General features: G+C 31.2%; 1 protein-coding gene across 1 annotated transcript; it reads right to left on the bottom strand.

Annotated features, from left to right (window-relative positions):
• Positions 1–32,121: 32,121 nt before the first annotated feature.
• On the bottom strand, positions 32,122–39,305 carry LOC129004248 (uncharacterized). The gene is made up of 6 exons (XM_054432737.1): positions 39,225–39,305; positions 38,421–38,549; positions 37,684–37,817; positions 35,809–35,885; positions 35,182–35,262; positions 32,122–32,305 (listed from the first exon to the last, which is right to left on the bottom strand). The coding sequence occupies exons 2-6, from the start codon at positions 38,535–38,537 to the stop codon at positions 32,148–32,150; spliced, it is 567 nt and encodes a 188-aa protein (XP_054288712.1). The 5' UTR covers positions 38,538–38,549; positions 39,225–39,305; the 3' UTR covers positions 32,122–32,147.
• Positions 39,306–72,089: the final 32,784 nt, after the last annotated feature.

The following is a 72,089-nucleotide window of genomic DNA, read 5'->3' as shown; positions in this document are numbered from 1 at the left end:
ACCTAATGTTATTGAAATAGTTAGAATTGAAAATCAAACCAGGCAAATAAAAATCCTCTTAGTCTGCAGGTTTGCTGTGGTGGAGATATTTTGCCTATTCAAAAAAATGTAGAGATGGCATCACAACCTGTGATTGCAAGGAAAGTGACTAGGTTGCTGCAGATCTCTGGGGAGAGTTGATAAAACAAAACACTGATTTTTTAAATCAGTTTGCCTATTAACGGCCGCTATTTTTAAATTACATAATTCAATTCAATTCAGTTAGTTTATTTCCACGGTGACACTGTTTTACAAAAAGGTACAGTAGGTAAACTATCAAACTGAAATTATTACCAACAAAAAAAGGCTTGCAATATAGAATAGAGCTAGCATATTAATCCATTACTTTTACAAAGTCAATGCTACATCTGGTTCACGTAAATGGAATGTTTAATTTCAGTATCCAAAGTCAATAGTATATTTGGTTCACGTAAATGGAATACCTATTAGGAGCCTCTAAAGTTAATGGTCCATTAGCCTAATTGGTTATTCATGTTGTATTATATCATGCTTACCGGTATAAATCCTATTGGTCAATTTTTTTTCTATATTTGTAATGTGCTAGCTTAGATGATTTGTTGATAAACAATAAACCCATGAGGCCCATGTTAAACTTCTATAAGCTTATATTCACGAAGTGAAAAGCTCTGTCGTCCAATTTTCACCACTTTAGATTTTTACTTTCCCATAGTTGGTTACTATGACTTTGGTAAATTTCAAGTGGATTGCTTCAGCCGTTCAGCAGGAGTAGGCTATTTTTGTGAAACAAAATCAGAAGTTCGCTCCAACGAATTAGTCTATCTGCTTTCTCTTAGTTTTCCTACAGGAAGACAAGTCTTATAACAGTAGTTCAATAGTTATTTAGTAAATGTGATCAGTTTTATTTACCTTTAAACCTTACGTGATTGAATGCTCAATTTGTTGAAAGGTATAGTTAAGCCGATGGACTTAAGCTACAATTTAATAGTTTTATTTGAACCTTTTAATTTGTTTATCAATTCGAACCATACATGTTAAGTAGTCTAATTTCTATCGAACAATGCATAGTTTAAAGTGAAATAAAGTAAGACTGTAAAAAAGTGTTAAGTAAAGCTTTAATTTAGATTTAGTTTAACAAAATATATATGTCTGTATGTAATAGTGGATGATTGTCGGAAATTGGTTTTGTTAACCATATTTGAGCTATAGAGCGATTTGGTAAATGAGACATAAAACACACAATACATAAAGCAACATAAAACAATACACATAAAAAAATTATTGTATTTATTTTACTTTTAAAGAATTTCTGTTCATCCCGATATCTAGTAGAGTCTTAAAAACAAACACAAGTACAGTACTAACTGAGAAACATTTTTTGGGTTACAATAACACTTGACTGTGAAAAGAAACACACATCTTTATTACAAATTCTATAACCCTTATTTGCTTGCATAAAATTAATTGTTACAAATTAGTCTACCAATGTTTCTACAAACTCATTATTTAGGAAATATGTACCGATATTTGTTCGTGTTAACAAATTCACAAAGAATCTATTAAAATTAAACCCATCTTCAATTTACGACCCATAACCAACCTACCAATTCACAAAAGGGTAAGCGATTTTTAATTTAACAAATACATTGTAGTTATTTTAACAATGTAGGACTGTATATTCACTGAAATAAAAATTCATAAAAAACTGTTTGTTCCTCTAAAATGGTTGAGTTTCCTATTTCACGATTTCTCACACTTTCAATGGAGTTTTGAGTTTTAATTAATTGAATGAGAGGAGAATTTACAGCAAAGCTGCCTGGAGTCTGGTGTTAGCTTGGATTGTCTGTTAGTTAAATTAACCTAATGGATATCAGCAGGCCACGACGTTTAGGTGTTTGTTACAGTGAAAAAAATTACAAAATATAAACCCGTTTTACTTTGATGACTATTACATTCACTATTTTGGTAGAAATTGTACTATTATCAGTACCTTATTGGCTAAAAAGTGCCTCTTAGTTTAAATGTTTGATTAATAATTCCTATAAATAAATATATATATTAATATAGAAAATACCCCCGCCGCAGCAAACCTGCCGACTAAGCGAATTTCCATTTGTCGGAATTGATTTTCAGTTAAATATATTTTAATAACATTATGTTTAACGAGTACCTAGGTTTGCTGCTACAAGGAAACTAATAAAGTGTGTTTTTGAGTAAAATATTGATAGCTTAGTACAAAATAAATAAATTTGCCAAGTTTGATCAAAATATATTCATAAACAAGCAAACTACAACATTTAACAATATTCTCCATAAGAATAACATGGGAATTTTAAATTTACAATTTTTTGAATTTTCTCCGTTACTAATAATCGAACAAAAATACTTTTATATACTAAATTATTTGTTTTTTTAAGCTCTTTAAAAAGGTCTAAAGAAAAATTGGGAAATTTTGTGTTTTAAGGGTCAAAAGTGAGAAAAAACAATTTTTACCCCATAAAACCCCCCGTAAAGCCCTGTTCCCATGGTCCGATCGTGCTGGTTCGCGAACTCATTCAAGTTTATCACGCTTTACACCTTTAAACCAAATTTCATCAAAATCGGACGAAAATTACTCAAGTTATCGCGTTCACGGACGTATATATATATATATATATATATATAAGTCTATATATATATATATATATACATATATAAAAATTTGAACGAATAGTGTTTTTGGCCTCTGGGGACATCAAAATGAAAAAGTAAATCGGTCCCGGGTCTAGGTCTTACCGTGCCACCTACGGTAATAGCTACTTCCCTATAGGGAAATTCGCTAATAAGTAAGAAAAGCAAACATAGTTATGTAGGGCGTATAATCTACTCATATATCAATGTGTCTCTTAGAAATCGACGTTTTTAAAATTATATTCTTCTTATTGTTTTGCATTTCTATTGAAGTGTATTTATTTATTTAACAATGCGTAGACATGACAATTCATTACTATAAACACAATAGTAAAAGCGCTATTTATGAAATGAAAAAGCATTAGCTTCTTCCATAAAAAAATATAGTCACATTATGGGTATATTTGTGATATCTTCTTGTTCATTCAAACAAAATCCATCCACATAACAGATTTATCGTGTTTATGTTAAGATTCTCAAGATTTTAGTGGTTTGAGGAAAGTTCCTTTACTACTTTTTTTGCTTAATGTATACAATGCAATTGATAAACGCATTGGTAAACCTCAGATGTTGAGCTATTGTTGTTGGTAGGATCAAGTGGAGTGGATATATTTCTTCCCCTAAAACCACATACATTTTTGAACGGAGTAGTAATACAGACAAATTGATCTGTTATATCTAAAATATTGCTGTTATAAAAAAAATATATTTAGGATGAACTTGCTTTAATGAGGCTAAAAATATGAATATTTATTTTAAACTTTTCATTTGTACGGAAGTTGACTTAAGTGCTCATATATTGGGGTGATGAATGGTTACAGGTAAAAAATTGCATAGATATAATTTATATATCGATTAACGTACTTTAGAAAATGCAATCGACTTGACATTTTGACATGTTTAACCCACTACTAACTGAATTTTTTTTTTACTTTGAGCCTTTCCTTTCATGCAGTGTTTAGCCTAAGGTTTTGACATTTATTTATTTTTTATTTTTAATGAATAGTAGGTATTTAATATTTTTACATAGCTAAAAACAAACTTTGTATTATTTTATTTTAACGACTGTTCGGTAATGTTTAAAGTCTGATAAAGTCTGTCAAAAATACCATCATATTTAGCAAAAATCTATTTGAGGATACGTTGAGATTGAAGGATTGGAATTTTCCGCATTAAAGATTGATTCCCTGGATTTCAGCGGTAAAATTAATGTTTTACGAAATGGTAAATGTTTGAGGGGCGAGTTATTGGACTGGGATCAAGTTATTGGTTTTGAATGACGAATAAAAAAAACATTAGGATAAAAATGCATTTAATGGAAGTCAAATTTTTCGTTAATTCTATGATGGTAAGATAAAAATGGATTTAACGAAATACAAAATGTAAACATTAGAATTTGTATAATGTTTTGTTTTATATATATACATACATAAAAATTTGAACCAATGATGTTGTTGGCCTCTGGGGACACCAAAATGAAAAAAGTAAGTCGGTCCCGGGCTTGGCTCTTGCCGTGCCACCTACAGTAATAGCTACTTCCCTATAGGGAAATTTGCTATAAAGGAAATTGTGAACAAATACTATTGAACGTAAAATTAATAAAGTTTATTGCAAAATACAACGAGAGGGCAGCTTAAATTTATCTGCTCAAAGTTCAAAGTAGGGCCGTAATAAATAATAGTACCAGAACTTAAGGTGGATAGGCAAATTTGCGACAATCTAAGACCTTTCTGGCACAAGGACAACTTGAACTCTGGATGACGACAAGCTGTCAGTTTTGTGATTGCTTAAGTAACTGTTTGTAAGCGATTTGTTTGTTGTGAATCTTCTGATTGTATTGAATATAAAATATTTTTATATTATCAAAAGTAATGACTAAGTTTTAGCTTTCTGAATCACATTGTTACATATACTTCCATAATCCGTATAGATTAAGGTTATAGGCATATTATTTTGTAATAACCTAGGTTAGTTTCGTTTTTATTTATTCATCATTTTGTTAGAAACCATAACAAAATCGACGTAGCTTTTTACAATAAAATTACTGATATTCTTTAAATTAAAGTAAGTTTTGTGCCTATTACAAAACTTTCCCTATAACTGATTAATCTGATTGTTAGCTGTACGTAAAAATATATTCTCTATATCATGATTTCAGAACTAATTCGGTTATTTTAAATTATTTGCTTATTTGTGAAGCCTGTTTGTCACTGCGTAGGATTGTGGTATTTTAATACTTCTGTGGTGTGGTACAACTGACAGTCACTTCGTTTTTAATTAATGCCAATTAGGAACATGCGGTCAAAACAGATTTCTCTTGACTGTTTTTAAAATAATTGGTTAGATAATCAAAAGTTAATTTATGTGTTTTTGTATTTCATGTAGCGTAAACATGATTTTTTTCTATTTAAGTGGATATTAAACTTGTAAAAAAACATCCTTACCTAATAAAAATGCATACATATTGCTTATCATTGAAAAAAATCTATGTTACTCATGAAAATGTTTACAATGGTGTAAAATTTAAATTTATTTATAACAAACTACATAAAACATGTTTTAAATATTATTTTAAATATTGAATAGAAAATGTTTAAGGTATAGTTTTGAAAGATAGGGTGAATAAATATTGTATAAAGATATGTGAATTCAGAATAATAACTATCTTACCAAGTTATTTTCCTCTTTTTTTATTTTTTTTTACTCATGATATGAACCCACAACAAAAACAGAATAAAAAAAACATCCGAAGGACAGACAAATAATATATTGTACACAATTGTATTGTCCTCAAACGATGACCATTTAAATATAGTTATAGATTCTTGGAATACAAACTAAGGATGTTGCGTACTTGGATGCATGTACTTGATACCATTTACCACCAATAGATATTATACTTCATCCGTGGTGGTTGGTTGTTATTAGCTGTAGACAAGCCAAATTTTCTTGGCTTTGTAGCAAGTTATTTATACAATTTTGTAAATTTTGTGATTTTCAAATAAATAAAGATAAAAAAATTTATTCTTTAACACTCTGTTATTGCTCTGCTATTTCCATTTTTTCCTAAAGCTCCTAGTAAAAGAAATAATTTTCCTATAACTCATTGATATTTTTATTATGAACTATAGTAATTGTAACTCAACAGATTCTAAGCACTGGAAAAAAACAAATAAGACGTTTTAGAATAAATGGAAATAGAATTAAATTGATGTTACTATCTGCAAAAACTACGAACAAACTCAGTTAACCAATACTTACCAATAGCCAGTAGCACATTGTGAACAAACTCACTTCTAATGGACCTTCACCACAATCGCCTTTGGCATATATGTAAAGCTAAATAATTTTATCAAAGCAAAAACCATATATTTTATGGTTTAAATTGTATTCATAGTAGTTTACGTGCACTACAAACCTAAATGTGATGTACAGTTGATACTTATCTATTAATTTTATGCACTTTTAAACTATAGACCTATGAGTTTAATACACTAAATATTCGAGGTAAGGATTTAATTTTCACACCAGCAAGAATAAAGCTAATTAAACTTAAGCCAAGAATTTTTTATTAAGCGTCTCTCTAGAATAATCGTCTAGAAGTACTATTAGGATATTTTGCAGCTCATATTATTGCAATACTATGAGTTACATGTATAAAGTATAAAAACATCCGTAAAAACAAGAGGAATGGTGCAGCGTCTGGGAGAGAAATGCTGAGTTATTCTCTGAATTACAACCATTCATCATGTCTTGATATTAACTTGCTCCATGTCAAAACGCTCGAGAAATGTCTAACTTGTAACTGTTATTAAAACTGCCAACATGATGTGATGACGTCACTTTCATAATAAGCCATTTATATTGTTTGGGTTCATGTGAGTGTTATAATGGATATGTGATTGCTATCCTCAAAATATAAAACAAATTGTAATTACTGAAATTCATTTCGGCTCTGATAATATTAGAACAAATGAAAAGTATTATCAGTTCGAACCATCTTATAAATCCCGCACACGGTATCTCATTTGTAATTTTGAGGAGTTGAGACATTCCTTTTTCCAAGTAGTATATTTAAAAGCGTATCTTTAAATTGAAAATACGACCACAAATTGTGGAACACATTAATACATTATTAAGTCAACGTACCAACAGTAATTATCCCAAGTGGCCAGCCTAAGTAAAACTATAGACACTTTACATGAAAAATCAAGAGTCGACCTGCTGTGATACGAATAATAGAACACAAATACGAATTGTAAATGTTTTAGGTAAAATATATGAAACATAACATTTTGTGCACTCCTACAATTAACAGTTCCCGACCTAAAAAATAGTAGCAATTGCTTGCAGTGAGTACAAATTACAAGCTTTACAGGTGGATCTTTCCGGGGAAAAACATCAGCAAAAGTGTAAATGCATGATTATTATTTAGAAATTATGAAACCATTATGCATCCAATCCAATTAATATTTTAATTGGTGACAGAAAACGCCATGTTAAAAGTTTACAATTTAAATTACGAATTACAAATTAATGCCAAGGTTTTCCTTATGTGGTTTCCTCAAGGACTCACATCTGCATTTCATTTAAATACCTTGCTGATCATTTGCAAAGGTTGTTGTTAACATTTTTGTGTTATTACAGTGATCTAATGAATACTAATAACAACAACAACAAGTCTCATAAAACAAGTCTCGTAACAAGTCTCATAGGAATGGATGCATATTAATATAGTGTTCCATGTAAGTAACACAGAGCCAAATTAAGCGAAAGGCGTTAAATAAAAAAATAATATTACAGGATACAGAATAAGTTATTTTGGGTTGTAATTAAACTTTCTATTTCAAAAAAAAAAATTTAATTTTTTTTTTGCCAATTTAATTTTGTTTTGTATAAGAGATGGGTAGAGCACCTTTATCATTTATGGTGCTCGTTTTATACACACACAAAAAAACGGGTATTTTAGATATTGTCTAGAAACAACAAATGCATAACACAAGCTAAGGCATAAAATATTATTATTAAATAAACTTATAAGGAAGGGAATACGATAGACTTATTTATTTAACGACTACTAATAACCAGGCCATAAACAAGACTTAGACATATCCACACGGCCATAAAACACACCAGAGCTGGGATAACGACCCCTTTACTGGTCATAATATACCGCAACACACCTTCATACACCGATTATTGGACTAAGGTCTCTACGTTCAGAATATTAGTGAGTAAATGTTAAACTTCTTCTGTAACATTGGTGCAGTAACTTCACAATTAAAGGTTAATAATATCTTGCGCAAAATATTGCAGTTAGCCAAGTTTAACAATAGACTACCCAGCTTCTGCAGAGGTCTAGTGAACTTTGGGGATACATTACCAGTGAAAGTGTTATATGAAACACAACCTTGTGTATAAATGGTTGAGCACCTAATGCAAATTTCAATGAGCAATAAAATACGTTATTTAATAAACTAAATAGTAAAAATAATATTACTTTTAAATCATTTACATTTTCAGATTTCAATAAATGTTCAGAAAAACTGGAGATAAATAAAAGATAAAAAAGTAATAATCATTATATTTTACCATACTCAACATTTCTAACTCTTATGTCTAACTAAACATGTCTAACTAAAATTATGTTACATGTCTAACTCAATTTGGGTAAAAATTTGGGTAAAAAAATACAAGGTGATTCTCAAGTAACCGAATCAATTGTACTTAGTATCAAGTTTAATTATAAACCAGTCGTACTGAAAAGGCCTTCGCTGGATCTATATTCTTTTCAGGTAAAAATACCAAAGGGTTAAAAGAGAATCGTACAGAAAGGTTAAAATTATTACTCATCTATATTGATGTCATATGGATTTTATGAACTCCTTTGTGAAGGAAGGATAGAAACTTATTAGGCCTACTTATAACCGTTACATTTATATAACGTCAAACCTATTTATTGTATTTACTTCTCGTTATTGTTTGTGATTTATATTTTAAGTCATTAGGCATTTAGTCTACAGTAAATATCGAAAGGAACCTTTTTCTAGCTTATTAATAATATTTTAGTGTAAAAATTGTAATATTTTTTTTATTTATATCATAAAGTTACTTGAATCGTATATACAAGTGTAGCATTAGGTTTTACATGAAACTAGTAACAACCACAAACAAACAACAAACAACCCCAGTTCACCATCCCTTATCGACAGCCTCCGGCACATTGTAAACAAACTCACTTATAATGGACCTCCACCACAATCGCCTTTGGCATGTATGTATAACTAATTAACAATATGAAAGTTTAAAATGTCTTAAATTCTCATTCATAGTTCAAACAAGTAAAAATAACATATATTATAGGTTCTTATAGGCTATAACTTGTAGCACATACAAATGAAATGCATCGTGTTATATGCAATTACTGGATATTGTATTAAAAGGTTAACGGATACATGAGGAATGGTGCAGCGTCTGGGAGAGAAATGCTTAATTATTCTCTGAATTACAACCATTCATCATGTCTTGATATTAACTTGCTCCATGTCAAAAACGCTTGAGAAATGTCTAACTTGTAACTGTTATTAAAACTGCCAGCATTTGTTGTGATGACGTAATTGTCATATTTATCTATTCTATTATTGTTTTTGTAGAGCTAAATAATTGTACTTATAGTTTAGTAAATTAATGTAGTATTTTAACAAATTTGTTTGATTGCTATACTTTTTTGTGTTGGGAGGAGGTTAACATGTGTTTACGCACACTGAGAGGCTCAATGTCCTCTCAAAAGTTCTAGTAATTTGATAGGTCCTTCATATGCTGTGGAACTTAGAGTAGCTGATAAAAAGAAAATACAAAAATAAAATAACTGTTATTATGACTATCGCTAGGAACATAGTACACTGTCTTTTCTACGCTTGTTAACCACTGCAGAACAGCTTATGAAACAAATAACATAACAATTTTGCATCTCTTATTATATGTGACGGTAAAATCATAATTGGTTATGAATTGTCAAATAATTTTGACGAGAATTGAATTGGTTTAAGATATACCGACCAGATTATTATTTCAACAGTAATATTAGTAAAAAAATTGGGAATAAGCAATATAAAAATTAACAATTGTAGAGAACATATTTAACGAAACACATGCTGTATAAAGAGAAGGTTGTTTCTTTTTCATGTCCCATACCAACAACGACTCTCCTGGGCCGAAAGTCTTTTCAAGTTCACCTTGCTATAAAAATAAAACACTTCTTTACGGTAATATATTTTCCTTCCACTGCAGGGAAATGATCACTTTGGCACTCCTGTAAACAGTACGCGAAATTGCTCATTTCCCGCGTTATTCATTCCAGCTCCATGTGATTGGTTGTGTATTATAGAGATTCCTTGCCTCATATTGACGATCCAGACTACATTCATTCCTATGGAAATAGCTAGCATTTTATATGAAACTGAAAAGTTTATCTGTGTGCTGAGTAAGTACATAATTGTGATAGGATAAGCCTGTTTGTATTAATAGCACATTATTGCCGCCTGCGGAACGTATAGCTATACTGGAGTATTATAGCTATACGTTCCTATGATGGATCAACAGTTCTCTTTTAGCGTCAATGACGTACTTTGCGGTCTTAATGCACAAATATCAACTTTTACAGTCTTAATACAATCGATTTATCTATTTATTGTACCCCAACTATTTAAGCTATTTCGCTGTATTTCACAGAAACTAAACACAATAACAAAATTTTCATTTTAAACTCTCTCGAATAACATGTCACTCAAAGTGGTCTAACTATTTACCAATAAATAATATATTAAACAGTTTAAAGTCGCAGGTAAGTTTTTATTTTGGATGTTGATGTTCAGATCTAAATGCACTGTAAAACAGTAACTAGCTTTTTCCTGTACTATTTGTAGACGAGAAAGTATTTCGTTTACCGAAAAGAATCTGTTTCAGCTGGAGCATGTTAAAGACAGTTAGAGTCTGGTATATTATGAGTCACTCTTATGTGCACATACCACTTTCTAAAAGGTGTAAACTGAATTCCCTTTGGTAGGCTCTAAAGCGTTACCAACAGTTAGCGTATGTACTGTTCTTAAACAAATGCCGATTCTATTATGTTAAAACATTCAACTTTATATATAACATTGTTATGATTGTATGTACCAGTTTCGGCATAGGCCGAAACACCTCTCCCTTGCCCTCTACATGATTTACTGGACGTGTAGGGAAAGGAATCGTATGCAACTCATTCGGAAAGGTGTTTACGTTTACGACAAAAAAGACTCGCACGGAAATTATCATGCTAGTATAGTACTGAAAACACGTACTTCCCGGCATTTTGGTGTAATAGAGTGTACTATACGGATTGCAAAAGACTACACAAACGATATTCAATTGATCAAATATCCATATAATGCCTTTAAACAAGGTCTTGTTGAGGCCTGCTTTAACCACATAGAATTGTGTTTGTACATATTAAAATCTCGTTACGTTTCAGTACCGTAGAGCAAAAAGTAAGCGCAAAGGTATTAGAGAACTTGCTTTAATTAAGTAGTCGCAACACTATCTCGTGGGAATTACTAATACATGTCCAGTAATATGTATTAGCTTCTAAAGGTTTTACCATTGAATTATTATGGAAAATAAAAAAAAAACATTTACAATTATTAACACCTATTGCTGGTGGGTTTAGACATACACCCCACATTAGACATTGAAACCCTATTTTTGACTATTTGCAATTGCTTTAAGAATGTTAAATAATGACTTGTTTAAAAACTGTATTTGATTATAAACATTAAAAAGTTACAGTACAGCCTATTTTGTACATACGCACTTAACCTCCTTTACTTTAACAAACAAGTAATTAAAATGCTAATTAAATTTATAATTTTGCAACAAACTTTGAGTGGGGCTTAATGTGTTTACAAGGTGGACTAAAAGAAAAGCCACCTAGAGAAAGGTGATGAGGGTTTACTAATGTAACAAAGCTAAATTTATTACTCCAAAGAACTTGTTCCAAATATTTGTTTGTGAATAAAAACCTTTAATATCCTTAATATTGTTTTAAATTGATCATAACCATATCCTGGTACATGTGAAACAGCCTAATACACTAAAAAAGGATGCATATTGCGAAGAACTAAATTTTATACTCTTGCTACCGTTTGACTGTAATCCAGAAATATGGTTTACTACTATAACATATTTATTTATTTATTTATTTATTTTTTACGGCAAACACCATTTTTACAATTGTTTTACATTGTGATACATGCGACAAGATACTTATTACATGCTGATAAATGTTGTACAGATACATCAGTGATACATGCAAAGAGTAAAATGAAAAGATGAAACACATGTTCAATGAAAATGACATGCAGTTTTGATAAAAATTGAAGAGTGAAAGTTGAATTAACTAGGTAATCATAATAATTAAGTAACATGCACAGCGAATAACAGACTATAACTATAGGTAACAATAACAAATAAAATATATAACATGCTTGGCGATAAATAATCTATAACTAGTTATCAATAGTTATAGTATTAGGCCTAGTCTTATGGTTCTGGACATATATATTTAAGCATACCTGTTTCATCTAAAATGTAAAGACAGTACTTTAATTTAATGATTACTAAGTAAATTATAAACTACTTATCCTCATCGCTACAGTAGTTCCCACGCTCATTCTTCAGTAGTTCTTATCTTAAAATAACCACTCTATTGCCTGCGTCTTGTAGTAATCTGAATTTAAAAAATGCATTATTAATTGTTATAGTAAATAGTTAATATGAAACGAAAAGAGTATGACAAACTTAACAAACTCAGGTAAGCTTACCATTTTTGTTTGGTTAAGACCACGAGCGAATGTATATTTAATTAAAAAGTTTATGAAAATTGAACGAACAAAACTAAAAAAAAGCATTCAAAATTCAATCTAGCTTACATCCAGTTACTATAATCTGTGTTACACCGTCGCAAATCAGTAGTTTAGAGCCCCATACGAATGAATAATGGCACATTGGGAAATACCGAGGTGTGATTCTTATTTGGAGATTTCCTCTATCGAGAGGTAGTGCGACAATCGAATATAATTCACTACTAAGTAGACATATCCTCACGGCCATAAAACATACCAGAGCCAGGTTAACGATCCCTTAACTGCTTCTAATAGACCGGAGCATACCTTCATACATTGACTATTACTAAGGTGTTAGGTTATGTGTATGATACTCTTTAAATGTAAAATTGTAATTTTTGCTGCATGTATTATAATAAATTGTGAAATGTCCAGATACATTTCGTCTTCATACATGTTTTGCCTATTTATTACAATTACATTTTGTAATAGCATAAACTAACACATACAAAGCTAAGTTGGCAACTGTTGGTATTATTGAACGTATATAACTAGGTTTTTATACCACTAAATTATTATCTATATCCATTGAGAATAATTACTAGGTATTCTACTAAACCTTGATTCTCGTGAAAAATAACCATTGAAACTATGTTTCAATTAACATTAGCAAGCCCAATGTTTAGTAGGCGCAATATAATTTTATAATCAAATGGTTGCTAACTGTTTGGATACAAATTGAGAGTTTATTAAGAGTCTAGGTAATCTGTATTTAAATTTCTATTCCACTCTTGAAAGTCGTAAGTAGTATAGAGGGTCATAAACAAGACCAACTCACGTCCACTTAGTCATGTAACATCCGGGGGTAAAGTAATAGATGCCAATTATCTCATTATAATCATTCCTCAGCATCCCTTACAAGTAGGGTTGAGAATTTACTACTGAATATTCAAGAGGCTGTGAATGGATTCTTCTTTAATTGACATTGACTACATATTTTAGTTTTTTCTATCGGAAAATTTAATAAGTAATACGACGTATATTTTGTTAAGTATGAAAACTTGTATCTAATCTAAAACTCTTTGACAACGTAATTTGTATGCATTTCCCTCCATAAAGAATAATGTAACACTCATATTTAGTAAAACAGCTGTACAAATAATCACCGTCAAATGATAAAATGGTTCAATGGTTATTTGTGAATGAAAATGGCTGACTTAAGTGATTTAAAATGTTATCACCTTACTTACAGAATAAATCACTCCAAAAATAAACTATTTTGACCTAAAAACAATAATGTTTGTTAAATTTAATCTATTGTTTTCTATTCACTGAGATTTGCGATGAACTTTAGCCCAAACATTGACCGGAGAATTAGTGGCAATACACAGGCATGTAAATCACAAGATAAAAATCCCTGCCTCCCAAACTCACCAGTAAATAGAGTCCTGGTATGCTAGCCGCCGGAACTCTTTGTGTGATTTTCGGTCATTTAAAAATAAAGCATAGAGACAGATATTTTAATAAAATAATTAGGAAAGCTGAATGTTTCCTCTTTGAATCTATTGAATATAATCAAATTGAATGATTTATTTTAAATTATAATAATACTTCAGATTTACAACTACTAACAATTACCAAAGTTTTACTTTAAATTCAAGAATTTGAAAGTCATGTTGTAATTTAAAACTTTTGGAACACTTTTTTAAAATAATTAAATAACAGAAATAAGTAATTTAATTATTTATTTTCTTTGCATACAAATTTTAATTTTTTTGTATTCTCTTGAATATATTTATTTTACTTGCAAATTTATTTAAAATCTCCACTCAAAAAATGCTTTTAAGAGGAAAAACATGAACTCTGAAAATATCGATGGTGATAAGCAATCGAAGCTATAGTAAAAATGAATAAACATGTTTGGCAAAGGCCACGCAACAAAAATATATCGTATTTATACATTCACTCTAAGCTATTGCATGTGTCTGGTCATAAATGGAAGACATAAAGTTATTAAACACTGGCGCCAAAAATAGTTAATCGTCAAGAGTTAAAATTTTTTTTAATTATTGTCATCGGTCTATCCTACTTTAAGTGCTCCTAACATCCTAAATGGTGCGGTTCGTCACTAATCCATTAGGTTAGTATTTTGGGTTCTGTCCTGTTTGTCCCACCAATAGGTTATAGATTGTTGATGATTTATTTGCCCATTTGTCTAGAGTCCAGCTTTAGCGATACTTACATGTTTAACAAACCAAAGAGAGCCCTCAGCTAAGAAACCCACTTTTGACTTCCATCGACTTCCATTACACCAAATAATATGAAAAATACCTGAATTTAAATTCAGGAGGCTGATGCTACATTTTCTTGGACATAAAGTTTTTTTGCGGTTCTTACCACCTTACACGCAACGTGATAATATATAATGCCTACTTTAAATAGCATATAGACCGATTGCAAACATGTTTTGTTTCAATAGCCACGTTTTTTTTCATAGTTGGCGAAAAATCTTTTATGGTGAACTTGAATTAATTATATACTTTTCCTAAAACAAGACATAAGAAAATTATAAATATTTTAACCTCATTTATTGCTATCATAAATTAAATAAAATAAGGTATTTTTTACAGATTCCTTGTTAACAAATTTTTTTTACATTTCTTTTACCTAAGTTGCATATTATACTGCATTTTATACTAAGCTCTAAACGAATAGATTTCTTAAGTATAAATAAACGTTTTAATTCACTACTCATTTGGTCTGAGAGGAATTTCCAACTGGATGTAAAAACTCGCCATCGTTGTCCGACCACCAATAAGAGCAGTGCTGGAATGTTGACCATCCGCCATTCTCTGACGGTCCACAATTACTTTTAATGACTTTAAATACCAAGTTAACTGACAGTTATTGAATTGTTTATATCGTTAGAGCAATTCCTTCAATAAGGTAACTCTCACCAAACGTATTTTTGGTAAATATATCCATTTTACATTCACGGAAGTAAAAAGGTACATAGAATAATAAATGTATTATTTAATATCAACAAATTTAATCGTTTTAGCAAAGTTTAGGAAAATCTTTAGGTCTCTTATGTCTATTTAGGCCTATTTTTTTATTTGCATGGTTTTCTGACGACAAAAAACCCTCTGATAAGTAAGTAATAACTGTGACTATGTGAAGTAGCTACCTATCCACCTCATAGTATTGTTAAAATATAATTTGGGATACAAATAAATTTGTAGCCACTACCCCTAAGAGCAAAATTTTCAAAATTGACCATAATTATTGTAGCCCTTCATACCTAAGAGGGTTGCCACAAACAGACTTCAAATATCTTAAATGGTTGAAAAGTTAAGGGGGGGGGAGGTGTAAGTTACTTTTCAGCCACCCTGTATGGACATAGATTCCCAAGAACCTTATTTTACAGTTAAATAGATTCATCTTTAAATGCTGCTGAATATTGATTTAAGTAATATGTTTATACTAGTAAAATATTTAAGAACGGCCAAAAGTAGGTTATAAGGCTATAACGCAGTAAAAACCAAACATTTTCATATTATTTCAAAAGGATTTCAAAAAGGTACCGAGTGAATAAAATCAAGTATAAATGAATCCGGTCGTCCAATATAATCCTGGGCTCCCAATCAAAGTGTAAATTAAAATGCATGAAGCGAGGATTTCCAGCAGTGAATAGCAGCTGTATGACACAGTTCTGTTTTGTACAATTATGCATTTAACTATGAAATGACAAATAAACCTAGAGCTGTAAAGATAATAAACGATAATGTCGTTTCCTAGTTTTGGCGACAAAAAATAAAAAAAATATAATGTATTTATATATTATTTAAAGGCATTGCAATTGGTTGTATATTACTTAAATTAATGCAACATGTGCGGTACGTTAATATCTAGGTAATATATATATTTTTTTTTTCTAGTTGCATTGATTTAGAACCGGGCAATAATACATTCATATAACATTATTGAATATAAAATAGCTATTTGTGTAGCGCAAAGTATGCCATTGCCGTTCGAGAACTGTAGATGGACTCACGAAGCTTTAGCTGAATGTTGCTATACATTTCGAGAATGGCAATGACTGTTTGTGCTCGTAATACACACAAGATTTTTCCTACCACCTTAGTTAACTTATAAAACACCACAGATTAATTTGTTAGATGTGTATAAAATATAATTTAGGTTATGTTATTTGCTTACCGGGTGTTAACTAACGTACCGGATCTGTGGCTGTGGATAGTGTCGACACGACAACTGTGAAATCAGCTGATTAGCCAGTGGGAATGAATCATTTCCACTCTAGAGCGGCAATGAGCCAATTTGCGTACTGTTAACAGATATGAAAATGTGATCATTTCCATGTGTTGGTAGAAAACTATGCATAATACTCGAATATGATTCCTAGAGAAGGCCTTAAACCTTAATAGAACTTATATAAATGATAGGTCAAAGAAACTCATTTAATTAAATGTGCATTTAATCCATGTTGAAAAATGAAATCTGAATGCATTGACCGATACAGCACACATTGAGTTATCTGACGTATATAAAAGGATGTTTTGTTTATACATAGCCTGTAAATATAAATGTTTTTTTTTATTTTTTTTTATTTAAAAAATCTCCTGATTACTTATAAATATTCAGTCGGTTAATAATGCTTAATAGTAACTTGATTAAAATATTGATTTTAAGACCAAGTTTTACTAAAGAATATAATTTGCGTAAACGAGAAGTGGTAAAAGATCTTAAAGGATTAGCCTTGCATCAAAGGGCAAATAATAACTGAAAAAGAAAACTCGCAAATTGGATCTGACGCTTAAATGTTTCAAAAGAAAAAAAACTATTTGTGCCATTAGTTAAATGCTTCATAACAAAAAAAAGTTAACATTAGCATAGTTGAAATATTATCCAGAACTATGATATCGGTAGCTCGAATGTTATGACATATAGTTTTTATTTAAAAGGCATTAAGATGTAATAACCTAAGAAAGTATAAGCTAATTACATTTTGTGTCATGACGTTTGAATATGTCTGCTAAATTTACTCTTGTAATTCCATTGGTGAGATTTTTACCTCATGTTTGGTTGATAATTTAAAGTCTTATGACAGTCAAAAAAAGACATTTAATTAGATATCGTACCAAAACTTAATTAATTAAACTAAAAGTATGCATTCATTACATTTAAAGGTTTACTTTTGGTAAAGTAAAAATCTATGCACTATGTGTTTGTTAGCAAGGATATCTGTGTCTAAATCCTTAATGAAACCCATATTTTTTAGCCTCTGCAAGGATCTTGTAACTAATATTTCTTATTTATTACTTTTAAATGTATTTATTGATTTAGTGACTCCTTATTTCTGATAAGTATAAAATGTTTAACAGTAGGCCTGGAGAAACCAATATTTTTAGTCTTAGCAATGAAACAAAATGTATATTTAATAGTAAGCGATCTTAAAATCATTTTGCTTTTAATAAATAGTTTCAAATACAGATACAGCTTACTTCATGAAAAAAAACACAGCTTTAAAAAGATACCCTTTTATATACCATTCATTATCACAATAACATACGATTTGCTGCATTCCTATCTTATAACAAAAACTGTACAACTGGACTGTATTACAAAAAAAGTAGGCTTACAACACGAGGTAAAAAATTCAACGTAATTGCGTTCGTTGTACGAATGTACAACTTACATTTGTTTTTACACGCCGAAGAAGGGAAGAAAGTCTCAGTACATTGGAAGGCATCATCAGTTATCCCTTCTCTAGTTTCTGCTGAAGTAACTTCATAATCGGAGCTTCAAATAACTAGCGTAAAACGTTGCAGTAAACAAACGAAAAATATGCAACTATTCAACTCACTTTCAGTAACACTAGGGAAAGGGCTTCTGCTATTAAATGAGGCTTGCCTAAATGTAAATAATTTTTTTAAAGTAAGTGTTGATTAAACATTCAAGTATTTCAATTGAATTCAGAAGCTATGTTTATGTTAATAAACCCCATATAACAGTCAATTTACGTCCTTTGCTTTATTATTAGTAATTTCCCACTGTTAGTACTCAACGTGGGATAAAAAGTATATACCAGCAATATAAAAATCATAAGACTTTTGGGAACACAGCGAATATAAATTCACCATTGCTTTAACTCATTATTTGGGTCTAATTACGATAAAAAAACTAACCAACTAAAGTCGAACATTACACTTTGCTTTTACAAAACTATAGGCTGCATAGTTCATTTTAACGCCTTAACAGAATAATCAACTAGTTCATACACATGACAAGGATATGCAAACACTTAAATAAAGGATACAATCTTCCAAATTGATTATAAACTAAAGTTATAGCTTTTAACATATATGAGCATTATGTAAACACTTCATTCTTATATACCACATATTAAACACCATGCTACAGCCAATACTTTATAAATCTGTTTTATTTGTATTTATCTTTTCTTCAAGATAAGGATGGTAATCGATAAAAAGCTTTCACATATCATTGGCTGATGCCCAAGACTAATATCCGACAGAATATTGCAAGACCACCAATCCACGGACATAACTGGATCTACAGTGTCTGTAAGTACCCCTTTACTAAATCTGGGGGATGTTAGTTCAATTCAAAACGAGATGAATTCGTACACAGATACCATTTCCAAATTCAATACTATTATGTAACAAAAGATCGACGTTTTATAGTAAAAAGACCAAAGTCTGAATCATTGACTTTTGCAAAATGTAAAAGAGTTGCTTATTGTGTTTAAACAAGTGCACTACGGATATTACTAGTGTTACCAGTATTACCAATGTTACCAACGTTACCAAACTACAGTGGTAGGTTGTGGCTCAACACTCATCTCCGACAGGATATTACGAACTGTACAATCCACGGACATAACTGTTTCTACAGTGGTTGTGAATGGTCGTCAGTTGTGTCGGATGGGTTTCACAAACTTTACCACTTGACATAAGGCATTTGACACTGCCTGTAGCATTTCTATGTGAAAGTTGAAGATCTAAAAGAGAGTTATGTTTTAAAAACGGTATTTATACGATTTTAATTAGTTTTTGTAAAACTTGTAAATCTATATTTAAGTTTCTTGGATAGCGATCACTTATCAGAGCTTACATTATTGAACAATCTAAAAGGTCAATTTGATTCAGTACTATACGGGGTGTTAAAAACATTGGGGTCATAATTTACGTAATGATTTCTTAAGACAAAACAAGCGAAAACAATATTTTTTAAACATAATTATGTTATTTTAACATAGATCTCGTTTTCTATGTAGTATACCTGTCTGGACGTGTTTAAAAATCAATCTCAGTTCTGTAATGGTTCGTGCAATATGTCTGTAATGTGTTTGTGGTTTGTGTAATGCATTGAGATTCTGAAAACATTTTTATTTTAGTCACTTCACTATACCTATGTAAAATAAGAATAAAAACACTTAAACGGTTTTAAAATGTCTTTTATTAAACATTTTTAAAGACAAATTTAAAATCGTATGCAATTTTAGACAATTTAGAAAATTTGCAATAAATTTTACAAGTTTAGAAAATTCACGAGTTTCCTGAAATTTGGCTTCAAATAATTGAATTGGCAGCCATTGTGAAACGGCTTAACAGTTTTTATTTTATACAAAGGTATTGGTCAATGAGATGAATATTGGTTCAGAATCTTAACGCTGTGGCTTAAAATGATAAATCGTTATAAAATTATTTTTTTGTAAAAATTTTTTTAAGCACACGGATACATAGACGCTAAACGAAAGGAGATGCATTTTCATTTTCATTTTCATGCAGTGGTAGTAAAAAACAATTACTTATACCTTTGTAGTTTTCTTTTTAAATACCAGTTACATAATACGTGTTCTAAGTTGATGAATAATTCTATAATGTAAACTATCGTGGACGCTCATTATAAAAAAATAAAAAAATAAACTAAATAAAAATAAACATAAATCTAGATATACAAGTTTGTGCAAAATTTACTTTAAATACGTTGAGTTATGCTGGAGTTTTATTACTTATCGGAGTTTGGCAAATCTTTAGGTAATTAAATACAACACATACTGATCATTTCTATCTTCCTGTGAAACCTATTACATATACAATGTCCATCTACAATAAATTATCTATTATAAATTAAAGCATCACAAAAATTGCTATACAATTAAAACAATTATTACTATTCTTTATCGACCATAAAAGTGCAACGATTACTTGTTTCGATAAGGTTTAATAAAACACTTTTTTTTTGTAAAATATTATAATTACATTGACAACTAATATACAAGCTTTGTTATAAAATTGCAATAACGACAATACATTTGCAGTTCCACCTGAACAATGAAGTGGTGCATATGATGTGACAAGCTGTGGACTGACATTTAATTGACTTTTCATAATTAAATGTTGGATTTAAAATAAAAAACACTACAAAAACAATAATAATTTATTTTGGCTATATGATTTTAATCTTTAGGAGCATTATATTATTGCATTCATTACCAAAATATTTTAAAATGCATAAATATTTTTCTTAAATTAACATATATTTAAATTTAACAATAATCAGAAGGGACCATTTTATTGACTGTTATTTAAAAAAAATGGGTTGCGTTTAACATTTTATTACGTTCAGACAAAAAAATTTAAACGAGTTTGGTACGAGATAAAACTAAAATCAATATAGGCCTATACTCTTACTGCTTGCCACAAATTAGAGTATTGAAATTGTTGTGTAATACATTACTTATATGACAAATTTATCTATCTCAAAGAATCTTGCTGAAAGTTAGTTGTCATGAGAGCATTCAGTTAGTAGCAAAAATAAGTTGTGAAATACGTTTAAGAATGTTATTCTCCGTAATAAAGTAAAATATATTTGTTACGACTCTTATTAAATATACTTAGAAAACAGGTACTTGACGAAACCATATCTATTATGTAAACTTGTTTTAACTGTTTGGTATTTCACCTAAAGTTCTGTTAAGAAAAAAAAGGTGTGAGCATCGTCGGATTTTAAATGTGTATTTAATATGTGGTAGCTCTTGCACATTATAAAATTCAAAGCTTACTTGGATACTTGGATACTTGAATACTTACTTGGATACTTGGAGAATTCCCACTGGTATCGCATCAGCGACGTGGTCGTCAGGTTTTTATACATTTCTTGATATTAATTTATATAGATAGATTAATTTCCTCTTTAGGGATGTACATGGCCTAGGCATATATTAATTTCATCAACACTGTAGTAGGCCGCTTGACTTTAAAATGTTTTTAGCAGGTTCTTGAATTTGTTGATAGAGGGCTCTTGCGTGATGTACTGAGGCATAAAGTAGCATTAGTATTACATGACTTCAGTTTCACACATGCCTTCCTAAATTGCAAAGTTTGATTTTATTTAAAAGTATCCTTCTGCCATACATTAATCAACGACTTCTTAATAGGTTACAGCTAACGTTTAATATACTTAGCATAGATACATGAGTTATATAAACCTTTCGTGACCCAATATATTTGGATTTTAAATTATATTGTGGAGGTCGATTCTATGTACTTCTATGTAGGGAGGCGGGGAAACGGAAGGGTTGGCACCAAAACCACCAGCTAATGGATTTGGGCCAGCTACCCCTTTAGCTGACCAGTCAAACATGTCTATACTGTATTTCCAATATGATATGTATGCAACCAAAGGGATAATTTTATTTAGTTTTTAATAATTATGGTGAACTATTATAATTCCTAAGTTTGTTCTACCTTACAGCCTGAAAAATACCAAAGTGTGTAATTCTTCACTTGGTTTTCAGTTCAGGCTCGAACCTTTGTTCTATTACTATTCGACATCAATAATTAGTCAAAATAGCTTAATTTATTAATATCCCAATAATTCGTTAATTCCTATGTATTGAACTGAACCTTTCAGATTTGATTATAAACACTATAACTACTCTAACAAGACAATATTCACGACCAAGGTAATAATGACTTTTTAACGCTAAAGAAAAACATACCTAAGTTATTAGCTTTTGAAAGAGCATACTAAGCCAATATTTTAACAAATTAATAGGGTTAGGGGCCACGAGAATACTAAATTTATTGCTGGGCTATCCAAGAATCTAGTAATAAACTGGAACCTTTACCAATGTCGTTTATGACAGTTTATACTTATCTTGGATTGAAAGTGATATAATAGGGTCCGAGGATAAAAGGAAGTGGAAGATAAAGCTTTACTCTTAAACAAATGGGATTGAAACCTGAAAGAGAGAGGGTAAAGGACAATTACGAATGTAAATAAGCGTGGGTTCTGTACTTGAGAGGATAAGAAGTTTATTTGAGAGGATACTACCAATAGTATCCTCTCAAATAAACTTTAGGATACCTAGGAGTGCTAAATACAAAATCCATATGGCTAGTTGATATAAATTCTTGTTATTGGTATTGAGGTTTTGCGATGAAAGTTGTACGAAAAAATGCATTTCCTTTGGGGTGAACACCAAATGAATATGGAGCGTGGTTCTATTATCAAACATAAAAAAAAAAATTGCATATAATTATACACTAAATGCTTCACATTTGTAATTATAAATGTAGGGCAAATACTATCAAATAATATATAAATTTAGATTTTCACATTGTAAATTAACATTTCTTGAGAAGACAAAGTAAGTAAAAAACATCTCCCCTGATTTCATTTGTGTGCAGGACTTGTAAAAAGGACCACTTCTCATAATGAGAGGGACGAGCCAGCAGGGGCTGCTCATTCCTGGATTGATAACAAGGTCCTTATGCCAACTTTTCTTATATGCCAAACACATACGAATGTGAGATACACATGTATTGGCTTATTATCTTTATAGTTTCCAAAGTAAAAACATTTAAGAAAAGATACCATGGATAATATGAAAGATTAGGCTATGCATAACAAACGGAGATGTAATATGTCACATAATACTTCTAATTTATATTTTTTAACTATACTTTTTACTAATTGACAATTATCATGCAAAACTCTGACTTAAGGTTATCGGGAGTGACTTAATCGGAAAATTATAGAAATATTTATTCATAGTATTGTCAAATATGTTTTATTCCAGCATAATTTAGTGTCTCTTAGTGCTGTTGTCTTAAATTTAACTAATCTTCCATACTATGACAAACTTCTTTCTTTGCTTGTATTTTGTTCTAACATTCTAAGTGTGTTTACAGTCAACGACTTTTTAATGAAATTAAATTAAATTAAAATTAAATGAAAATGCTTCTTTATTGAGGCAAACTTAGGACCTCATGGTCCTTTCTTACAGTTAACATTCATATAACAATACACATTTCGTAATTTTAATAAAGGTAAATTAAACATTATAAAATAAAATAATTACCTTATCCGGTTGTTCGTATGATGATTGGTTTCGTTCCTCAGAAATTTGTCAGGTCATTAGTATGCAACCACATCATCAATGTATTACTATATTGTGGTATGTCAATAAATTCTTTAAAATACTGTCAGAGTCATAATAATTAAAACTTGCCGTGTTGAAAAAAAAATATTACAATTGAATAAAAATGATAAACAATTGAAACTGTACAGGCCGGCCAGCAATGTATTATCACTGCCACTGAATAAATACAACTGACTGAATCATGATGTTTCTTTTTCTCCCCAGTGCCACCTGTATATCAGTTTGTTTTTCTTCTTATTTTATAATTCTTTGTTTTGTAACTTGTCAATATATGTGTCTAATATAGTATTTGACTGGAAAGAGGTATGATCATTTACAATTATATATACGCATAGACTAACAAATACAAGGGAGTATGTTTTATCTATGGCATACGTTTGCTATTCAGGCTGGATAGAACAACATTTATGAAGAGTATGAAGAAAATGTATTGTTTTCTATGTATTGTAGGTCTTTCAATTTTTTTTTTGTTTACTACGGTTCCGGATTCTTAAATTTGTTTTTGTCAATAATAGTTGATTTATTAGGTACTGGAATCACACCTAAAGATTTAATTTGAAACCATTCTAGGCATAAAACCAATAATTTGCTTTTACGGTATTCTTATAACTCTTAAAACAGGAACACTAACATACGAGTTTGTTTTTCCATTAATGTTTTTACAATCCTTTTAATTTGTATTGTGTTTTTAACATCCTGTATGCTTATTGTGATATTTTGCAGGTATTTACAGACAGACTGAGATAATTACAGTATTGTGATGGACCGTAAGCGGATTTCCTGGCGATTCAAGGCTACACAGGTGTATTAGATGAATATTATCTCCCAGAAACACAATAATGCCTTTATCACATCAACGTATTACATGAATTATTTTGATAAGAAGCTTAGTTACATTTCAAGGATATTCGTTGGGGAAGTTTCATTAAGTAAATATTTACCATGGTTTAAATATATCCGATCAAATTATTACAGAAGATGTATTATAATGAAAAGGATCATCAAAAGGCGATTGTGTCCTAAAATCCAGTTTGAATGGTGCAAAAATATTCATTCCTTTAAATTTCAATGCCCTGTTTCAAAACATATCATAAGACCTCGTACACATACCTTTGAATTTGGTCCTACTAATATTTCATATTGAATATTTTATGATGTAACGTAATGAAATCGTATTAACTCACAAAATTGGTTGTTTTAGTGGTGTTAAATGTTATACTTTGCATTAGCTCATGCATTTGATCGAGATACAAGAACAAGCTGCAATTGTGTTGCATCATGTTATAAAAAGGTGAATCATGTATAAAGCATTTTTATGTGTTTAATTTATATAGCTTTCGTTGCAATTGCTAGATAGATTTAAAAAACCCAATTTCTAATAATTGGGCAGTCAATATGAAATTGTATACAACCATTAGACTTAAACAACCAATAACAATTAACCTCTTAAAAATGTTTGCATTTGTCATTCAAAAACTTTCTTTATAAAAAAAAGTCTCTCAATAAAAGGTTAGAAAATAAAAATATTATTTCTCGAGCCTAGAAGTTTTATTATTATACAAATGACAAGGTCAGAATATTTTCGCAATATTTAGTTTCATTATAGGTATTCATTGCAAAATAATAATTCACCTAGACTTGGATTCCAGTAAATCATTACTATTTTTCTCAGTTTCCTCTCAATATTTCAGAACTTGCCTTGTTATTCGTCACTTTTACGTCCGTTGTTATCTTTATTGGGAAATAAAACAACAACAAACTTTAACAAGACGTTGGTCCATCAAACATAGCGAATGTAACGAATCAATTTCTCAGAGACAAAACTTAGGTTGTATATAAAGAAAATATGTTCATATACAATTGTAAATAACTATTACTAGGTTATACCCGTGGGCTCAGCCCTACCAATTAATTTAAATTGTAATTTATTCAGTTTAATTTTAATATTATAAAGGTGTACACTGTACAGTATTAAGTGATAATTTAAACACGCTTGGGCATAGTAAAACATAGTAACAATTTTTATAACATATAATTCTTCAGTACCTGAGGACCAAGCTTTGCTCGGGGAACTTTATTAGTATAATCTGAGAGCATTCTTTGGTCACTGTCACCTGTCCCAAAAATATTGGTTTGCAGTCTAATTTCTGTTAAAATAATAATTTTGAAAACAAAGTTGTAACGAATTTGACTGAAATAATGGGAAAAAGCAGTTAAATTACTCTTTAAAAAAAACTTGAAAAAGCCACTCAAACAGATATTGTTATTCCTGCTGACTCAAATTCACCGTGGCAACATAAAATAGCAAGCTTAGACTTTATGGTAGACAGAATGTTACGAGTACCTCTAAATGATGATTTTTACACTTTGGAAAAATACATTAAAAAGAAATAGTTACAAGAAATGGATATAAAAATAGTTTAATAGACATTAACAATTAATAGATATTAATCAAGAAAAAAACATACTGTAAAATTCAGACAAAGAAGAGAAGAAGGAGTATAAATTGTTTTACGTACAGTTTGGTATTGAACAAACCATTCAGAAAAAAATGACAAGCATCTAAATTCAAAATTAACTATGGATCTAGAAACAACGCATTCAATTTAATTAAAAAAAAACTATCTAACAAGAACATACATACAATTGACAAACATAACAAATCTGAAATATATCAAATTAAACGTGTAAATTAATTGTCCCAAATTCTACATTGGTCAGACTGGAAGAACAGTTTCATAAAGATTCAGAGAACATATCCAACCCGTTAAATCAAACAATCAAACGTCCCAACGTTTAATGTACGCAGAACATACCAGATACAAGTAAATAAAAAATAATATTTATGGCAAATTAGAAGAATGTGTCAAAATTCTATATTATGAAAAAACGTTGAACAAATTGTTATAATACAAGAACTGTAAATCTATCTACACTCAAAAGAACACGGCGACCAAATTCTCAATGTAATGCAAAAGAAAAAAAAATCCAGTTCATGAAAAATCTGACAAATCGGGGAAGAATGTTAAAATAATTTATAAGTAAAAATACTTTAAAAATTCCACGTTTTTAAACGCACTAAAAAGTAGAAATTAATTTATAAATAAAAATACTTTTAAAAATGCATGCTAATTTACAATTATCTTCATTATCTATAGCATATGTGCCCAACGTTTTACGATTTAAATCTTACAAGTATTTATTCTCTCCACATATTTATAAATGATTTTCTCCGAAATAGGCCGCATTTTCTCCGTCTATGGGCACAGGGGTTTATGGGCGGTTTTATGGGGCAAAAATAGATTTTTCTCATTTTTGACTCAACAAACACAAAATTTCATCATTTATCTCCAAACCATTTTGTAGAGCTTAAAAAATAAATAAATTTGTATATTGAAGTTTTTTTGTATGCCCAACGTAAAAAACGGTAATAGGGATAGTTAAAAATTTTTAATTTAAAATTTCCATTTATTATTATGAAGAATAAATAAATTGTTGTAGTTTGATTGTTTATGGATATATTTTAACCAAATTTGGAAATTAAAATTTTAATACTAAGCAATCAACAATGCAAAAAAAAACACACCTCAATATCTTCCCTGTAGCACCAAATTGAAGTACCGTACTCACTTAAAATTTATCATATTTATATAGGAAATAAATCTGGCATTTTTTTATATTTTCTTGGAAAATGTGGCCAGGTAAATGAAAATTCCCTTAGTCTGTAGGTTTTCTGCAGCAAGGGTATTTTGCAAAGCATTTGTTTTAGCTTAAAACGGTCAGATGTCGTATTTGCAAAGTTGTATCCTATAATAGTTTTGCCAGCATATCTGGAAAAATGCACACTCAATATGCAAACCAACTGCTTCTGAATATAAGAAGGTTCAAACTGACAACAAGATCCCCGTATGTAGAAACGGCAAACAGCTGGTATATAATATAGTATCGTGGTCTTCATATCTATCATTTCACTATGAACAAGTATTTTTAGTTTTAAATATAGTCTACACTCATAAAATAATTATATAGTTTTTTTAATTCTAAGCCCATCAAGTAAATACTTAATTACGGCTTAATACAATTGCTGGCATTTCATTTACTTTCGTCCACGTAGGAATATAAATTAAACACAACTCTATATTTTGGACAGCTTTACTAACAGTTTTAAGATACTTTCCGAAGTATTTTGACACAGAGCGAGTTAATACCAAATCATGATGAATGGTTCCAATTCTGAGAATAACTCGACCGTTTTCGCCATATGTCGCCCCATTCCTCTTGTGTCGACTTACGTTTGATTATATTACTACTTTGTACTCTAAACACAATGTTTCCTACTTTTATACTATTTTTTTTATTCAGAAATTTATTAAACTCCGTCAATCTATTGACAGAAGGTTATTTAAAACCTTAAATTATTTAGCTTGCATTGACTGTTGACTTTTGAGAATAATTGAAAACTACGAATTAATTTAAATTTATAAAGTGGTTGTATTTTATAGGTTGTTTTTAATACAAATAAGGATACAAATAGTGATACAAATAAGGAGGGCACTGAGTGACAAGGTCACTTTAAGCTGTCCTGGCACAAGAATAGCGTAGTGGTAAGAAGATGGAGGATGCATCAAATATTTAAGGGTAAAGTTTCAGTAACCTTTTAGACGAAAAACTTATTTTGAGATTAGTTAGTGTTTTAAATCTTATATTATAATATGATTAACATTTGAATATTTGTTGCCACCATGAATCGGCACCAAGAAACATGTTTATACTTACGGAATAACTGAATTGATTATTAAAGCATTAGTATAAGTATCTATTATGTTATTCAAGTTATTGCAACTCTTACGAAACACCCCTAGCTATAAATACTTCATACTTCATATCTTAACCACCATAGCACTCTTTCTAAACAAGGATTTAACTTTGTGTTCAAAATAAGTTTAAAAATGGTCTTATGGTCTGTCAAATAATTATTAATGTGCTTATCAAGTGTCAACTACAATTGACAATTTGAACGGATAAAAGATAGAGTTCAAAAGATTTGGATAAATTACATTGACCAAAGACTGATCTCAGATACACTTATGATTTGCTCTAGCAAAGCTCGGTCCCCAGGCACCTATGTCTAACGTAGAGGTGTATAGTCAATGGTCTAACTAACTACTTAGGTAAACTGTCAAAATTGAGTCAAATAAGTATTATTTACGTTAGAGGTATACGCATCATTAATATACTCATTCGGCCATCAATCTCGAAATTCCAAATTATCAAGTTTAGCGGTCCTCCGACATATTCCTTGGACACATCTGTTAATTTATATACACAATTAATACACATAATTAATTCATACAGCTAATGGAAAATAAGGGACTTACAGTTTATAGTGGAATCCGAACCACATTTACCACACTTGGTATTAACAAATTGGTCTAATTATCAGCGTAGTACTGCGGATAGTTGTAGTACTTACTAGGGTGGACGTTAATCCACACCAAGGAGTATTGCATCCACAGTGCATGCCTATAAATGTCCATAATTCATGACCTCATAGTAGTTCAATTACAGGACGTCGTCACCATCTTGTATTATTATTATATACATATAATTATAACATGTATTATAATTATAATTACCCAAAGATATCTTTTAAATATTTTTTGGCATTACTACGTCATCCGGTGTGTGGTAGTAAGTTAGACGTAGCTATACAACGAAGCTGTGTTTTGTTGTGAAGCTAATCCAGTCGACCTTGACGTATGTAACACGTTATCTAAAATGTAGTGTTCAACTGAACATATGCCGAATACGTTATAGTAGTTTACGCAACGACCGCAAAAATATAGTGTTAACGAGACTTGTAGAAATTTAAGGTACGATTCTTGGCGAGTGCCTTAAAAACTTCTACGAGTTAGGCAGCGATGCGTACACTATTTTACCTACGACGCTGTTTTAATTACTAAAAATCACTACTCATAACTTCTGAGAGAGGTTATTGTTATGTAAATATAATAAGAAATAAAAGGGACAAAATCAAGTTTAATTTAAGTGCAGCCTATTTTTGCATACATTCATAAACCACAGACTCATTGCTAGTTATTCCTTTAATCCAAGTTGCCAATCGTGCCAGTGACGTAACACTTTATTTAATAACAATTTTTTTTTATTTAGAAATTAAAATAGATTACAATTTGTGCCATTACCTACTCCTCGTTCCTCTTATCTAGTCTTCCTTTTCAACTTGCATTCCGCAACCGCTCATCTTGCACCAGTTTTTGCCTTGATCTTTCTCTACACCGTTATCGGTTTTAAATTATATATATACGCGCATCCGGGAATCTATTTGTGTCCGTGGATGACGTTATTATCCACTACGGCAGGATGATATTCGCTGGACCCCTGACAACTCTACACTCCACACTCCAGCCCACCGACCACGCTTTGTAAAGTGAAGAAAGGATCGATTGTAAGTGATACTTCCATTTTTGCTTAAGTTTTTTCTAAATACTAAGACTTGTCTAATAATTTTCTTTCAAAATTCAGATAATTCATTTTACTGTTTAATTCAGTCAACATCATAATACAGTCCATTGTTTTAAATTACGCTCGTTAACGCTAACTCAATTTTAAAACAATCCACAACAGTTATGTATTCGTTTATGACCTCTCATTGGTGGATATACACATTTACACTAACGACCAACCGTTGCCAAACGCTACACGTCAGTATATATATGCCGATGATATGGCGGTGGTGGCACAAGCTACGAAGAGGTGGAACAGAAGCTGTGACTATGACTAAAAGCTGGGGTGCTAAACCTAATGTCCTCAGAACCTCAACTTTAGCGCTCAGTGTGACATGGCTCGGATTGTAACTGGGTGTTTGACACCAACCACAGTACACTAACTTTATCCTATCATAGGGATAGCCCCTCCATCAATCCGACGTGATGTCGCTGCCAACGCAGAAAGGACTAAGCAAGAGACAGACCCTCGTCACCCATTACACGGCCACCAACACCAGAGCGACGGCTTCGGTCCAGAAAGAGCTTTTTATCACGGACACGAGTTCTGGATGGATCACTCTCAAGCAATCGGGTGGCAAGGTGGGAGGCCACGTTGGCTAAACATCCCATACCAGCCAGGGAGGAACTGGCTCCTGGTGGAGGCCTTCATTACACGGTGTGGAAGACCCTAAATCGAATTAGGGTCGAGGTACCAAAATGCAAGACAAACATGCAGAAATGGGGTCTCTTACCAGACGAAGAAAACATCTTGTGCGCGTGTGGTGCTGTTCAGGATCCTGACCACGCCTAGACAGTCTTGCACATTAGATGATCTTTTGTATGCGAATGACAAAGCCATATCGGTAGCTAATTTTTGGAAAAGCGAAGTCTGATTTCCAGACATGGAAAGTAAGTACCTCTCATTGCTAATCACAGTGATGCAACGAATCATTGTACCAAACACTATTGCACCACTCATTAGGCCTAACAATTAAATTGGCATGAACAGCTAATTATTTTAAGATCGAAACATGTCAATTTTACTTATTTTCCCTCAACCATTGAACCTCAATGGTCTGTTAGCCTTGTTGTTAATAAAAACATAATGCTGTTAAGTAAGTAAACAATGCTGTTAAGTAAATATTTTCTATCTAAGAACTAGACTGAAACGGCTTGTTTCAAAACGGTCGTGGGTAAAACAGTAAACGTAAAGCTTAGAGGTTAAGTGGTAGAGAGGACTTGCTAGTCCTAACTTCGCCTCTTAAATAAAGACATTTTTCATTTCATTCATTTCATAAACAGCACTGATTGGTTACGTTGTAACTCAGTCTTACAATTATAATATAATTAAAATTTTACATTATCAAATGGTTTATTTGATATCCAAATACGAGTAAGTAGTAGACATTCTATAAAAATTTCATAGGGGCTAAACGCATTAATTTGAAGATACTATCTAGAAGAAAAAAATATTTTTCCATTTACAAAAAAATTCAAGCACAAGTTAAAATAAATACTCACCCTGTGAATTTGAAAGGATACTGAATAGAAAATACTCGTGTCACGCACAAATTTAATGGCTTAAAGAGTTTTGATGGACAAACGTTCTGGCAGTTTTCTGAATTCTGCATTAAAGTTGAACTTTTCAATGGCGGCTGAGAAGAGCTTAGTCGGGGGTTTCACAGTGTGCGGGTCGACACTTTTGCGAGCGATCACATACAGGGTGTCCTCACCGGTCACTTGCAAAAGAAACACACAGGTTATGAGTCACATAAAACAATAAATATCTTAAAATTAATTTTAAACATGTTACCAACAAAGCAGACGTTAAAAAGTGTTGTGTATGCATTTACAATGCTACTTCAGTACTAGGAAGTTCCCCACATATGGTGGGGGGAGCGGCGTGGCGGCGGCGGACCATTCGCGGTTACCAGCCGAGCGCGATTTAGACTAATATCGATTATACATATTACCTACAACTCAGGTACAATAGCTATTTTCCGTCAACCAGGAAAACCTGATTTCCACAACCCATATTTATATTTTCAAAATCCGATCCCAAGTACAATTATTATTGTCATGAAATTAATTAGCTTAATGGCTAAAATATATGAGTAAAAAGAGTTTTTAATTTTTGAATAAGTGGGCTGTATTTGTTCTGTTTACATAAAAGAAATATCACTTACAGTTGGTTCTTCTTGAATCTTAAATATTACAAATGTTATATATACTTAGTAATTTTCTTGAATTTAATTCAATTTTCATAATAACACTTTCTTTTTTGATAAAATAATTTACTAACATGCATCTTCTTTCAGTTCATTCTGGCTTCCTCCTAATCTTCATCACATTCACATGTCACAAATGTTGTTTTTAAATAATTTTATTGTTGATTATTTGTTTTTGAGTTAGTTAAACTGCTTCTAGTAACAGTGTTGTCAATCTTAATAATGAAACATTCTTTACGGTACAGTGTGATGTAATAGAATTTGATTAAATAACATATATGATTAATTTTTAGTACTGAAATGAATTGTAATTTCTACTTTAATAATAATAAACTGTGAACATAAACTTAATGAATTTTGACTAAATGAATTTTTTAATGAACTGTTAATGAATTGTGATTGACTTGTTTGGAATATCTGAAACATTATTGAAATAATGAAAACTAATAAAAAACTTAGCAATTATTATGTTTAATATCTTCTTATTTTGACATAGAAATAAAATGCTTTCATGTGTTTTCAATCAACTATTTCAAAATGTTGTGACACTCCAACAGTGAAAGCTGACCAATAAATCACTAATGAGTTACATTTACACAAAAACTCCAAAATGTATAATATAACTTTTTACTAAAGCTGTTAAAAACATCTATGATACATTAAAAACATTATTGCATCGCATTGCACAGCAAGGGACCTCTAGAATATATTAATACAATTTTAAATACGGTATTAAATGATTTTACCATCAAGAGTACGGTTATCAATGTTTGAAAGTGAACATAAAGTTGTGTGATTTGCAGTTGTTGTTCAGTTATGAACCGTAGGCTAGGTGAGAGCACAGCTCACATGTGCTAATAATTAGGCATTGACGTAAGTTGAAACAGCAGAGCAATACTTCGACTGGGCGATTAGGTACGAATATCAAACTATACGATAGTTTGATAATACGATAGTTGATAATATCTATTAGGTTAGGGATCCCGTTCATAAAACGGCTATATAGAATGAATGAATTATACTTTTATTCCAACAAAGTATTTACAGAATATGTACACAAATATTTAAAGAAAAAAAAACATAAGTGAATTTAAAAGAATAATATATAATTAAAATTGGCATTATATCTATGTTTAAGAAAGCGTACATGTTTATAAGGAATAATCCGACATGGGCAGCGAGCCTGTGCGTCGACTGTAGTTGCGTCCAAACATAGGCTTAATAAGATGAGATCAAATACAATAAATAAATAAATGACAGAAGATATGATGAGGTGAAAATATGATGTAAATGGAGTAAATGGAGTTACAAGAACAAATTGTGAGATGAATAACTATGTGAAAAATATTAGTTGGCATAGTTAAGTTTAAATAAAAAATGATTTAACTGTAATAGTGACAGGAATTCTACGGCTTTTAAAGTAGGTCTAGAGGGGTGGGGCGGGCGGTGGAGAACGAGTCAGGGTACAATGGTCATGTCGCATGTCGTGTCAGGAGCGTCTGTGTCTGTAATCAGCTGCGATGATAAGCTCAGCCTCGTCCCTGCCTAGACCAAGTACAGTAACCACTCATTGACACGGCGTTTGAATATGTTTAAAGTGGGGGAGTCAAAGAGATTAACGCTTTGAAATTTTTTTTGCAAGTTAAGAAATATAAAGTGTGCAAAATAAAATGAGTTGGTCGATGAAAAGCACTTGTACAGTTGTAGTGATGTAATTCCAATTCGGGTAGAATATCTAGTATTATGTGTATGGGAAATTGTAGAGAAAATGTTGCTATAATTTTTAAAATATTATTTAGAACATTTTTTATGAAAAATTGTCTGATCGTTAAAACTGACACATCCTTAAAGAGAATGTCAGATGGATAACGCCTGCACTTCCCAAAACGCATTTTTAATATTAACTTTTGTGTTATGTTTAATGGCTCTAAAATACTTTTAGAACAATCCCCCAGCTTTTGATTTCGAAGGATAAAAGTGATTGAAGCATAGTACATTAACTTCATTTCACTTTCATTTAGAATCTGATTCAGCTATTAATTATTTACGTATTACATAAATATGGTATTTAAACTTTTTTATTTTATAAAGCTTTGAACGTTTTTCTTTAATTAAAAGACATACGAAGACAAACTTCCTATCTCTCCAAAGACACTTTGTTAGTTTGCTTGGCATTGTAAGGCACAAAACATAAAATAACTTTAGTGGGCGTAATAGGCATAGCAATGTTTGATTTTAATGGACACGATTATATTCCTGCAAATCAAAAGTCATAATTTAAGCAGGTTAACTAACTATCAACTACCATTAAAACTAAATAGTTGCAATACACATTTAGAAAATTATATACTATTTAGATGTTTAATACTTATGCACTAAATATTTACCGCCAGTGTCACTGCAGACGTACAATAGCCCGGTGTCCCCCTTGATAGCAACTATTGATGCTATGTAGCTCATCTCCCCTTCTGCAAAATTAATATACTGTTAATAACCTATAAATAGAAACAATAACACTATTTAATATAGATTTATTCTACTACCAATTTAAGAACAGAACAGTGCATACCCATTCAATGGAAATACGTTAAAAAAACACTGTTTTGATTGGGCACTCCTATCATCATACCAAACAATACAGTACCTACTGTAAATAGCCATAATAGGGTAGTTTTTCAATGGGTTACTCCCAACTACTTACCTACTGCCCCAAATAAATAACAAGTAAAACATTTACCGTTTTTAAAGTTAGATCTTTGAAGTTCCTATGTATTATTGAAACTCATCTACCCCTAATATCAGTTACATAACTGACAGTATGTAACTGAAATTAATTAGTGACTTCTGAATTAAATCTAAGCAGAAGTGAATTAAATAATATTCATTATTAATTAAGTCCATCGACAAATAAAATATAACCTTTATAAATAATTCAAAACATATAAATAACATATTTAGCATTTTATTTTATGGAAAAACTATTTGATTTTAGCATACATAATCAGTTAATTTACTTTTGACGATCTTCTTGAGCACTCCATTTCCAAGGTCTTTCACTAGAAAGTTCATAGTCGTAGGTGTACCAAAGACTCTGGAATGATAAAAAATATTTAAAATCAAGAAATTTAGATTGACTATATAATCAAGTTATAAAGTATTAATTAATAATTATTATAGATCTAAATAAATCAATTAATAACGTAGAATTTAAGGAATTGTTTAAACTATTACAGTCAGTATAATATTCAGCCAGCAAAGTACTGTACCGTATCGGTGTAAAATATGCTTTGGTTTAGCAAAAAGGCAAATTTTGTTGGAAAATAAATCTATAAGATCTTTTTTATGGACTCCGAAAAAAATTATATTATTCAATTTTTTATTATTTGTATTCATATATTGAAAGATAATTGTAAAGTAGTGAATTGGATTTGTTGTTGATTTGTTGTGCTTTTCGTGACAAACAGGAATGGAGAGAAGGGAGGACGCAAACACTGTTTAAAACAACAGCCAACAGATGATCAGCTGGTATATAGATTTAAAAATGGAAGGGGAACCCAAAAAAACCTCCCCCTTAAACCACCTAAATTTTGTCAACGCTATTATGGTCAAATCGTTAGCTATATTTTCTCTGGTCCGGCTAGTTTAGTTGTCAAAGCCGATGATTTATTTTCTGGGGGTATAAATGTTATGTACGTCCGGAAACCTAGGTGATCAGAGTGTAAGAGTTCTTTCCCGTCAGAGCATATTCTGTCCTGTAAGTCTGGCTGCTCCATTGGGAGAAGATAGACGAGTTGCTGCCTGAAACTATTGGTTGTTGCCAATTGCACCTACCTCTTACCTATCCAGTCCATAGTCACCTATCCTTAGGCAGTAGGTGATTAATGCAACTGGAAATCAGCTGTAGCCATCATTTTGTCATCTACAAGACACTTTTCGTCCTATGTGCAAAGTGTATTTAGTGCTAATACAGTGTGTGTTTTTTTTTTTACTTGCATCTTTATGTAGAAACCGCAATAGATAGAAATATGCAGTTTGCGGGAATCATCTATTGGTGTAAGGGGCCCAATTGTTTTGAGTTCAACGTTACATTCACATTCCCCCCTGTCCCCAACTTATTTTTTTTTAATATCAAGGTACCCCTTTTGATATATCAAATGAAAGAGCATAAAAAAATAAAATGTTTAGTGAAAAAAATTAAAATGGCTTATAAATTTGTGAGATATCCCCCCCTCCCCGGAACTTATTTTTCTTTAATAGCAAGGTACGCCTTGTGACATCTCAAATGAAAAATGATTTTCACCAAACATTTTCTTTTTTCATGCTCTTTCATTTGATTTGTCACAAGAGGTACCTTGCTATTTAAAAAAAAAAAAAGTTGTTGGCAGGGGGGGGTAGAGGTGGGGAATGTGAATGTAACGTTTAATTCAAAACAGTTGGGCCCCCTACGTTAATAGATGATTCCCGCAAACTGCATATTTCTATCTATTGCGGTTTTTACATAAATAAAGATGCAAGTTTTAAAAAAACACCCTTTATATCTAGAATTATTAAAACGACCCAGCTATTGTAGTGCTGAGAATGCAAGTTCTCTATCCTTTAGGCTACGATTCATTTGAAGTTTAGTAGGAACGTGGCTGTTATTTGGGCGGAAGACTTATGTGGCATTAAGTCTTGATTACAATTTTACTAATTAATTGCCAGATTATAATGGCGTAACTCAATGTTTTGGAGTTAAATCAAACTGAAGATACATCCTTTTGTAAAATAAAAATGAATTGGTTCCTCATCTTAATAGAGCATGTTGTAAACTATCCTCTATAATGGCTACTCAAGGAGCAAGTTAGTCTAGTGGTATTATATGACAGCCAAAACTTCGAAACTATACTTACGACTTGGCTCTGATGGTTTCAGCATAAACCTTCTTTTGTTTTTTCGACTTCCTGATTACCATAGAAATACTGTCAAGCGCTTTGTAAACCATTGAGGTTGGAGTGTAGATGTACTTCAACGTCTCTCCTTCGATCTACAAAAGGTTTGACAGAATAAACAATCTTGTATTTATATATATTTTTCTAGATTATTGCTGGGTTCAACATGTATTACTGCAACGTACAAGACAAGTGATTGCAATCAATAACAAGATTGATTGCAATCAATAACAAGATTGATTGCAATCTTGACAATTGTCGCTCTAGACAATAACAAGATTGCGTAAGCAAATCTTCATGAATGATAAATCTTTGGTTGGTTTTTGCAGTGTTGAAAGTGGCGGTTCGTTTTAGCAAGAGGGCTGCCAATATTAAAATTTGACCTGTGCAAATCAAGTCGCAACATGTTAGGGCAGGTTGGGATATGTTCTGTTAGGTTAGGTTGGGTACGGTTCAGTTAGATTGGGCACGGTTCAGTTACGTTGGATTCAGAAGGGGACTCAGTGTTCAGACACAGCACCAAAGATTATGGTGCATGATTGATTCGAAGTGGCACAGATAAGGTTAGGTTTGTTGACCTACAAAATTTCATTTGATTTAAAGAACAACTCAAATGTGGCTGCTCTCTTTTTGAAAAGACCTACAACTTGTACAATAGTTAACGAGAGTACTAGAACAATAAAGTAACTCCATCTGACCTGTGAGATGTCGAGGCCGGGGTTGCTGGGTAGAGGGTATTTGCACTTCCCCACTGGCATACTAGAAGCCAGGACAATCAACGGAAAAGCCGAAAATATGAACAAATATTTCAGCATCCTACGTCTTCCCTGGAAAAACATTTTACATTGTATTTATTTTATTTTATTGTAAATAAATTCCATAATAGACTTGTGCAAAAATTATTACCTCTAGAGTTATATTTAATAATACGCAATAATTATATTCTAAACTTTCTGATAGACATATTATTGAGATGTATATTGAAACTTTTTCGGTTTGAAAGTTTTTTTGTACAAACATTGACAAAAAAAGGACTTTACAAACCAAAAACCATTTACAAACTTTTCACCTACGTGTCCAACTCAGCTCAATTATATAAGAAAAAATCTTACTCATAAAAAGATACATATGAGTTTTAAGTTTGCATATTCACAGTATGACGATTGAGCTAATTTAAAAAATACTACCCTGGCCTACAAACATAAAACACGATTATTGTTATTGAAAACTCAAGTAAATAAATGTTTTAACATATAATTTAAGCAATATTTCATACCAAAATCACATTAAAAATGTATTTGTAAACTCTTAAAATAGTTATAAAGAATTTCAACACCTCTCAACTGTTTATATAAATCAACACTTTTAGGTACGTCAGTTGGCTCAGATTATAAACAAGCTTATTGGCCTGTGTGGTAGAAATATTGTGTGAAAGTTTTCTTCATTTACAGCTTCCATCATACGCTCTAGAACTTCCACAAATTGAAAAAGTTGCTACTTACGGTCTCAATCGAGTAGGGTGAAGGTTTATGTTCGTGCTGCGAAGCTACCAACTCCAACTGCTCGCCTGATGACGTAGATAATTTGTTGGCGCAGATGTTCTTGGAGTTACAGTACTTACAAATAGGCCAATAAATTTCATATTCGATTAATCAACTCGTTTTGGTGCCAACGATATTTCGTCGAATTCAAAACATGTTAACGTTAGTCTAACCTCCTTCAAAACCTTCATGAAACGATATTATATGTTTTAGTTGTATGCCCAACTAATGTGCTACTTACTTACTCAGATCTTTAAAGTTATGGTTAACTTTGGATCTTAATGTTTACCTGTATTTGTGTTTGTTGTTCTGAACTAAGAAGCTATTATGTTAGCAAATCCTTCTCAATCGTGTATATAAAGATTTGTTTCCATAAGATTCAATCCATTACAAGGTGTAACCATGTAACTATACATAGTTATGTAACTATATGTAACATCCAAGAATAAGATTGATGATTCTGAATGGATTTAAAACCATAGGCCTACTTAAAGTGTCTTTATGACAACTGTTTTTAGAGTTGATATGCTCCAGGAATGCATAAATATAAAAAAATTATTATAAAATGTCCCTATAAAAGTAAGAGTATAGTGGTAAACAACTAGGAAGATAATAACAAACTTTACTTAAACGAAATTGTATTGCTTTAAGACGTGTGCACAATACTTTAACAAATGTTGAATAAATTTTAAAATAAATTTAGCCATTACCAAACTAAAAACGAGTCATACATAACGTTCAAACTACGACATGATTCGTTTTATGTAACAATCGTCGTAAGCATTAGATTGAGTCCAATGTTCGTAAACAAACTGTTTAGAAAACGTTACCCTTTGTATTAAACATACATAAGCTAGTCATAATGGAGTTTCACTAAAAGACAATTAGAAGATTTAAAGGTAAAATTTTTACCAATCTTGTATGGGAAAAAACTATGTATTCATATTTCAATTGTTTAATTTGCTCCATAATTACTTCACTCATTGAATAGGCAACTGTTGATATTATAGCAGGTTTATGAATTTTATAAATTTGAACGTCCAATTTATGTTAAGAAAATGCATGCAAAACTATAAAAAGATACATTTATTCCAAATATAAAATGTAAGTTCACAATAATTTATTAATTTTAGTAAAAGGTAGAGTAGATTATTTTATTTTACCTTTTTCCATGACCTTAGCTTAAATATATCTGCATTATAATAAAATAAATAAGAAAAATTAATTTATTTATTCAAAAGAATTGATCTATTAACAAAAATAATCAACCAAGGTAAATAAGATTCTTCTTTATTTAAAACTTAGTATTCAATCAGGCAATTCTTATTCAAGCAAATCCGAGGGATTAAGACTAAGCTTCTACAGAGTGTATATTATTGACTGTGGTTGCCATAGCAACCGTAGTGCAAAGGTCACCGATATAGAGGGCAACTGTGCTTGGCTGCTTTGCTGTATTTAGTTCTGGATTTAAATAAATTCAAAACATGAGTGAAGAAATAAATTAACAAAAACCATAACATTAAAACTATAGTAGATAGACTATTACAAAGCTATTACATACCTCGTCTTGTAGTTCAAATGTAGTGTTTGAAGTCAACTACATATGTTTCGCCATATGTGGCATTCTCAAACACTATATTGGAACTGTAAGACGAGGTATGTAATAGTTTAGTCTATACTACACAGTTCAGGGGCTACAAAACGGACTTTAATATAGTAGATAGTTTGAATACGTAGGATGTATGTACAGTAGTATTCTTACGGATGTGGGTCAATTTTTGAATAGGTCTAGGGTTTACTATTATAACTGTATATTTCGTAATAAGAAGATTAATATCTTTTTGACACGAGTTGTAGTGTTTTTAAGCAACAAAATGGTAGTATAATGCAGAAAATACCAAATTGTTTGTCATATTACACAAAACCATGTTTGTCAGTGAACACTGGCAAGTTTTTTTTTTTTTTTTTTTTTTGCTTTATTTATTTGCACTCAAAAGTGTGGCTTCGACCTTCGCTTTATAAATCCACTTTATACTAACACAGAATGCTACATAAACCATTAAACCGGTAGTTTATATTTTGGAATTACCAGTTTATTTAACTACAACAAATGATAATTAAAACAGTATAAACAGTAATAACAACCGGAATATCGGCCGGTTTTCACTAGGACAAAATATAATATATGACTTTTGCCTGATTTGGTTTTAAACACACACCTGCAGTTTGTTACCTTTTTTTATACAATATATATAGTATATAGAACTCGTAAATACAGTGAGAAAAATATTTTGCAAATTGCTGTAGGATATGTCGGTAATAATTTTACTTGAAAACAATGTTTTTATTTAATTTTTCTCCCAGAGTTTAAATAGTATTGCAATATTCCCAACATTTTCTTAGTGAGCTCTGTAAAGACAATTTGAAGTTGAAACTTTTGAACCCCAGAGCTTTTTTATTATTCCATTTAGTAAATGATAATTTATGTTTAAATTGCCTTTCTTGTTTAATTCTTAGTATCTATACATATATAATCAAAACCGTAGAGTAATTGTGCTGATCTTAGGATGTACTCGTAATAATTAGTTTTTATACAAAATAAAGTTTTTGTTTAAATACTTTTCATGGATATTTCCAACCACGATTAGAAAAGATCGAAGTTTATTCGAGGCTCCGGAGCGATATTTCTCACCAAAGTTCGTGATCAGATTCCGGATCCCAAAAAGTCATGATGACTTATAAAAAATGGACTAAGACGAGGTTGAGCTTGACAGTTTAAAATATATATACGAGATCAGATCGTTTTTTAAAGCAAGAAAACTTAATAGGAGAAAGTTCCTCTATCCTAAAAGGACCTGATTAGAATTCTGCAATTTAACTAGTTTTTCTAAAATTATCACATGTGACAAGTTCACCAAAGTTAACACAGCATTGCCGTGCAGCAACCTCTAGGCCCAGCCTGAGGTATTGAGGGCTTAGAGTTTAATGCACATTGACTATACCGAAATCCTACTAGTTATTTTAACTACGGTACCTTAAACAAGGACGACATTTACACTTTCAAAATACATTTCATTATGTCGTGTAAGATTTGAACAAGAGTTTTTTTTTCTGTTTACGTAAACATTCAACCTACTTGTTCAATGTCCTTAGAATACATGAACATCGTAAATAGAATTTAATTGATACCTTCGTAAGAAGTTTTGTTTTATATAAATTATGGTAACATTAGTGCTTTGAATTTTACATTTTACAATAACTCAATAGCGTTAGTTCTAAAATAGTATTGCGTAGCTCTAAGCCTGCTTATTTGACGAGTATTTAAAATTGTACCGTAAAGGTGCTCAGTTGTAGCCATGTAAAAAGTTTATCACCCTACAAAAATAATAAAATACATCCTATAATGAGTTTTATAGTATCTACTACTTCTCTACTGCAAATTTATTAGAATGTAAATTATTATCAGGGATTGCAAAATATTTAACACTGACAATTGATTTCGATGGGTCATCATCAAGCAACAGAGAATTTAAATAAAAACATAGATGAAGAGATAAATTTGTTTAGCAATAACAATTTGTTATGTTATTGTTTATTCTAAAATTACTTAAAATTAAAAAGTCTTTTGAACTTAGCTTAAGATAACTAACAGTTCTAATATAATTGCTGTTTTATAAAGGGAATTAAGCCCAGTTTGACATCCGGTCAATTGTAACTTAGTTATTGTTGATGCTAATAGTTGACACTAAACTTGGGACATCTTTTGTGCTATTTCATTATAGATAAAAAGTGCCATTTCATCGATAAGTATAAAAGTATAATATCCTCCGGACTGCCAAATAATATTTAACCTGATAAAATACCTGCTACTTGGCAATCCACTAAACTGCAGATGCAACTAGTTTCAGCTCCTACATGGAGTCATCATTATGCGGAAGGATGTCACCTCTCTTCACATTGAGATAGTAAAATTTAATAAACATAAAATTAAACAATCAAAATCGATAAACACACTAACATAACATATTTATAGTAACTGATTAGCTAGGATAAGAGACAATACTAATCTGGCTGAGTTTTTTTCTGGAGTAATGATGGCTCCATGTAGGAGCTGAAACTAGTTGCGTCTGTAATTTGGTGTAATTATCCTTCTCAATACACTGATTAGGCACACCTCAAATAAATGCGACAATTCATTGCCTGCAAGACGACAGGGCATAAGTACGTATTATTTAATTACGTCTATTTGTGCTGCAATCGTCGAATTATGTATCACAATTTATATTAATGAATTTCATGTTCAAAAAGTTTAAACATATATAACCATAATCGTTGATAAAACGTTCTATTTTATCTAGATACAGAATAGAGTAAAACAGTTTTTGTGTTAGAATAAAAATACATTGTCAAATTAATAACGATGTACTGTATAACGGTTCTTTAATTTTTAAAAGATATTTCATGAAAACTTATGAGCACTATGGTACATAGTAAAGTTGCTAAATACGTGTATTATTACATAAAAACATTTCACTGTCATTTATGCACGAAGCTGACAAGCCTTTTGAACCTTAACTGAAAGCGACTACTTGAGCTGTCAAGCTGAAGTCAAGTTTACTTGCCATTTGTACATAACATAAAGGTATCTGAAACATAGTTGTATTTAGTTATAGGAAAGTGTTTCGCTGACCAAAAAATTTAGTAATTTGCTCTGTGAAGTTTTCATTTTAATTTAAGCTGGGTTTTCCTAGGCGCGGAGTCGGTGAGCAGAGAGAGGAACGCGGAGAGTGGAATTGAAATTGACATGGCATTCCGCTCCGCTTCTAGGAAAACAGAAACATTAAATTGCCTAAGACAAGTGGAGTCCGCTCTCCGCGTTCCTCTCTCCGCTCGCCGACTCCACGCCTAGGAAAACCCGGCTTTACACAATGGTGGGTGCTTACTGTAGATTATTGTTTGTTTTCACTTGATTATCAGACGCATGATGCCATCTGTTTGAATACTTATAGTCAAAATGAGCAATATTTTTGGGTGGCCTCTTTAACCTACCATATGTCCGAACATATAGGCCCCATGTCTGTGCGTGGAACGTGTCCAGCAAAGCAAAGTTTACTACAGTATACCATGTGACCTACTGTAATTCCTTATCCTCTTTAAGGGAAGTTCGCTTATATAACACATAAAATAAATCATCACAATGTAAATAAGTATTCTTCTTTTTCAAATCCTTCTTTTATTGCTTCTATAGGCCTATAAAGTCACGGTGAAACAAAATCTTAAGATGTTTGACTTTTTGTCCCCAAGTTCTAAGTTTGTCACAAATTTGCCTAATTAGCTCCCCCAACTCTCAAGTCTTGGAAAGGTTTTCAACTTTTGACTTTACATTCCACCTGTTTTCAGGATGATTTCATATTACTTACACCCTGTGATTTTTATAATCTCTCTAGTACAGTATTTTGTAGTATCTTTTTTTAAAGAAAAATTGTAAAAGAAGCCTTACATTACAAGTGTTTTTCATTAATACCTATAATTTCCATAAATACCTAAGAATTATCTAAAAAAAACAACCGATTGTAAGTTGTTGCAAAAATTACAATTATCTATTTAAATACCGTATTTAAGTTGGGGGGGGGGGGGGTAAAAATTGATGTAGAAAATTGAGTCTTTCCTTTTCTGAACAATGAAAGTCATTGATGTCGTATGCTTTCTTAATGGGATGCGATAAGTTATATTTATCGTTATAATTTATAAATGTGTTTAGAATATAAGAAGTCTTAATTATAAGGTTTACCCCGTACACTTGCTTAGTTTTGAATTTGCAAAAAATGTATAACAAAGTATGTCTGACTATGCGTGTTGTATAGTACTTGTACATTCATATACATTTATAAAGATATCACAGGAGGTATACATATACGGTATACGTATACGGAGGTATTTACTAAAAGGTGAGGTTCAAAAAGTTTGAATTAAAATATACATAATACTGTAAATTTTAAAATCTTATTGTTTTCTCTACAATATGTACTAACCGAGTTTCTTAAAATTATGTAACTCTGTAACTATGTAACTAAATCCGTGCTAACTCTAAAGAATTCTATGACAGCCTTGACGGACCATCATTGTGCATGATAGTTCGGCATATCACTGCACAAACCTCTATAAACATATAACGTTCTGCAAAGCTCTTGTTATATAAATTTTTATCTGCAATATAAAAACTTTTTAAGATTACCAAACCTATTAGGAACAATAAATCCTATTGCATCTGTTAAGAACAGCATGAATGGATACATTGTTTATTTTGTATTCCAACAGAATCAGATGAATCTGGAACTACATAATATTTTAGACACGTTTTTTCTTATTTAAGTAAAAGTATCAAAAGTGCAAATAATTATTTAAAAATTGCAGTATTTATATCTCAATTCAAGCACTATGTGTACAGTTTTACCAATAAATTATGTATTAAACAGCATATTATGGGGTTTTATATCGGTATGTATTGAGTCGGGTCAGCCATAATTTACAATGGGAATGTTTGTTCTCAATTTGCCACCTGATTTTCAAGAAAACTCCGTTGATTGAACAGCTGGTTGCTTTTTGATCAAACAAGTCACAGTGTACCTGACTGCATTATTTTACGTGGCTATTTTTCATACTTTTGAGCCAGTTTAGTTCGTGGATCTTTTTGAGGGTAGTATCTAAATGAGGAACCTAGGCGCCTTCTTCTACTTGCCCCAAGGCGGTTTTGTATAGCCTACTCTGTATGACCTTTAGGTTGTAGAAATAAAAGGGTCAAGCTTATTCTATTTAGAACAAATTATTATTGTTGGATCTTTTACACCTTTTGATAAATTATATTTTTGTGTCCGCCACACCATCGATGAAACTATTATTTTTATAGGAAATTGAAAACCTACCATCCGTCCTACCCACGAAAAGATGTTTTCGTCGTTATTCGACACCTAGCATTGGACTTAAAAATGTATTTATTCATCTCAGTGTAGCATTTATTAACCAAATGAAAATAATATATTAATTATATTCTGGTTAAGTACCAAAGTCAAACAGTTTATAAAGTAAGTCGTGACTCTAGGTAGTTAAGCAAAGTTGACACAAACTTGTGGCACAAGTCAAACACTGGCTGTGGCCAGCCATCTCGTACTTGGCAATATATTATACAAAGGCACCTGCGACTCTTTGATGTTTATTTACTCGTGGACCTAATAAGCAAACATTTTAAAAATGTTTTGTTGAAACTAAATTCAATGAAACAGTGTCGTCAGGGTAAAGAATGTATTGTATTATTGCATACTTTACACAAGAAAGGTGTTGATAATCAAATTGCTAACAAACAACAATTTACGTATTGTGTGAGCAGGTGGTGTTATTGTGATTGTATACTTTAGCTCTGACCATAGGAGAGTTGTATTAATATAGATGAGGTGTAATTAATAACCACCTAATTTGTAAACGAAGTAAAGTAAGGGTTTGAATCACAGACTATATAATAAACTTTTTACCCTCTATAGTCTGTGATTTGAATAGTTTTTATAATATTATTGTAACAGTTTTTAATTATTACAGTAACAATTTGTCGATATTATATTTCAGACATTGGGATTCTGCCATTTGTTCGCAACGACAAAAACAATTTAAGTAACAGCATAGCTGATCAATGCTTTAAAGTATTATAAGTAGCTACAACTAAACTCAGTGGTATTTTAAATAAATTTTGGGATGGTTTGATTCCTTGTGATTATAATATCCATTAACTTGATTTTACTAGCAAACAATGCAAGCTAAAAACCAACTCGTGGCACATTCTCTCCGCCTTAAAGTTAATTAAGTTAAGTTAAGTCTTTAAAGTTAATTGTAATATTATGAGGCCACTTCTTACTTTTATGGTTTGACTGTATTTGTATTTAATGTTGCTTGAATAAGTATCCTAGTACATTAAAATTGTAATTAATCTGGTAGTCAGGCCTATTATTTTCTATCTTAAAAAAGTTATAGGAGACAACATCTAAATAGATATTACGTATTTAATTCTAAAAAAAAACAGTAACACACTAGTATGAGAATCAACAAAAGAATCATTTTGTTTTGGTTATCCCGTAAAATACTATATTGATATATAAAGCTATATTCCTATAAAAAAAGGATTTATTATCAAAAATCTTTCTTCTTGTACTTAAAATGATAATTTATATTACTGATATTGACATAAAGTTTCTTGCTTTAACCAATACCTTCATGGCAATAACATCAAGACACGTTCTCTCCAAGTGAATGTAATACTTGTCTCAGCATGGAAAATGTATTCAATATGTGTGCATCATCTAGCTGAATTCGCAATATTTCAGATACCACCAGAATATTTATATTTACTTTAGTATTACCCATATATTCTTGGTAGGCTACCTTTATAATATCTTCATTGTATTACAAACCATTTAGCTTGAATTTAATGATCCAGTGGCTATCGCAATCAATAAATTTAAGCTTAAATTGCTTGAATTTGTTTAAAAACTGAAGAGAAGTAACTAAATTACTCATATATGCATTGTGCATTATTATACAATCCATATTCATCGTTACAAACCAGATCCAAACTAATATTTTGTTTAAAGTTATAACTTGTTTAGGTCCCAAACGATGCCTAACCAGTTTCTTCTTCCAAGTTCCAAGTTCATGTCCTAACAAAAATGCAAAATATAATTAATTGGTACAGAAAATATCATTCTGATGTATGAAGTATCTTTAGGGAATGATTTAGGCTCTAAAAATTCAACTATTTCAAAATTAGTTAAATAACTATTTTTGAATACTCTTTGTAGTGTATATAAATTCTAACCTTTACGTGTACGGTCACTGTGAATAGGCAGTATTTATACTGCACTACATCGTTTTTAACTAACAATACATGTATTTGGATCAATATTAAAAAAGGATTCTTTTGACGTTTACTGAAGATAATGCTTACTGTTTTGTAAAGTGCTTTAATGGCTGGCTACTACCGGCGCTTGATATCAAAATTTGTTTGTATCAACTAAGCTTATCTCCCTGAATCATGCCTTACTTTATTACTTGACCAAACTATATCATAAGGTAACTTAGATAAATAATTTTTTGGTGGGTTTAAATTTAAAATTTATTTTAAAACAGCTAGACTGTAAAGATTCAACGTGACTTGTATATGTACTTAAGCATTTATAGTATGGTTGTGTTCTTTTTATGAACACGTGCAGTTGGAGATCCGAGTGGTTATTTTTCTTGCTTTAATGTGTACATTAGATCTAGGAAAGTCATTATGTATTCATTAATTACTTAAAATACAATACTTAAACCAGATGTAATTAATGTTATTTCTTTAATGATCATTCTTGTCTTGGGAATTAGCTGCCTCATTCTGCTTTGTTTTCTACGACAACGGTTTTTATTATATTCATATATTTCCTTTGTATCTTTGTTTTTATTTTTCCATTGTAAGGGTTTGGCGGCCCCTTTTAACCTTGTGATATCCTTTCTACATGGGTTTTGGGCCTGAATGTGTAACATATCCAGCAAATAATATGGGATCCAGTCCAGTATAAGAGTGAACTGTACTAATAAAGTATTTAGAGGCACCAGGTAACTAACCACCATATAGAATTTATATTTTCTATTTATCCTTAATAATTACGTAATGAGTTTATTGAGCCTTACAGATGCCATCTAAAACATGCAATACAGGTGAAGTACAGTAAATATACAAATTACGTTTACATAAAATATTTTTGTATTGTACATTAAGTCCGTAGGATAATTTCCTAAGAACTTAGACAGTAAAATGGTATGCAAATGAATGATAAACTTGATAACCATAACAATAAGAATTTCATCTGCGCAATAAAGTTATATACGGAAAGTAAATTCAAACTCAAAAATCTCATTAAAACATCATAAAATCAATTGCACAGGTAAGAATAAATTATATCAAAAGTTTCAAGAGAAAAATATTGACTTATATCAGCAGGTTTTACTGCTTCAGTGACCGAGTAAAGGTTTTGTTCAGCAAATGTATGGAACAAATTGTTGCAACCATTTGTCACCAGGCTACCCTAAGGTGGTTTGTTGTTCTTTATTGAAGGTAATTGACTTTCTTCCCCTATACATTTTCAATATTACCTTGCTTTCTTGTTCCACACAAATGTATACAATGAATTGATGTTTTAAAAGTGTTATTAATTGCAACACAAAATATTTGTTTCAAAAAGATAATTTGTCGTTAAAAAATATTATATGCGTAAAAAAAAAGCATTCAAACATGTACTATAAAGATAATTCAGATTAATGTTACAAGTTGAAATGATTCCCAGTTCTCGAGAGTTAGAGGAAGGTGATTAGGCAAATTTGTGACAAACTTTGACCTCGGAGACAAAAAGTCAAACATCTTAGGATTTTGTTTGATCCAAACTTTTCATTTCATTTCCTGCTTGTGTAGTAACAATAAAGAATTGCAGAACTAAGGTTTATCAATAAAAAGGTTGTACAGTCGGCAACATAAACACATTTCAATGGTCATTATAAATATATGTTTTGAATAAGGTAAAGTTAAAATTATATTAAATTATATTAGTAGATTTCTCATTCATTGATGGTATCCCGACTTAATACTTCTTGACTAAATACATAATTTTAATTCATTCAAGCACTAGTAACCCATCCAAAACCAACCGCAAGATCACGATCAGAATAGTCGTCAAAAACATTCGGGTGTTAACAAAAATATACTTTATATCCCCATCTGCATATTTTCATCTCTATATTTGATAATACCACTGTACCTCTTCTTAACTAATGCGAAAAACTATCTAATAACCCTTTTTAACATTTACACATTCGAATTATTATAAATAATTGGAAATAAATATCAAATTCTTAATAGGTGCATTTAATTTACTGTCCGAGTAAACGCTTTATACTAAATGCACTATATACTCCTTTTTCAAACTAAATATAATAATTTATTGATAAAATATCGCATTTTTTTACTCATTTATCCTTCATTTGTATAGCCAAAACTGATTTCTCCATAACACATTAACTAGAAAATAAATTTATATTTTTATGAGCCTTAAACTTTATAATAATAATAACTTTTAAAATCCACAGAAAAATCGTCTAAAAAGAATAAAATCAATAGCAAAGATTATTCTTCTTGCAATGGTAATTTATTTAGGAAAAAATATCCACAAATAAAAATCTATTAATCTTATGATGAAATAAATAACCTGCTTCAGTAAAATACATGCTATTATAATATTTCTCATATGGATCAATGCTGCGACATCCAAACAACGAACATATTCTCGCCACGTCTCGACTTGGAAGATATCTCAAATATTTACTGTACCATCTCCGACGAACACATAATACTATGGTGATATCTCCACTACCGTGTCTCAACATTGTGCATAAACATAATTATAGTAGTACTTCACAACACACAGTACAGTAAGTTCCTTACAGCTAATTTATTTATATAGATGTAAATACTACACATAGAATATTGTGTTTTATATCGGAAAATATACCGAAAACTGTTAGTTATGTAATACAACCAACTTAAGTACAAATTTAAATTTATAGTACAGTAATTTAAGCCTCTTTATTTATATAAATACTCCTATTTATAAAATTATGGATTTTTTATTTTCTCTTATGATACTACAGTGTTTTGTAAGATGACTAAGGTAATGTGCTATAGTCCATTCTCTATCCGAAATATATTCATTATGACTATAAAAAAATAATTGGCAATCCTTTGGTTTGATAGTTTCTTCAACGCAACCTAACTTATAGGAATTAATTAATTTATTACTGTATCATATAAAACAAAAACACCGTTTCAGCTTTTTTATTTTTTATCAGAATATGTTTAGAATAGCTAACCATCATACGCATTAATATAAATAGGGTTTTAAAAACAAGATGGAGGGCTGAGCATAAATATAAACTCACTTACCGTCATGCATGGAACAGAAAAAGTCACAAATAAGAAATAATTATAATTGGTCCAATAAAGAAACATATTGTATAAATACAAATTTATAATAGAAACGGACTTTGACCTCAACAAGTAGGATATTGAATTGTTTGCGAAATCCCACTTTCAGGCTTTATGTATTTATCAACAATTTTGATAAATACCAAAACGTAGTGATTTTGATAAATATACATCCAAACGCAGTGGTTTGGATAAATTCATAAATAGTGTTGATAAATATATCAAAACCACTTGGGTAGAAATCGGCAAGAGTTTTATTACTCGCCACATACGTTCAAACTTTTCATAATGCTTGCACAGTTCAATTGGTTATAGGCTACTTACAGTTTGTGATCCAATAACATTATTTTACCACATTTAAAATAATGTTTTCCATTTCCATTTGTTATATTTTAAACTAGAAGAAATTATTTTACTCAGCTTAATACGATAACGAAGCTGTGTAAGGTTAATTATAACCAAAAGATAAAACAATTTGATTTTCTAGGGCAAGTAAATTACTTATTTTAGGCTATGGTTTATTCCAGTTCAGTTGCCTTTCTGTTGAAATGTTTCGTAAAGAGCCAAAGTAGACATGACACAATCTGTCAGTTTAACAGCTCAAGTAGACGCTGTCAGTTCAACAGCTCAAGTAGACGCTGTCAGAGTTAACGCATACAAGGCGGTGAAATTGGTTTTGCCGTCAAAGCCCAGTCACCCTAAAGGAGTACTCAATGTTTTCGAGGCTAGACATATCGCTAGTAAACTTTTTATCTAACTACACTGGTAATCTAGTAGTAATAATTTGAGTACCCATTATGATTTATTATATCAATTTTGATTTACTTAATTTAATTTAATTAATTTGTTCACCATAACTCATTTACTTCTATAATTATAAATAGGAACTCGATACGATATACTGTACATAACAGTATAATCTATAACCAGAAGCTTATCGGGTTTTCCTATTTAAAAATAATTTATAATGCATCTAGTTGTTTATAGAATAATCTAACTGTATTAAATTTCCTTTTTTTAATAGTAGTTATTATCAAAACAAACGTATATACTCTATTCAACAAACGCTATTTAAGACTTCACTGTGAATCCATTCTTGGTCTCTTACGAAGTGAGTAGAGTATACGTTTATCAGATAAAATATTTACGTAATGAATGATTGTATTTACAAATAATGATATTGTTTACCCTTTTAAAGCTGTTACAGATTATTATGTTCTTAGCTTTAACACGTGCACTTTATACAATTTCTATATTTAATGGTTTTGAGTGTACTTGATTATCAGTTTTTATCATTGAACTATTCTATCAGTTCACATTGATTGAGGTTTTGCTCCCTAGCTGAAAACTAGCTTTGGTTTTAAGTTTTCATTTAGTTTGTCAATAACGAAATATATTACCGATGGATAAGATGTTACGAATTATTGTACGGATTCGAGTGTATTAATTCCCAAAACTATTTTTTAATGAGACATTGCGAGAGATTTTTCATAGCTCGTCAAATAAAGTATATAAATCACAAGTACAATTCATGTCTACATACACTGATTCACCGCAACCACTATAACCATTAATGTATTTGGATAAAGCTATTAAAGGTTGAAAACCCTCTAGACAATAATTTGATCCAACAAAATCACATGTAAATCATTTATAAATTCAGGGTGGATGTACTGTACTTATTTTAAATTTCGACTTTTTATGTCTTACCGAGAATATTTTTACTTAATCTTTACAAAGTATAAACAAACACATAAATGTTTCTAAATGGTTTAATTTTCTTAAAGAATGTAAGTTTAAATTAATTTAAACTATATATTATATTTATTTAGGCTATAATTGTGGGAAGAAAATTAACGCATTTTGTCAAGAGTGTGTAGGCTATTGCCTTAGTCATCGTTAAAATAGCTGAATTATTACAGTTGATTTATTTTTTGCGGTTAAACAGGTATCAAGATTTTATGGAAATCGTATATATTTAACCTAAGCGTGCATAAGCAGAAGAATGTTTCAAAAGGCAATATGTCGGTATGATACACAGGATGCACCCAAATAACAGCCCAAGATGAAGTCACATTGGTTTTCCATGATGATGTAAGCGACTTGTGGTCATCAGAATTGCATCAATCAACGTCCCACACAGAGAATTGAGAGAAGAAGTTACTTCTAATGTAAACTGTATGATGAAGTAAGACTTACCAAGTACTGTCAATGTGTTTTTATAACGTGTACACATAACAATAAGGAAACACTACGAGGCATTTTAAAAGCTTAGTTACAAATGTTTTAGGTTTACACGAAAGCAAAGTGCATAACTAAAGGATAAAAACTACTACACAAATCAACATTATAATATTTGAATTCAACTATTAAGTTCGTTTTCGGAAAATACAGTCCTGCCATCACTCAACAATTAACACAAAACGAATTACTCATAATATAAATAAATATTCAATTCAGCTGTTGGTATATAATTTTTTACATAGACGTATTTGTATAAATTACTGTTTGTATAACTATTTTCATTCTAATAAGGTAAAAATGGTTATCTGTAACTATTGCCTTGTTCAATATGTAGTTAAGCAGTGTTTAAATAGGTTGATTTAAATTAATTACAATTGTCTTTAATCTCAAGAACGCCAAAATAACTGACTAGCTTTTTTATATATAAAAATATACGTAAGTCAAGCTTAATGTTTAAATTTAACTCTGACACCATACAAAATCAAACCTAAATAATGAGTAAACGTAAACATTACTTAACTTGCTTAATTCTAAACTACTTAATCTTTTATAATCATTTATCATAGTACAATAAGATTTAAGTTTATCAATATTTAAGGATCAATCTATTAAATATGATTATTTTAAATGTTCCATACCTCGAAAAAGGTAGTTTGTTTGTGTAACAGTTTTTGAGTTACTGGTAAATTTTAATTGAATAATTTAAAGGATTCCAAGTGCGGATAGGTAAGAAGATTCACTGTACGAAGACTAAGTCTGGATTAAAATATCTAGTATATTGTATAAGATCCCTCATTAAACCCTTCGCGCTCTTCTAGCCCGGCTCACTACCCCCTCCACCGGCCTCACAGTTTGGCAGTCTTAAGGACGGTCGATTCACACACATCAGTTACGGCACGTTACAGTCCAGTCACTTCAGGCACGTCACAGTTAACAAAAATATTCTTTAATGGATTTTCTATTGCGCTATCTACAATCATCCGTTGAAGTTCCGACAGTCGCTCTGCCGGCATCAGTCAGTCAATTTTAGATTTCTTTTCACCGATATTTTGGATTGTTCAGACGCCTGACGGACGTGTTTGAGGTTAGAAAATAGCACTTTTTTATTTAAATTATCGAGTTTATATTTTAAGTAATGTTTGTAGCAACCAACAAGACGTACGATGACAATTTTATAGAATAGTGTGTTTTAATTAAATATTTTTTACTTTAACAACACTGTAAATAAAGTGACGGAAGAGTGACTGAAACCATATGACTGAAAGATTGACCGAGAAATTGCGGATGCAACTGTGACTGGACTGTAACGGAACTGTGACTGGACTGATATGTATGAATCGACCTTTACACGTCACACAGAATGCTGACAACTCTTGTCAGCAGAACTCAAACTATTGAACGCGATGTAGCAACACACGCATCGAATGATTTGTGGAAAACTGGGATTAGGAAATTGAAGTTGGAAATGAAGTGACGACTCACTTCAGTCCTTTAACATTTTTGCCTTAAAAACCGATAAACGCCTCCCATTCCCTGTTTTCTTTACTGCGTCTCTCGGAAACACTCCACGTTTAGGCCTACCCTACATGCCTTGGATTCTGATTTATAAACAGATGCTAAGCGATATTTTGTACAGACTTTATCCAAGTTTAACTGATCCACTAGTTATGGTAAGCTTCGTACAACGTGCGGGATAAAAATAGGTCAATACTACCCCTAGGGGGGGGGTGTTTTTTGGGGCCCGTGAAACGTAGGACTAGATTTCCTAGGGAGATTGCGTGTAAAGTGTGTCATGTATATGCGTGTATTTAATCGTATCTATCGAGTCTTGGATATCACCATTCGAAAATATAGGTTGGTGAGTTTCATCAAATTGTATTTAAGTAAATATAAATTCAAAACAGACTACATAGAATACTGTTCCTTCCATCTTTTCATCTTTTATCGTTCTTAATCGCGTATATTTGCTCCTTATAGATACTCAGAGGTTTCTCCATGTTAAATGGTAAATTCTATGACTGATTCTGAATTGAAGTAAATGTATTTCTTATAACTTATTTTATAGCTTTGCTAAACATCACAACGTACAACTGTACACCGTATCATTATAAAAATTTTAATAACTTTTACTTAGCAAAACATTTATTTTCAATAGGGAAGAAGAAATCTATATACTCATCACAATATTTTTTTTCTTTTATGGGGAAAACCCCGTTCTTCTGTAATAATGTGCTGTTTATTGTAATACCGGTATTTGTATAAAAAAAAACTTAACACTGAATTAAACTTGCTAATGGAAGTTTATACTTCCAGTAATCCAGTGGATATATTTTCAGTATATCTCTTACTCCTTTTATACAGAAATTAAAATTGAAAGTAGCTTCAGGTTAAACAAAATCTTAAGATATTTGACTTTTTGTCTCCGAGTTCTAAGTTTGCTACAAATTTGCTTAATTGGTGCACTCTGACTCTCAAAGCTTGGAAAAAGTTTCCAGTTTTTAACATTTTACCCGACCTGTTTCCTCAATCAATTTTGATTAACTCCTTACTGCGTTACACGAAGATTTATTGCGTATTTGAATTCTATCAAGTTTCTCAGTCTTTTGACATAGTGTCATATTAGCAGTAATGTTTGTTTATTACAATTATTTTATTGATTTAGAAACAACTCTTAGTTCATTTACTATTATAGATTATTTTTATTGATATTTCTGTAACTGGACGCTACATTCAATGTACAATTTTATAGTTTTGATATATTTTATAACGGTAACCTGCACGTTACTTCTAATCTAATTTCATAAATAGAATTATTATACAAATACACGAAGTCGGAGATCGTGTATTTATTTTCTTGCCTCACTATATCTCTATCATGTTATTTATTTATTACTACTAAATGTAGTAAAGGAGTAAATTTGCGTATACGTAGTATTTACTTGCAAAATTAAATTTCATCAAAATGTAAATACTAAGTATATATTTTACTGTAGGGTACTTTTACAGAAGAAACTAGAAAACGTAGTTAAAACTAGAACAAGAAGGATTAAATAAATGGTAGCAAGGTTTGGGCCCGCACGGTTATAATATCCATTACCTTGATATCATGAATCAATCCAAGCTAAAAATCCAACACGGCGCTGATTCTCCCCCTCTCTTGAAAGTTAATTTTAAACGTTATGAATTCAATATCTTACTTATAGAGTGGTAGTAGTACTTTAGTAAGTAGTATTTGCATTTCATTTCATGTAAATAACTAACATAACAACCGTGTAATGTGGTTGTCAAACATTTAGGGTTGAGTGAACATATTTTGTAAAATAAAAAACTGCTTTATGTAAAAAATGCGTAAGCTATAGCATAATATTGCTTATGCATTTGAAAATCATTGGACTGGCATATTTTTTTCAGAATTCATTATAAACTTTAATTATATGTTAATAACATCTCTCAACTTGAAATGCTTCAAATTCTTCCTACGCTTGTTATTTTGTTCATATAGGCTACACTATGAATGTTTTGTAAAATCAGTTTAATGTTTTTAATTTGTTCGTAGTTAGTTTATATGAAGCTAATAAATTAAAACTATGTTCAATATCTAATGTTGGACAATGTTTTCCCTATGACTAAAACTTACTTTTGAGTTTTTTTGTCTTTATAATATCATTGCATACCTATATTACCAGTGAAGCATATTATGTTGAATTATATCATGAAACTAAGTTCCAAATATTAGAACTACAATTAAAAAAGTCAACAATCTAATGATAATAACTTAAACACGTTCAAGAATAACGGCAAGAATATTCTCCTTTTTTAGGTAGTCACTTGGATTTCAACTCCAATTAAGTATTTATAATGTTAAATCACCTATGTAAGCCGATTATAAACTTTGGAGTAGTGCTTAGTCCGTATTCCTAGAACCATTATTAGAATTGGAACCTCTTTTATTTCCTTGAAACCCTTGTATATTTAACATCACACTAAGATTATTGAACCTCTAGAATTAATAAGGTATATTAATAATTGATAAGCCCAATTTAAACAGCTTGTTTTTTTCTGTTTGTCTAAGCTCAACCCACGGGTTTTGTGTGCTACAGACATAAAATAGTAAATTATTAATGCATGATATTCGTTTTTGAATGACGTTCGTTTCAACTGCAGCTAAAGATGAAACAATATTTTTATCTACCGTCATGGTAACAAAACTGAAAAAGCATGGTTTCCTATTGACAAATTCATAACATTGTAACAGGTGTAGTGGAGACATTCGTATCATTTATTGGTTGGTATCCATCTCATGAAGAATAATTTTAGCGATAATTTTATAATGTTTATACACTTGTCATAGAAATAATACGATTTTACTTTCACAAATTCTACATTCTACGATTACGTTTTTGATGGTACAGTTTTTTGCTTACATGATAGATTTTATTTTGAAAGTGAAATATTGCCATCATAGGTACTGAATGTTTATGATTAAATACCTTCTAATGGTTGCAGCTAAAAATGTTTCAATTCACAATTTTTTTTATATGTGAGTAAATAATTATTTAAATGCATGAACTACCTGTTTTGGGTGGGTAATGGTGGGCAAATGGTGTTTATTAAAGAGCAAGAGCGAGTTTAAAAACATATCATCACGACTGTGTAATAGCTAAAAAGGAAATTCTTGTTTAGCTTGTACATCCTCATGAAATTTACAAAGATTACGGTCCATTTGGTACAAATGCAACATGAGGTGTGATATAAGCTTCTCACGTTAGTTGATATGGCCCTACCTCGTGTAGGTGTTAGCACGGATTGTTTATTTTAAATCAAGCTAATGGACATTAGCAAAGCACAGTCCGTACCACTACACAGTTTCCCTTAGCTTTACTTATGTAATTGCCTCGAGGAAAAAGTAATTTTATTAATTGTATTCAACATTTATGTTATTCAAATTGCTCATGAGTGCAAGTCTCAATTATCTTATCCTCTTATAAATTTATCATATTGAAGAGCAAATGTAGAACATTTATATACAGTTTGACTGTAAATCACCAAAACTATCCGAGATCAATTTATAATACACATACTTGAGCGTCTGAGGCACTTTCTTTCAAATTTAGGTCTAGAAAGCAATCCTAGAACCTAGCTACCAACCAACACAACTGTTCAAGTGCCTAGTTAAAGTGCTCACTTGAATAGACTGTGGTCTCCATACGCAGGTTCAATTAAAATAATATAATTATAACAAAAATGTATTAGACTCTTAATGTGTGTTCCTCTCTAAGATTATGCTGTTCTTTAATCATGAACAAAGATGCACACAATTTATTAATTTTAATTAAAAAACTCATAATCATATAGTTGGCAGATCCTAGTGTTTATGTGACAGCCGCGTAGATGCAGATGACGAATAAGAATTTACCGAGGTTTTGTTCATGAATGGATTGATAAATCGCGTCCAAAACGTCGGAAACTAGGAAACTTATTCGTCTTTTTTTGCCTTCTCGACCGTCACACAAAGACTAGGATCTACCAACCCTAGGCATCGACATTGGAGTCTTTCAGAATAATAATATAATAACATAATAATAATTAGCTATATCTCATATCTATACCATGATATGATTGCATTCTAAATAGCCTAAGGATAACAGTAAACAAGAAGTGCACAAAATGGTTTTTTGGAACATAAAATACAACGTAAACCTTTACGTTGAGCGATTGCACTTTACTATTACACTTTACTATCACTCATCTAAACGATAGTAATCCTTAACGATATTTTTCCATTTGAACACACCAAAGAAACAGTTTTAAAAAATATTAGATTTGTAGAAGAATTTAAAATTTATATCACAAAGTAGCTTTATAAAAAATTAACTTTAATTGGCATGTGATACTGCCTTTGTGACAAAACGTTTGCTTTGTTAAATTGCGGGATATCAAGTATTCTGATATTTGGCAACGCTAAAACGTCATTATTATATTTCCTCGGGTATTTTCTGCTGCAACGTCTAAACAACTTATATACTCTCCCCACGTAAGAGCAATAATACTTCTTTCCACGTCTCGAGCTGGAGATGTATCAAATATTCATTTAACATCCTTGACGAACACGCAACACCATAGTGATATTGCCTTTGGATCTTTCCACTACTATGTTTTAACATCTTAAAAATGTTACCCACATAATTGTAATACTTCATTGGTCGTGAAATTGTAATATCCTGCTTAATTTTAACTAAAGATGGCCTAGATAATTATGTGCGGAATTATAAAAAAGGGATATATAAAACACGTTAAAACAACCAATACAAATAATATTGTACACTTTTACTCTGTTATCTGTAGTTCTTTCTTTTGGGTTAGTTCAATTCTTCACATGTTTATGTAACTTATTAATAACTCTATTTAAATCCATCCCTAAGCCAAGACGTACAATCATAAGCACATTTGTCAACCTCCCTATTATAATATTCCTTTTTGATATAAAATACTATTTCTTAGACAATATTATAAATTTCTACACTTCAACTTCCCATTTCATAACTCGTGGCTAATTTTAATTGTAACATAAAGTAGTATGGACCCTCCTATTTTATTTTTATTAAACAATTAAGATGGTATGAATGTTAACAAGCGTAAAATGCACTTCACTTTGACTGGTTTGACTGAACATTTTATAAAATAGTTTTTACTAAGCCCTCTATAGCCCAAATCATACTATATAACTATGAATAAATAGGTACTTATGAATTTGGACCTTGTTAGCCTTTTCAAATGAAACAAACAAGGCATTACATGTTTCGGCGAAATTCTGTTATCAAACACATCAGTTCTGCAAGTATATTCTGATCAGCTTAAATATTTCAACACATACCACATAAGTAGATTTATCGTTTTGCACTGACTGATTTTATTGAAACTGCAGAGGTGTTTTTAAATAATGATACTAGCCATTAAAGTTCGAAGTAGTTGTTAAATGGGCTTGAAACGTGTACTTATAAATTGCTTGGGTGAAATACTGGGAAACACTACTAGACTAATTAACTTTGCCAACTTAGAGAGCGGGTAAATTGGATGTAATACAAAGAACAAAATCTTTGATTATCTACAACAAGGCATTCTCTCTAAGTGTAAAGTGTCTATAATTGTAGATTTGCAAAGACATAGAATTGGCTTGACAAATTCTGCCAGTTATAGAGTTAAAATCATAATAAATCAAATAAAACAAATATTTTTAATACAGCTTCTTTTACTTTTAAACTAGAAAATCTCTAGCATGGCTGCATGTGCATCGACAAGAAAACAGTGTCATTTGGGGTTCATTTATTGCCTGTTGTTCTATTGCTTCTGCATTTTTATTGTCTGTTATTTTTTTGTATGTATTTATTGCCTGTTATTGCTTGCTGTATTATAGCTTGTACTATAGTCTATTAGTTATAACCTGTCATTATAGCCTTTCATTACCTGTTATTGCTAGCCGTATTTATATCGCTTGTATTTATAGCCTGTTTTTTTTAGTCTTTCATTGCCTGTTATTGATTGTTTTTTTTGTTTTTTTTTTTTTGTTGTTGTCTGCATTGCCTGTTATTATTATTGTCTGTTGTTTTCATAGAATATCATACTTACCAAAAGTTTTTTCAAGTTCAGTTTTGTTTGATATTAATTGCATTAGTAATGTAGTGTCGTTGTTAATTATGCCATCTTGTAATTGATTATGCTAAATACTATTGTATAAATGGTGTTACCATGAATAAATAAATAAATAAATAAATAAATAAATAACAAAGTATGAAGTAGTTATAGTCCTATTTGGGTTGAACCAGCTTCATGCATAATATGCAGTGAAATTATATTCCACGTATGAGTGCAGTAGGCATAAATATATTATTTGTATATTTTTTCCTGTTATATCATTTGCAAGGTTAAGAATTGCTCAATGAAATTTAACTTCAATAATCAGTGATTCAGTTAGTTAAATTAAATTGAATTAGAAGCAGTGAATTTATACAATGAATACAAAAGCATTAGTGCTCCTCCAACTTCAAGAAATTTTCAATAAAATTAATTTACTGAAATTTTTAAATCGTAAAACTCTTGATCAGTTACGCAGTGTAATTTTTTTATTTTATTTTAGCAATACCAAAACTTAAAATTCTCAATATATTTTTTTGCATATTGTTTTAAATCAATCGTTACCTTACAGATCATCTTTCTACATATTCCTATGGATGAAAGCTTTTAATTTATACGCAAAATCACTGCTTTACCTAATAATTGAAAATAGCTTGTTAAACGTACCGCTAAGAGTGTGGAAATAATTCTAGAACCATACAAATCTTAACAAGCACATCCCTTGTCCAAGTACACAGATACACTCCGACCTCTCAATGTGACTGTAGCCATTCATCTACCAGGATAAAGCCAAGGAATGCTTAAAGCTCAAGACAAATGGTTTGTATCCAACACGCCCGTAATCTACGACACTTGATACGCATTGACGACGTTTTGGATAAACAGTTTTTTTTTTTCAATTTTTCAATTACTATATAAGAACATGTATTAACGAGTAAATATTTTTTCATGCCAACCATACATGCATTATAGTTTAATGGTAACAAATAAAACGAAGCCACCGTATTTTTCACTTAAACTCATAAAACTTGTATAATATAACATAATAAAATAAGACTCTTTGTTTAGTATCGAAAACCTGATATTTTTTAGAGCAGTTATAATTAAAATACATCCTTGTCTATTGTCAAATTAAAAAATTACCACTTTTCCTTATATATTTCTTGTAAAATTAAAAACAATTAAAAAAAAAATTGTAGCTAGGTAAACAACTTGTATACATCGCTGGGGATGTAAGGTAAATTTAAAAGTAACTATATTTTAAGGCAAATTCACTTATTTAATATCCACTACAAGATTAAATGGTATCAAGATAAATAAAGAGTCAAAAACCATTGCACTCATAAATGCTAAAACATATTTGTGTACGATAAGTTTTATAAGATACGTTTAATGATTTGTCTTCCTCAGTTAGCCATAGAAATGAAATTACATAACAAATCCCATAACATTACTCTATAACAATACGTAATAACAACGTGTAAAAAATCAAATATGAATGCACTTTCAAAGTTTTACGAATACGTGAAGCAATTGCCATAAAAGAAATCAGGGAGTAGGCAATTGAAGTCGGAAATGAAGAGACGATTCACTTCAGTCCCTTCATATTTTTCCCTTGAAAAACGATAAATGTCTCCCGTTGTGCTCCGTTGTTATGTAAATCTTGGACACACTTCACGTTTATTACTAATATAAATAATTTGTGTTTACCTTATAGTTTTTTGTTTATTGTTTGCCATACTCTAATCATTTCATTTAGCTTTGTTTGATCAAATTAGTTATACTATGAATCAGAAAAATGATTACTTCTTTTAAAAATGGCTTAGTGAACAAAGGAAGTCCGATGTAACCTAAGTACTATGTATTTCACTTGATAATTTCAAAAAAGTTAAATCACAAAAATCTTAATCAAAAATACAAAAATCTGGGAGATATTGATCGTTAATCTGCATAATTTTGTACGATTGGAATAATACGAACTTTATCTACGAAGTATATTATAATTTTAAGCTTTTGTTTTCGATTGTTTATTGCTTTTGAAGAGAAGGTAACATTTTCAATTAGTTGTCTAGTAATCTATCATACTTGTTTCTTTTGCAAGTTTATAAAAAAAATGTCAATTATAAAAAAAATATCTCAAATCGACCTAGCTTTAAGATGAATATTTCAATCATTACTGGTGAATATTTTAAAATATTTTAAACAAAATCACGGATTTTTTTCAGGATACATTGTGGTACAAAAAAATTAAAAATGAGAAATTTCTATATTTGTGTGCAGTGTGATTGATATGTAATTCTGGAATAGAGACATAAAAGTACATAACGTTAAATAGATTACTATTTCTGGACATTCATGACGGAATGAAGGCTGAGGACGATTTGACTTTTAATTTGCACCGACGCGTCCAATATTCAGTGTATGATTGGTATTGAGTCACCAATAGGAATTTTCACTTTTCATTCCGTTATTGTTAAATCGTTATATTCCCGATGTGGTAAAAAAGTATTGTCGTGTTTTCGCAAGATTACCTTAATAACTTAACAGTGTTATAAAATATGAGTTTTATAACCAGTTAAGTAATGCATTTGAGATCTAATTTCAAAGATCAACTTAATAGAATTATTAACAGATTTGGGGTTCCATTCTGCAAGGAATAGATTATTTTATGTAAAGGTCCCTCTTACATCTTTTATGAATATTGTCCTTATTTGGTCTACATTGTTTATATTATTTATTTATTAACATGGTTATAGAGGGCATGGTTCACGTTATTTGCAAGGGAAAGGCCCAAGTCCTGTCTTCTTTATACCTGTCACCGTCTAAATTAAATAGAAACGTAAATTGGTAGCCCACTGGAATCTGAGTCTACATAACCAAGCAACATCCCAACCTGAAGACGAACACTAACTACCCAGCTCCCCAGACATTATTTGATCTAAATTTTCTTTGTTTCTTCTAATTGACATATTTGAAATTTATTGATTTGTTATTGACACTGTATAAAGTAAATTACTTTAAAACGTACTCCAATAACTTAACTGTATTTAACAGTCGAGGTTAACCAAATGAAGAGAATTGCTTTACAAGGAAGTTACAGGTACACGTTTTTGTACAAGGGTATTGAATTATGTACTCGCCGTTGGCTTGCTGGGGTGGCTAATTAGCAGTAGTTGAAATCTAAACTTTACGTGATTTCTAGAATTATTTAAAAATTAACGGTTTTCATTGAATTAGACGTCACATTTTTTTTTAAGCTGCTATTTTGAAACGGTTCAAAAGTTTTTGTTCATATATTGAACAAATGTAGGGGCAAAACTTAAAATATAAGCAGACCTTTTAGAGATAGGACACAGGTTGTATTGCATCTTTTGCTTATTTTGACCTCCCGAATAATTTGGTAAAGTTTGTCCCGGTTGACGCTGGACACCCTCTATAAGTAATATATGTAAGTAGTTTATTTTCTAGAGGAGATTTATACAGTTTTATCTTATTTTCGCTAGCCTGGAGTAGGTTAGGTTGGGACATGTTAAGCTCCATATATACTATAAGTAAGTAATATGTTTTGGATGAATGTGGATTTTGGCGAATTTCTTATAGAGAAGTAGCTTTTACTCTAGGTCTCATGGTAAGACCTAGGCCAGGGACCGATTTCAATTTCGATGTCCCTAGAGTCCAAAAACACTATTCGTAAAAATTGATATGTGGATGTATATATATGTGTGTGTGTGTGTGTGTGTGAGTGTGTGCCCGTGTGTGTGAGGCTCTGGAAATATTCCCACCAACATACTTCTAATAAGCAAAAATCTGGGAATTTAAAAAAATAACAATAAATAATAATAAATGTGACATTGAATTAACAACAACTGTACTTCAAAATATACTACAAATTCCATATTAGACAGTTTGATGTCAGTTAAATATAATTTTTTTCTGGAGATGCTGGACAACCAGTTGGTTCTCGCTCTGATTTTTGCTAACCAATTAATTGACTAGCTCCAGGGAATTTCTGTTAATAATTTGGAGAGATTTAAATGTTTAAATAGAAAATTTATTGATGAAAATAATTGACTTCACTGCCGTCTTGGCCGTCCTTTAGGCATTCTCTGCCTCTTCAGATTCGTAAAATGCGGAGGAGTTCGCGCAACTCCCTCTCTAAAGCTGAAATCCAACGGGAACAGACCCGGAGCCCTGGCGGCTAAAAGCTGTTCTCATCATGGCGGCAGTAATGTTTGTTAACCGAGTAATTCGACTTGTGATAGCATAAGGTACTCTAGGCGTCACAGAACGCAAAACGCCAGATCTTCGTGCAAGAGTTGAGGGGCGAGACAAAGGCGTCGAAGTCCTCTGGGTAGATCGAGTGGGTGGAGTAGATGGAGTGTTTGGAGGAATGCCATCGTGGGACTGTCCAGGTGACGGGACAGGAGAACTACCACCAAATATGATGTCACTTGAAGACGTCCAATGAAACGATCCAGATGGACCGGGTACGAAAGGTGGCGTTACATATCTACACATGCCCGAAGGCCCAGGTACGGCAATTGGAGTAGTTGAAGGATTGCCAATGTGGAACTGTCCAGGTGACGGGACAGGAGAACCAACATGTGCCAATTGATTTGAAAAAGATTGGGCGCTGGAAGGTTGAAGTGAAGGGGACTCGGGAGGTTTGGTATTACGTAAAGCCTTCCATGGTATCCACTTATTTTCTTAGACGTGTAGCAATATTTAGATTCATCTATCTGAGTTCTCTGTTAATTTAATATTCATTTTAGGATATAATTTAATTATAATTTAATATTCCACGTAAGGTGTATCTCTAATTTAATATTCCACGTAAGGTGTGTATCTACACCTCACGTGTCCCAAGAAGTACCCGACAGCCTGTACCTGTCTTAGACGGAGTTAGGACATTTATCAAGAATTGGATTGCAGACCACCTAGATGAACCTCAAACCTCATCCTCGATTGTCCAGTATTAACCGTTATGCTACGATATTACGCTATTAAGAAGCATTTTGTTAACTACGGTCCTCCTGTTACTCCATCCTTACAAGAGTTTGTTAATACCGAACCTTCACTTCAACCTTCCAGCGCCCAATCTTTTTCAAATCAATTGGCACATGTTGGTTCTCCTGTCTCGTCACCTGGACAGTTCCACATTGGCAATCCTTCAACTACTCCAATTTCCGTACCTGGGCCTTCGGGCATGTGTAGATATGTAACGCCACCTTTCGTACCCGGTCCATCTGGATCGTTTCATTGGACGTCTTCAAGTGACATTATATTTGGTGGTAGTTCTCCTGTCCCGTCACCTGGACAGTCCCACGATGGCAATCCTCCAAATACTCCATCTACTCCACCCACTCGATCTACCCAGAGGACTTCGACGCCTTTGGCTCGCCCCTCAACTCTTGCACGAAGATCTGGCGTTTTGCGTTCTGTGACGCCTAGAGTACCTTAAGCTATCACAAGTCGAATTACTCGGTTAACAAACATTACTGCCGCCATGATGAGAACAGCTTTTAGCCGCCAGGGCTCCGGGTCTGTTCCCGTTGAGAGGATTTCAGCTTTAGAGAGGGAGTTGCGTGAACTCCTCCGCATTTTACGAATCTGAAGAGGCAGAGAATGCCTAAAGGACGGCCAAGACGGCAGTGAAGTCAATTATTTTCAACAATAAATTTTCTATTTAAACATATAAATCTCTCCTGATTAGGCCTATCTTGTCATTAACCAATATACTTAATATACATTAAATATATATATATATATTCTTAATATGCTTTACATTATTCATACAGGACGAAAGTCCTGTTTTTTATAAGTATAAAAAAGTATGTAAACACTACTCCAGAGAACCATTTTTAACCATTCACGTCGTTTCCGTATAACGTATAATTCTCGTACTGATTGTAGTTCCAAAATAATTTATTCACGTCGTTTCCGTATAACATATAATTCTCGTACTGATTGTAGTTCCAAAATCATTTTTTCAACTTTACATTTAAGTGTTATTTCGTATCACAGCGGAAACAACCTGATTCGATCATAGAGGATTTCTCCAGAACACTATGTTGATATTCTTCATCGACTCCTAAGGCCTTTTTAATAAAGTCTTTTTAAGTAAAGTCCTTTTCCATTATAGAGCAAACATCCAGGATTCCATGATAGATTTACAGCATGTACTTACTACATGCTTACCGACTTGAAGTCTTATGACAGAATGTTGTAGAGATTAGGCTACTCGGCCATCCCAACTCATCCTTCCGTCATAGTTATGAATGTTAATTTTTGAATAAACAACAACAAAACATTTGTTTTTATTATTGTTATTATATTAAATAAAGAATAGTTAGATAATGTGTACAATTAGGTAACTACCTCGAGAACCAGTGTCATAAAAGAAGTCAATAAACAAAATCACCAAGATAGTTAAATTAATTGGTTAGCAAAAATCAGAGCGAGAACCAACTGGTTGTCCAGCATCACCAGAAGCATATTATATTTTACTGACATCAAACTGTCTAATGTGGAGTTTGTAGTATATTTTGAAGTACAGTTGTTGTTAATTCAAAGTCACATTTATTATTATTTATTGTTATTTATTGTTATTTATTAAAATGTCCAGATTCTTTGCTTACTAGAAGTATGTTGGTGGGAATATTTCCAGAGCCTCACACACAAGGGCACACACACATACACACACACACGCATACACACAACACACACACACACACACACACACACACACATATATATATATATATACATACATACATCCATATATCAATTTTAACGAATAGTGTTTTTGGATTCTAGGGACATCGAAATTGAAATCGGTCCCGGGCCTAGGTCTTACCATGAGACCTACGGTAAAAGTTACTTCTCTATAAGAAATTCGCCAAAATCCACATTAGTCCAAAACATATTACTTACTTATAGTATATATTGAGCTTAACATGTCCCAACCTAACCTATTCCAGGCTAGCGAAAATAAGATAAAACTGTATAAATCTCCTCTAGAAAATAAACTCCTTACTTATATTACTTATAGAGGGTGTCCAACTTCAACTGGGACAAACTTTACCAAATTATTTGGGAGGTCAAAATAAGCAAAAGATGCAATGTGTCCTATCTCTAAAAAGTCTGCTTATATTTTAATTTTTGCCCCTATATTTGTTCAATATATGAAAAAAAAACCTTTGAACCGTTACCAACCAAAATAGCAGCATTAAAAAAAATGGCATGTCTAATTCAATGAAAACCGTTAATTTTTTAATAATTCTGGAAAACACGTAAGATTTAGATTTCAACTACTGCTAATTAGCCACCCCAGCAAGCCAAAGGCGAGTACATAATTCAATACCTTTGTACAAAAACGTGCACTTGTAACTTCCTTGCAAAGCAATTCTCATCATTTGATTAACCAAGACTGTTAAATACAGTAAGGTTTCTGGAGTACATTTGTATTGTAATTTTCTTTAGACAGTTTCAATAAGATATCAATAAATTTCAAATATGTCAATTAGAAGAAACAAAGGAAATTTAGATCAAATAATGTCTGGGGAGCCGAGTAGTTAGTGCTCGCTTTCAGGTTGGAATGATGCTGATTTAGTAAGTGGGTTATATAGACTCAGATGCCACTGAGCTACCAATTAACGTTAATTTAGACAATTACATGTATAAAGAAGTTAGGACTTGGGCCTTCCCCTTGCAAATAACTTGGACAATGCCCTCTATAACCATGTTAATAAATAAATAATATTAACAATATAGACCAAATAAGGAAAATATTCATAAGACATGTAAGAGAGACATAAAATTATCTATTCCTCACAGAATGGAACCCCAAATATGTTAATTAGTTCTGTTAAGTTCTAAAGATCATTGAAAATAGTTCTAAGATGCGTTACTTAACTGGGTTAAAAAAGTTTTCTTGCGGAAACAAGACCATACTTTTTACCACATCAGGAACATAACGATTTAACAATAACGGAATGAAAAGTGAAGGTTCCTATTGGCGACTCAATACCAATCATACACTGAATGTTGGACGCTTGGGTCCAAATGAAAAGTCAAATCGTCCTCAGCCTTCATTCCGTCATGAATGTCCAGAAATAGTCATCTATTTAACGTCATATACTTTTATGTCTCTATTCCAGAATTACATATCAATCAGTCTGCACACAAATATAGCTATTTCTAATTTTTAATATTTTAGGACCACAATGTGTCTGAAAACACTTTCTCGATTTTGTTTAAAATATTTTAAAATATTTACTAATAATGCTAGATCGATTTAAGATAACTTGTTTTATAATTTTATTTTAAAACAAATAATTGAATATAATAAAACTTGCTAAAGAATCAAGTTTGATAGATTACTAGACACCTAATCGAAAAATTTACCTTCGCTTAAAAGCTTAAAATTATAAAATACTTTGTAGATAAAGTTCGTATTATTCCAATCTTTGTACCAAATTATGCAGATTGGCGATCAATTTCTCCAAGATTTTTGTATTTTTGATCGAGATTTTTGTGATTTCACTTTTTTGAAATTATTAAGTCAAATACATAGTACTTAGGTTACATCGGACTTCCTTTGTTCACTAAGCCATTTTTAAAAGTAACAATTATTTTTCTAATAAAATAAATGAAACAATGAGAGTCATAAGGTAAAAACAAATTGCTTATATTAGTAATAAACGTGAAGTGTGTCCAAGATTTACATAACAACGGAGCTCAAATGGGAGGCATTTATCGTTTTTCAAGGCAAAAATATAAAGGGACTGAAGTGAATCGTCTCTTCATTTCCGACTTCAATTTCCTACTCCCTGATTTCTTTTATAGCAATTGCTTAACGTATTCGTAAAACTTCGAAAGTGCATTCATTTGATTTTTTACACGTTGTTATTACGTATTGTTTAAGAGTAATGTTATAGGTTTCGTAACGTAATTTAATTTCTATAGCTAACTGAGGAAGACAAAGCTTGAAACGTGTCTTATAAAACTTAGCGTGCATAAATATGTTTTAAGATGAGAGTATCCAGAGGAGAGGTATCCAGTGTACATGTATCCATAGGAAGGGTATCCAGAGTAAGGGTATCCAAGGAGACCAAAATACCTTCTTGAATTTATTGAAAACTCCGTCGTTGACGGCAGCGATGCTACAACACAAGAAATAAACCCCCACGGTGTTACCCGTGACAAATGGTTGTAACAAATGGGCCGATACTTTCCCTAAACAACACAGGCTTCTTGTAACAGGTGTTTGGTAATCTTTTTGACATTATATTTGTAACTATTAAATCAGGAAGAAAACGACGTATTTGTTTTTTTGTTATTTATGTCATTATCAAAATGTGCGTTCTTTGCTAAGAGTCAAAACATTTTGGCTGAGGATTTGTTTTTAAATAGCCCAGCTAAATATGTTAATATTCATATTATTTTTTTTTAATTGGGAGACCTACTACTACCATTTACCTTTACGCGACACAAATGAGATGTGTTTATCGTTTTTCAAGGTGAAAACATGATGGGACTGAAGGGAATCTCCTCTTCGTTTCCGACTTCGATTTCCTGCGCCCTAATATCTTTCATGCCAATTTCTTTGGTAATTTCAATGAAACTGGAATTGCAATTTATTTAATGGTTTATAATAAAATTATGTTCATAAGGACACACTATGTGGTATAAATAATTATTTGTTGTGTTATGCTGACAAACCAAGACATGATATGTTTTACTGTATAAATTTATCTAAGTGGAATTGAAAATTTGTATACTGTTTTCTCATGAAACTCAGTTCAGTGATTATTTACCATATATTATCAGTGAAAATATTAAATTTATGTGCTTATCACCTTTTACCTTTGACTTGAGTTGTCACCTTTTTATTGTTATGCCTATATTTTGTTGAAAAGAAATTATGAAGGGTAATTAAGAAGTGATCAAATAGTTTGGTGCGATCAGTTTAAAGTTAAAATGTACAACTGATACACTGTATGATAATAATAAATATAACATAAATGTTTTTGTAAAGTAAACAATGGAAAGTAGGACTTATTTTACACAGTAAACGTGTCAAATTTAACCCTAGTTTGATTGGATTAAACGGACAGAGAAATAAATGTTATTGTGACGAGGGTTATAAATGGCATCACAAAGTTGATAAGAGTTATTTCACCATGGCCAGTAGAGGTATCCTTTAGTCATAAACAAAGCTCTGATGTGTTCACATGACCATAAAACATGTGGAGGTAGAAATAGAGATACCTCTTCAAATCCAATGCCGCAACCAACAAAGGTGAAAAGATCTCTACTTTGAGTTTCACATTGCGACTTCAATGTTTTTACAAGAAACGTTTATTTCTTGTGGTTCATCCGATGTATTTGGAAATTGTTATTGCAAGATTTATATTGGACTATTACCTTATCATCAGATTAAAAATACAAATAAATACGGTGTAGTACAATACCTTCCAATTCGAAGAGGTACGAATTTGTAATGCCCTTACTGGTTTCAGAATTGTTACAGAATTTAGACTAAGATTTGTATTTATTTTAAGCACAGTTGTTTCTTACACCTTATCAAAAATAATATTGGGCTAAATGGAGATTCCTTAGAAAAAACATAAACAAAAACTTGCTGGTTTTTATAATATTTTTACTGATAATTCCTCATAAGTCGTTTGTTATACCATTGACTTTATATCTACACAGTGTAGATATAAAGTCAATGATTATAGTACACTATAGGATGTCTAGTGTAGATATAAATTCAATGGTTATACTTAAAGGAGAAGATTAGTGTACTTTACTCGTATTGATATTCCCTATTGATACATATAGACAACCAATTTCCATGTTAATTCGGTTACCAGTTTTAGAAAAAAGTG

The sequence above is a fragment of the Macrosteles quadrilineatus genome, unplaced genomic scaffold (genome assembly GCF_028750875.1).
Source record: "Macrosteles quadrilineatus isolate MER2022 unplaced genomic scaffold, UCM_ALF_1.0 Scaffold_9__3_contigs__length_116548681, whole genome shotgun sequence".
Taxonomy (NCBI): Eukaryota; Metazoa; Arthropoda; class Insecta; order Hemiptera; family Cicadellidae; genus Macrosteles; species Macrosteles quadrilineatus.
This window is presented reverse-complemented; position numbering and strand designations above follow the sequence as displayed.

Excerpts from the sequence above, each read along its gene's own strand:
- LOC129004248 (XM_054432737.1), bottom strand. The coding sequence starts at position 38,537 with ATGCTGAAATATTTGTTCATATTTTCGGCTTTTCCGTTGATTGTCCTG. Across the intron at positions 35,886-37,683 it reads GAAACCATCAGAGCCAAGTC|AGTCTTTGGTACACCTACGA; the intron begins GTAAGTATAGTT and ends TTATCATTCCAG. Across the intron at positions 35,263-35,808 it reads GCTCAAGAAGATCGTCAAAA|AAGGGGAGATGAGCTACATA; the intron begins GTAAATTAACTG and ends TTAATTTTGCAG.